General features: G+C 46.1%; 2 protein-coding genes across 5 annotated transcripts; one reads left to right on the top strand and one right to left on the bottom strand.

Moving 5' to 3' along the window:
• Positions 1-20,506: 20,506 nt before the first annotated feature.
• NAIF1 (nuclear apoptosis inducing factor 1) lies at positions 20,507-26,135 on the bottom strand. 2 transcript variants are annotated; one of them, XR_002823994.1, is made up of 3 exons: positions 24,958-26,135; positions 22,623-23,149; positions 20,507-21,327 (listed from the first exon to the last, which is right to left on the bottom strand). XR_002823994.1 is itself a non-coding variant. In XM_004375706.2 (2 exons), exons 1-2 carry the CDS (start codon positions 25,466-25,468, stop codon positions 22,677-22,679), a joined length of 984 nt encoding a protein of 327 aa, XP_004375763.1. In that variant the 5' UTR covers positions 25,469-26,135; the 3' UTR covers positions 20,507-22,676. The 2 variants fall into 2 exon arrangements, 1 of the variants encoding a protein (XP_004375763.1); XM_004375706.2 differs by having other exon boundaries at positions 20,507-23,149.
• Positions 26,136-26,577: 442 nt separating this feature from the next.
• SLC25A25 (solute carrier family 25 member 25) lies at positions 26,578-59,802 on the top strand. Of its 3 annotated transcripts, none has more exons than XM_004375707.2 (10): positions 26,578-26,949; positions 51,805-51,931; positions 52,017-52,104; positions 53,050-53,161; positions 54,485-54,643; positions 55,908-56,060; positions 56,396-56,503; positions 56,603-56,770; positions 57,362-57,512; positions 57,627-59,802. In XM_004375707.2, exons 1-10 carry the CDS (start codon positions 26,686-26,688, stop codon positions 57,809-57,811), a joined length of 1,515 nt encoding a protein of 504 aa, XP_004375764.1. In that variant the 5' UTR covers positions 26,578-26,685; the 3' UTR covers positions 57,812-59,802. The 3 variants fall into 3 exon arrangements, with proteins under 3 accessions (XP_004375764.1, XP_004375766.1, XP_004375767.1); XM_004375709.2 differs by lacking the exon at positions 26,578-26,949 and adding an exon at positions 42,225-42,980; XM_004375710.2 differs by lacking the exon at positions 26,578-26,949 and adding an exon at positions 48,961-49,207.
• The last annotated feature ends 5,475 nt before the right edge of the window (positions 59,803-65,277 follow it).

Here is a 65,277-nt window from a genome sequence, read left to right on the forward strand (position 1 = left end):
AAGACCGATACCTCACACCATGCACAAAAACTAACTCAATATGGATCAAAGACTTAAATATAAAATCGAAAACGATAAAGATCATGGAAGAAAAATTAGGGACAACGCTGGGAGCCCTAATACACGGCAGATTCAAGGGAAGGACACTGGACTGAGTGTTAAAAGGCCCATGTCTTGGTCCAACTCAGTCTTAGTCTTGCTGTGTGATTCTGAGCAAATCCCTGCCTCTCTCTGGGCAGGGATTAGAACTGAAGGGACTATAAGTGGAGTTCTCTTAAACTAGTCGAAACAGAGGCCACACACTCAGGAGTCAGGTGGCCCCTGGTGACAGACTCATGTGTTTGTCACTGGCTGACTGACACTAAGGAACTCCTTTATCTTCTCTGAGCCAGTTTGCTCCATACTTTGAATAATCACCCAGAGTTGTTTAGAATAAAAAATGGGAACACAGGCAGGAAGCGCAGGGCCTGACTCACATGGGAGCTCAATAACAGCTAATATTCCAATTAGCTCATTTTCTTCTCTCAAATAATTGTTATTGTATCAAAACAATACCGTACTTCATTGAATTGTGAGATGCAGGTTACTTGCACGCCATGAAGAAGAAAATTCTACCGACTGTAGTTGTCAGGTACACCATGCACCCCAATTTCAAAACTGATAAAATGTAAATAAGTGGGTGTTATAGATTGAATTGTGCCCCCCAAAGATACGTGTTGTAAATCCTAGCCCCTATACCTGTCCTTACAATCCTATTTGGGAGTGGGTTTTCTTTTTGATGTTAATGTGGCCGTATTAGCGTAGGGTGTGTCTTGAGTCAATCTCTTTTGAGATATAAAAGGAGCAGATTAAGGAGCAGAGATGGGAGAGGATAGATGCCATATCACATGAAGATCACCAAGGAGCCAAGGAATAGAAGCTGAAGAGCAAGGAACTTCCCCCAGAGCCCACAGAGAGAGAAATTCTGACTTCTAGCCTCCTATGAGAAAATAAATTCCTGTTTGTTAAAGCCACGCACTTGTGGTATTTCTGTTACAGAGGCGCTAGGTAACTAAAACAGTGACATCTTAAAATTGATGAAATATGGTATGCGCAAGGAGAGTCAAATCAACTCGTACTGAAAGGCATATAATAAATCACAGTGGTTTCTCGTCTGCCCCCGCAGTCTCTCCACTCCACCTCCTCAGGGGCAACCACTTTGGACTCTTTTAGCTGTTTTTTGCCCTTAGCACTTATACATTTCATGTTTCTAAATAATATGCACATATTTCTATCTTTTAAAACTTTTTAAAAATTTTACTGTGGTAACATATAGATAACATAAATTGCTATTTTAACCATTTTAAATGTACAGTTCAGTGACATCAGTCACACTCACAGTGCTATGTGATCATCACCATTGTCTATTTCTAAAACCTTTTCATCACCCCGAATCAGAGATCACAGTAACTCCTCCATCTCCCCTCCCACCAGCCCTTGGTGACCTCTAGTTTACTTTCTGTCTCTGTGCATTTGCCTAGTCCAGATATTTCATATAAATGGAATCATACAACATTTGTCCTTTTGGGACTGGCTTAGTCACTCAGCATGTTTTCAAGGTTCATTCATGTGGTCGTCCGTGTTAGAATTTCCTTCATTCTCCCTCCCTTTAACCTTTGGCCAAAGCCTCTTTGTTTATTTTTAGTAATTTATTTTATTTGTTATTGTCGAAAATGTACACAGCAAAACGTACACCAATTCAACAATTTCTACATGTACAATTTAGTGATATTGACTACATACTTCAAGTTGTGCAACCATTCTCACCTTCCTTTTCTGAATGATTCCTCCACCATTCACATGAACTCACTGCTCCCTAAGTTTGTTCTCTAACCTTTCCAGTTGCTGTTGTTAATTTGCTCTTATATAGATAGTTCTTTAAAGGAGCACAGTGCTCAAGGCAGACATTCTTTACTAATTCAGCTAAACTATTACTTGGTTTAAGGACTGCAGGGTTAAAGTATAAAGATTATCTCAGAGCGATAGTTTTAGGGGTTCATCCAGCCTCCATGGCTCCAGAAAGTCTGGATCCCATGAGCGTTTGAAAAAATTTCATTCATTTTTATGGCTGAAAAATATTCCATTGAATAACTATACCACATTTTGTTTACCTGTTTATCTGTTCACGGACATTTGGGTTATACTGCTCTCCTTTGGTTCATTTGCTTTAGCCATTATCTGTCAACTACCTATTATTGAAGGATCTCTGGATGGTGGAAATGGTTGAACACTGGACCACTAGCTGAAAGTTTGGTGGCTGAACTCATCCAGAGGAGCCTCAGAAGAAAGGCCTGGTGATCTGCTTTGTAAAGGTCACAGCCTTGAAAACCCTATGTAGTATATGGAGTAGTTCTACTCTGCACACATGGGGTCGCCATGAGTCGAAATCAACTGTAAGGCAACTAACAACAACCTATTACGATAAATGAAGATACAGTTCTCTTCCATCTCCATCCCCCACTTCCCCTCCTCCATTGTCCACTGTAGCAGCAACATTGAAATTGTTCGTTAAATACTAGCCACACTTCAGATCTGTACACTTCTTTACACTCACTATATGTATTTTTATACCTCAATTTTTAAAAAATCACTTTTCAATGTTTACATGAGTTTTCTAATGTAAATACTATTCATAGCTGAACATTATGTTTCCTTTCTTTGTTTTTCTTGAAGTTAGTAATTGCTTTTTCTTACAGCTTCATGGAGATATAATTGAGAAACCATGAACTGCACATGTTTAAAATGTACAATTTGATCACCACAATCAAGAGAGTGAATATCTCCATTATCCCCAAAAGTTCCCTTATGCCTCTTTGTAATCCCTTCCCCGCAACCCTCCCTGCCCAAGCCACCACTGATCTGCCTTCTGTTCCTATAGATTAGCTTGCATTTTCTGTAAGTATATATAAATGGAAACACACAGCACGCATCCCTTTTTGTCTGGCTGCTTTCACTAAGCATCATTATTCTGAGATTCATTCATAGTGTTCCATGTAGCAATAGTTTGTTCCCTTTTGTTGCTGAGTACTATTGCACCGTGTCATCCATTTTGGCATGGATGCCCCATAATTTGTTCAACTTTTTCTCTGTTGGATGGATATTGAGTTGTTTCCAATTTTTGCCTATTATGAATAAAGTTGCTATAAACATTTCGAACAAGTCGTTGTGTGGACATGTATTTTCATTCCTTTTTAGGTAAATACCTAGGAGTGGATTTGCTAGGTATATGGTAAGTGTAGGTTTAACTTTATAAGAACTGCCAAATTATTTTTTAAAGTGGTTGATTCATTTTTACACCCTTACCAGCAATATAGGAAAGTTCCAGTTGCCTCACATTCTCCCCTGTACTTGGGATTGTTAGTCTTTGTAATTCCAGCTGTTCTAGCAGCATGCAGTGGTATCTCACTGTGGTTTTCATTCTTACTTCCCTTGTGACTAATGATGTTGAACATCTTTTTGTCTGCTTATTGGCTATTCGTATATCTTCTTTCAGGTGAAGTAACTCTTCTTATAATTGAGTTATAGGAGTTGCTTGTATATTTGGATAGAAGTCCATTGTCAGATACATGTGTTGCAAATATTTTCTGAGTCTGTTGCTTGCCTGTTCATTTTCTTAACAATGGCTTTTAAAGAGCAAAAGTTTAAAAATTTAATAGAGTCTAATTCCTCAATTTTTTCTTTTATGGTTTGTGTTTTTTGTTTCTTTTCTAAGAAATATCTGAGTGACTTTTTAAAAGATATCTTTGCTGTAGTTTTAGTAGGGAGACAAATTAGGCATGTACGATTAATCTATCATTTTAACAAGGAACTTCTTTTAGCTCATTTTCTTCAGTGGGAAATTCCCTCCTCACCCTACTTTGCATCTCCTTCCATCAGAGGAGGTGGATGGCACCTTAGAAAGAGCAAGCAGATCTGACTTTCCCTCCTAGATATAACCACTGACAGTGGTGTAGCCTTAGGAAAGTCACTTAATCTTTCTGGGTCTCAGTTTTCTCATTGGAGAGTAAGGGAAATGTCATGAACTCAGGAAGAGATAGCAAGATCAGGTGGGGAGAGGACAGTCACAGGGCTTCAGGCTCTACAGGTAAGCTGGAGGCCTTCCGGGCAGAGCAGGTCGAGGCCTTTTGAGTCCGCTGAGGGGAGATGGCCACCTCAGAATCTTCTCTCTCAGAGCTCAGGTATGGCAGGCTCCCACACCCTCAGTGCATGGCAGAGACACTGTGAGCCAGACAGGGAAGTGGTTCCAGAATCACAGTTTGCCCAGGTGGGTGGGGCCCAGCTTCTGTTCTTAAATTCTCTCTGCACCCAGAGATGCCTCTGGGCTAGACCAGCTGGTAGAACCCGCCTCGTCTTCTTCCTGGGCTAGAGGAAGAGTCTGCTGCCTGCCAGGACAGGACACTCCTGAGGCTTCCCTCCCAGCCTCGTCCTTCCTCACCCTCCAGCCTGGAACTCTCCAGCCTGTGCTCAGGGCTGTGCCTGGTTAACCAGCGCCACCTTCAGGACATATGGAGAACTACATGCATCAGAGTTCGCCGCCGTTTACAGAGTACTTCCTGGGTGCCCAAGTCTACTCTGCACAGATGGGGTCGCCATGAGTTTGAACTGACTCGACGGCAACTAATAACAACCTAGGTGCCCAGCTCTGTGCCCCGCATTGATTTTTCCCTTGATTCGCACCACAAACCCTTAAGGCAGGAACTACACTACCGTATTTAATCTATTCTAAGATGCCTCCGGTTGTAAGGTGCATCATTATTTTTTTGTGCACTAAAAAAGAAAAGAAAACAAAAAAAAAAACTACCAATTAAAATATGACACAGTGCCTCCTTATCACTTAATTCTTATTTTATACTTACTGAAGGAGCTCTTTTGAGACTTACTTAGATTTTTATCATATATCATTCATGTGCATACATAAAAAGGAAACTATATTTGAAATAATTTAGTTAAGGTATTCCTGAAATTTTTGTGTACAGTCTGACTTTTCTGGGTTACTTTTTCATTCAAAGTCATTGATATCTGTGTTTTTCCAGACAAAATCATCATCTGTGCTATCTAGAGCGTGAGTTTTTCTTAAGAGTACACCATTATTGTCTCTGGGATGTTCTTCCACGATGCAAGTTTTGATGCACGCTGCAGGCACTGACAAATAGATCACAGTTGCTACCTGGCCACCGAAATTGTAACATATGTCCTGATTTCAGAGAGATTAAAATATGGGGGAAAATATGTGTCTTAGAATAGATGAAAGATGGTGTTGGTCCTACTTGTTCAACAAAAAAAATTTTTTTTTTTAATTCTATGCCAGGCACTATGGAAGAGGCAGGGGATATATACAGCCTGGACTGTCCCTCTCTCAGAGAGCTCACAGTGCCCCGGGGAGACAGACATCAAACAAATAATCACACAGACATAATTGTTTAATGATCATATTTGTGCTAAGCTCTATGCAGGAAAAGTGTAGAAAGGGGTCAGTGGGAGGAATGACTGTGACTGGACTCAGGGAGGGCTTCCTTGAGGTGACATCTGGCTGAGCTCTGAAGAATAAATAGGAGCTATCCAGGGAGAGAGGTGGAATAATATGCTAGACAGAGGTAAGAGTATATGTAAAGGGCCTGGGGGTGAGTGGGGAAGGATCTTGGGAACGTCCCCAACCTGAAAGGTGATCAAAGTGGTTGGAGTGTGATGAATGAGGGGGAGAGTGACAGGAACAAGAGCTGAAGAGGTGGGAAGGGGCAGATCATGCAGGGTCTTTTTCCTAAACACAATGGGAAGCAGCATTACAAGGCTTTAAGCTGAGAAAGAAACTGAAGTACAAAGAGGCTAAATAAATTGCCAAGTCACAGAAGGTGGTAGAGATTGAAATGGAACTCAGGTCTGGCTGGTTCCAGCACTTAAGCTTTCAGTCATTGCTGGAGGGGCCTGAGGGGCCTATCTGATGCACCTGCTTCACTGTTGAGTGGTGGAAACTGATGCCTAGGAAGGGGAAGGGACTTCTAAGTGTCACAGCAGGGCAGGGTCTAATCTAGAACCCAGATCCCCAGGCTCCCAGCTCCTCTCTCATACCTGGCTCCAGTAGTTCTGACCAGACCTTAGCCAAGGCCCTGCCTCCCTGAGTCCCCGGAAAGCTACTAGTCGTTGGAGAGCAAAGGGCTATCCCCTTCTTAGGCCCCAGGAAGCTGTGTCAGCCTCAGCGTCCCCAGTTCCCAGTTTGCCCTGGTGATGGCTAGTTAGAACCTGAATCCTGGAACCCTCCAAGGGCCAGGATAGGCTCAGAGTGGACCTGGATTCCTGATGCAGTCATGTGAGACCTGCACTCCACGCTCCTCCAGCTACCCTGCTGATATGGGTTGAATTTCAGCCCCACTGACTTATGTCTTAGTTATCTAGGGCTGCTGTAACAGAAATACCACAAGTGGATGGCGTTAACAAAGAGAAATTTATTCTCTCACAATCTAAGAGGCTAGAAGTCTGAATTCAGGATGCCAGCTCCAGGGGAAGGCTTTCTCCCTCTGTCGGATCTGGGGGAAGGTCCTTCTTATCAATCTTCCCCAGTCAAGGAGCTCCTCAGCACAGGGATCCTGGGTCCAAAGGACACACTATTCTCCGGGCTCTTGTTTCTTTGTGGTGTGAGGTCCCCTGTCTCTCTACTGGCTGCTCTCTTCTATATCTCAAAAAAGATTGACCTAAGACACAACCGAAGGGCCACATAAACCAGAGACCGCATCAGCCTGAGGCCAGAAGAACTAGATGGTGCCCAGCTACCACCAATGACCACCCTGACAGGGACACAATAGACAGTCCCTGACAGAGCAGGAGAAAAGTGGGGTGCAGAACTCAAATTTCTAGTAAAAGACCAGGCTTAATGGTTTGATTGAGACTGGAGGGACCCCGGAAGACATGACGCCGGGATTCTCTACTAGCCCAAAACTAAAACAATTCCCGAGGCCAACTATTCAGACAGAGATTAGACTGGACTATGGGGCATAAAACTCATGAAGAGTGTGCTTCTTAGCTCAAGAAGATACATGAGACTAAATGGGCAGCTCCTGTCCAGAGGTGAGATGAGAAGGCAGAGATGGTCAGGAGCTGGTTGAATGGACAAGGGAATCTGGGGAAGAAAGGAGGAGTGTGCTGTCACAGTATAGGGTGAGCAACTATGGTCACATAACAATGTACGTATAAATTTTTGTATGAGAGACTAACTTAAATTGTAAACTTTCACTTAAAGTACAACAATACAATAAAAAATTGAATTTAAAAAAAAAGACACAACCTAATCTTGTAGATTGAGTCTTACCTCATTAACATTAACTGTCTCTAATCCTGCTTCATTAACATCGTAGAGGTTGGATTTACAACACAAAGGAAAATCACATCAGTTGACAAAATGATGGACAATCACACAATACTGGGAATCACGGCCTAGCCAAGTTGACATATATTTTGGGGAGACACAATTCAATCCATAACACCATATGACCCAGCTATTCCACTCCTAGGTATTTACCCAAGAGAATGAAAGCATATATCCCCACAAAGACTTATACACAATTGTTCACAGCTGCTTTATTTATGATAGCTAAATATTGGAAACAACTAAAATATCCACCAATACATGATTGAATAGATAAACACATTATGCTATATCCTATTCAGCAATAAAGGAATGAGCTACTGATCCCTCAACAACATGGGAGCATGGAAAAATAATTATGCTGACCTTAAACCTTAAACCAAAAATATCCCTTGAAATCTTCTTTAAACCAAATGATAGTTTAGCTTATTCAGTAAAGAGTGCCTGCCTTGAGCATTGTGGTCTTTTTAAAGAAAGAGCTCTAAAGGATCAAGGGGACAACAATGACAACTCAAAAGATTAGATAGGAAACTTAGGGAGCAGTGAATTTGTGTTAATGGAGGAGAAACAATTTGGCAAAGGAGGGTGAGAATGGTGGCACAACTTGAAGAATATAATCAATGTCACTGAATTGTACATGTAGAAACTGTTGAGTTGGCGTATGTTTTGCTGTGTATATTTTCAACAACAGCAATGAAAAAGAATTAATACAGAAAAAAATTATGCTAAGTGCAAGAAACCAAAGAAAGAGCACATACTGCATGATTTTACTTATGTAAAATTCTAGAAAATGCAAAACAGACAGTGGTTACTTGAGGAGCAGGGGACAGGGGGTGAGGAAGGAGGGATGGATTACAAAGAGGCATGAAGAAACTTGGGGGCGATGAAGATTTTTATTGTCTTAATTGCAGTATGGTTTCACAGATACATACAGAATATATATATATATACGCACATTCCCAAACTGCATGGACTGAGAATAGAAAAGGAATCGATCCTCAAAATAAAACCAGCGTGCAACAGCCAGAAGAAGCCGGCTGGGCAGGCCCTAAAACCAGTCAGAAGAGATCATGGAGGCCTGTGGGCCCAACCTCCCACCCGGACAGGGCCCATTGGAGTCCTGCCTAGAAACAGTGCTTCCGTCAGCCTCAGCCTTGGTGGCACTGCCTTGCGGCTGCCAGTCCCCCTCAGTGGTTTGTTCCTGACAAGTGGGTGGCATTTGAGTATCACTGCCAACCAGTGTGTGTCAAGACTGAGTCAGCCACAAGCAGAGCAAAGAGCCCAGCCCAGATCCTCCCAGTGAGTCAGGCCCAGCCTGGGCAAAGGAGGGAGTCCCTACTAGTGACCACTCCAGCTAGGATGCCCAACTCCCATCTTATAGATGGGAAGACTAAGGTCCAAGAAGGAGAGGGATCTGGCCCCTGGGCCTCCTGCCCACCAACCTCTGCCTCCAGCTCTGGCTCCTTCCAGAGGGGCACAAACTGACCCCTAAAGGGTTAGTACGGGGCTTGCACACTGACTACTATGGATGAATCCAGCCCACAGGTGTTTTGTTTGGCTCACAGGGGGTTTAATAATATTTAGTAGTCAATATGTTTAAATCGTCCCTGGGTGGCACAAACAGTAAGTGCTCGACTACTAACTGAGAGGTTGGCGGTTCAAACCCACCCAGAGGTGCCTCGGAAGATAGGCCTGGTGATCTACTTCTGAAAGGTCGTAGCCTTGAAAGCCCTATGGAGCACAGTTTGACTCTGCAACACATGGGGTTGACATGAGTCAAAATCAACTTGATGGCAACTTTTTTTTAATGTTTAAATTGGTAGATTTCTCATAAAACCCCAGATTCCTGGCTTCTTTCATAAAAAGGGAAGTTCTGGCAGGAAGGGCCCACATTCCTGAGTTTCAGGATTCCCTGGAGCTGAGTTCAGCCTCCATCTGGTGGCCTCATGCAGATGCAGGTATGGGACTCCTTATCTGAGTGTCCCTGGGATGTAGGCATTTGAATTTATGACCCTGTTCTCAGGTGGGCCCCTTCCGCCCTCACACATTCATTAGCCATTGGGGCCAGGCCCTGTGCAGTACTGTGGGGCTGCTCGTTACCTGCACACAACCCCTCATATCATTTACCGGGTTGTTGATGTTGTTGTTGTTAGGTACCATCAAGCTGGTTCCAACTCAGAGCAACTCTGTGTACAACGGAACAAAATACTGCCTGGTCCTAAGCCATCCTCACAATCATTGTTTTGCTTGAGCCCACTGTTGGAGCCACTGTGCCAATCCATTTTATTGAGGGTCTTCCTCTTTTTCGTTGACCCTCCACTTTACCAAGTATGATGTCCTTCTTCAGGGACTGGTCCCTCCTGATAATATGTCCAAAGTAAGTGAAATGAAGTCTTACCATCCTTGCTTCTAAGGAACATCCTGGCTGTACTTCTTCCAAGACAGATCTGTTCGTTCTTCTGACAGTCCGTGGTATGCTCAGTATTCTTCACCAGCACCGCCATTCAAAAACATCAGTTCTTCTTTGGTCTTCCTGATTTGTTTGTTGTCCAGCTTTCACATGCATATGGGACTGAAAATAGGATGGCTTGGGTCAGGGGCACATCATTTATCTCACACCATTTATCTCATCAACCCTGAGAGGCAGGGGCTGCACAGGCCAGGAAACAGAAGCCCGGCAGGATGCGGGACTTGCTCAAGGCCACACAGCTCTCAGGTAGGGCAGGGCCACTCGGGTGCGGCTCCTGGTACACCTGACACAGGTCCAAGGTCCAGGCCTCAGCTCTGGAAGGCTGATTCATGCGCACACTCTCACGGGAGGTTGACTCACAAAGAGGAGGCTATGGAGCCAGGCACACCTGGATTAGGCTCCCAGCTCTGTCATTTACAAAAGATACGCCCTTGGGTGAGTCTCAGCTTTAGTTTCCCCACCTATGAAGTGGAGAAAATGCAAACCATCTTATAGGAATGCTATCAGTATTCAATTCAACCAAAATGGCAATAAAAAGTGTATTAAAATATCTGTTCAGGTCCTAGTGTATATCAAGGACTGTACTATACAGTTGAAAAGTAACTGTGAGTAAGACCGACAGGGTCCCTAGTCCCTGTAGAACAGTTGTTCTCATCCAGCGGCGATTTTGTTCCCATGGGACGTTTGACAATATCTGGAGACATTTCCGGTTGTCACAAGTAGGTGGGGGTGATGCTATTAGCATCTAGTGGGTAGAGGCCAAGGATGTTGCTAAACATCCTACCTTGCATAGGACAGCTCCCACAACAAAGAATTATCTAGCCCAAAAATATCAATTGTGCTAAGACTGAGAAACCTCACATAGGATTTACAGCAAGACACAAACATTTAAACATGCAAGGACAGGATCCCGTGATAAGCATGTGAAAGGGGAAGCATAGGATGTGATCCAAGAAAGCTCCCTGGAGGAAGTGATGCCCAAGCTAGACATGAGGGATGAATAGGAGTTAGGAAAGTAATGAGGAGGAAAGTTGTTCCGAGCAGGAAGAACAGCAAAAGTAAAGGTTTGGAGGCTAGAGAAAGAGCCTGGCATACTTAAGGAAGTAAAATTTCAATGTGGCTGGAATGTAGGACACAATGCGAGAAAAGGTTTAAGTAGAGTAAAATCATGAAGGGCCTAGTAGGTCACATTAAGGAACTTATCCCTTATTTTGAGAGTTAAGGGAAATCACTGAAGGGATGGAACAGGGAGAGGTCTTGTTAGATTTGCTTCCTCCTCAGAAGTGGGCTGGAGGCAGGGAGGTCAATGTGGAGACTCGTTGTGGGTAACACAGGTGAGAGAATGTGGGCCTGAACTAGTGGATGGATGAGGTATGTCAGGAAGTGGTTTTAGCAACTATGGATGTGAGGGAAGATGCAGTGGAAGGAATCAAGGATGTTACTCAGGTTTCCAGTTGGGCAACTGGGAATGGAGGTGCCATCCTTAGAGTTGGGCTATAGCCAGAAACAAGGTAGGCAATGTCCCTGCAGCCAAGGAGCTCCCAGTGAGGGAAACAGTCAGAAAATAAGTAATTACAAGTGGGATGAGAGTTAGGGAGAAGATGTTCAGGGGGCTATGGAGGTGAAGCAGGGGAGAGCTAGCTGGGCTGGTGGGGTGGTCAGGAAAGGCCTCTTGAGGAAGTCATGTCCAAGTTGAGCCCTGAAGGCCACCTAGGAGTTGACCATGGGAAGAGGTGGGGCAGAAAAGGTAACAGCCTTGGGTTGGCTGAGAACCAGCACATTCTGGCACACCCTCTAGGCTTCTGTCACTGAACAGACCATTTTGAAAACCACAGCCTCCTTTGTGAATATCCATACCAAGTTTTAGACCATCATCTCCAACCAGGAGAGCCGGGTTTGCCCCTGACTATTCCTCCCAGTAACCACCCTCCCCACCCTCTGAGGGCCCCAACCAATTGTCTAGAATTTCTCCAGGGGCTAGGAAGGCTTTTCAGGGAGATTTCCAAGTGGGTCTGCAGAGATAGTCCCCTCCCAGGCGCAGGCCCTTTCTAATGTGCAAAGATTCCTGATGTGAAAGGGATCAAAGTGACTCCCTGTCCTGCCAAGGATTTTCTCCCTCTAACCTCTTGATTCAAAACTACAGGAAATGGAAAATAGCTTCAACAGGTTCTCTCAAATTTGGGGGAACCCAGAGTGTGGGGTTGAATTCTCCATTGCCTCCTGATTGGTGGACTTCAGGGAATCCTCATCTCCCCCAGGAATATGGGAAAGAGGCTGTCCTTGATAAGTCTGGAGTCCTGACCCCAATTTATAATAAAAGCAACATGTTAACTTATTTCCAAAGATGGCTGCCACCAAGGCCTTTCCTCCTTGTAAGTGCATGCCATGCCCCCATCTGGAGGTGGAGTCTCTTTCTCCATCCCCTTGAATCTGGACTGGCCTGAGATTGCATGACCAATAGAACATGGTGAAGTGATGCTGTGCCATACTAAACTTAATGTTTAAGAGGACTGGCAGTTTCTGCTTCTTCCTGCTCAGAATCAAGCCACCATGCTGTGAGGAAGCCCAAGCAGCTACATGGAGAGGCCCACATAGAGGAGAACAGAGGTCCACCCTCCCCCCACCAGCAAATTACACTCCTAACTGAACTCCCAGCCAGAATCCAACATCAAATGGCAAGATATGTGAGTGAATTATCTTGGAAATGAGTCCAGCCCCATTTGAGCCATCCCAGCTGGCACTATGGGGAACAGAGACAAACTGCACTGCCCTCTGAGCTCTGTCCAAATTGCAAAATCATGAACAGGTAAATGATTACTGTTTTAAGTCATTAAGTTTTGGGGTGGTTTGTTACACAGCAATAGCTAACAACCAAAACAAGCAACTATTGTAATTGAGCACTATTATGTGTCCGCCACTGTGCTAAGTGCTCTATGAGCATTAACTTATAAATTCTCACATCAACTTTTTTAGAGAAGGATTTTTAGATGAGGAAGCCATGGCTTGGAGAAATTAAATGACCCCATCCCAGGATACACAGCCAGTAAGGGGCAGGCTAACTCCAAAGACCTGGCACTTCCTTGCACAACTCGTCTTTTTCAGGGCACTTGCACTAAGCACCTCCTGGCGTCAAGTTCTTTCCTATACCAGCCTTGGTTCCCATGTCCCCAGTCTGCCTTTCTACTCTCTGCCCCCGGTAACCCTCCACCCTCTAGTTCCAGGGTCACATCTTTTGAAATCTGGTTCAAAGAACTTTTGACAAGACTGTCATTGTGATAACAAGAAAAGACATAATAGTTAGACTTTGGAATATCAGACACTGTATAATGATGATTGTTGTTGTTAGTTGCCATCTAGTCAATTCCAACTCATGGTGACCCCACATATGCAGCGTAGAACTGCTCTCTATAGGGTTTTCAAGGCTGTGACATTTTGGAAGCAGATGGCCAGGCTTTTCTTCCGAGGCATCTCTTGATGGGTTTGAGCCACCAACCTTTCAGTAAGTAGTTGAGCACTTAATCACTTGTGCCACCCAGAGACTCTGTAATGATGATAAAAAACCAAACCAGTTGCCATAAAGTCAATTCCAACTCATAGCGACCCTATCCAAAAAACCAAACCAAACCTGTTGCCGTCGAGTCGATTCCGACTCCTAGCGACCCTATAGGACAGAGTAGACTTGCCTCATAGGGTTTTCAAGGAGCAGCTGGTTATATTTGAACTGCTGAACTTTTGGTTAAGCAGCTGTTAGCTCTTAACTAGTGTGCCACCAGGGCTCCCTAGTAACCCTATACCCACCAAATAGCAGCCAGTATTTATTATGAGACTGGCAGCCTGCCCACCATCTTTAATTGGCAAAGGGTGGTGCCTGCCATCTTCTGTGATATAGGAATTAACCCCCTGTCTTTAAGCTATCTCCTTATTTAGGTATGCTTCCTGTTTACGGCCAAGTTGAGGAAAACAAGAGACTGGAGTGGCAGGACCAGCTGAAATTCGCAAGAACTAGATGTGGCCCGCCTGATACGCACAGAACCATCGACCCGTCCTCTGGGTGACCCCGGAACTCTTCTCCCACTAGACAGAACCAAACTTTAGCGGCCCAAGATCGGCGGAAGCCTTTCAGAAGCGACGGCTCCGAGGCTAACACGCATTTTGAGAGCCACCCCACCCCACATCTTTTTAGACTGAGCAAGCGCAGAAAGGCCAGACCGCCGCGGGAACGCCTTTTTGGGCCAGACCAATCAGCAAGCTGGCCCCACCTCCAAGCATTCCTGAAGACTTCAGACCCCGTTTACTTCACCCATATAAACCCCTTGGGTTATTGTTCTGGGAGTCACCTTGGTAACGCCGGTCCCACTGTGCTCCTTTGCTTTGCCAACTAAATAAAGCTTCTTTCGCTTTCACCTGTTTCGTGTCTCTATGGCGGCACCAAGCAGGCCTGAAACAGTCCGGTTACAAGTATGTACTAGGTCCTACGCACATGTTAAGTGTTTTACATACATGATCTCAATAAATGCGTTAGTACTGATTTAGGAAATGATATTGGAATCATAATTCCCTGTCCTTGAGCAAAGAGAATGTGACCCAGCTGGAGCTGGGCTCACAAGGGCTCACAAGGGTTCACAAGGACTCAAAAGGACACATCAACTGGGCTCTGAGGTATAAAGACGATAGCTAGGATAATCTTGGAAAATATCTTTCAGGGAACCTTTCACATAAATAATTCAAACAGAACACAGAAGACTTTCCACTCTTATCTCTTTCTGTTAGCATTTGTTGTTGTTGCTGTAGATGCCAGCAAGTCTGACTCACAGAGAGCCTATGTACTACAGAAGGGAACGCTGCCAGGTCCTGCGCCATGCTCCTTGTACTTGAGCCCATTGTTGCTGCCACTGTGTCAATCCATCTCGTTGAGGGTCTTCCTCTTTTTTGCTGACCCTCTACTTTACCAGGCATGATGTCCTTCTCCAGGGACTAATCCCTCCTGACAACATGTCCAAAGTATGTAAGACATAGTCTCACCATCCTTGTTTCTAAGGAACATTCTGGTTGTACTTCTTCCAAGACAGATTTGTTCATTCTTTTGGCAGTCCGTGGTATATTTAATATTCTTCGCTAGCACCACAATTCAAAGGCATCAATTTTTCTTCTGTCTTCCTTATTCATCATCCAGCTTTCGCATGCATATGAGGCAACTGAAAACACCATAACTTGGGTCAGGTGCACCTTAGTCTTCAAGGTGTCATCTTTGCTTTTCGACACTTTAAAGAATAGAAAATTTGTTGGACCAATGCAAACCCTCCTGACTGAAACCTGCACCAACGATTGTTAAGAAAGAAGATTCAAAATGTAGGATCACAGTTTCAATCTGTGAAAATGTGAAGCTTTCAATGGTTTTGCCCGTTTTGTAATGTTAATACATACTGATGACTCTGTAACATTCTTTGGACTTGGGCTGGCATGGCTCTAGCAGCATGCTTGTCTGCTTCCCACTTTTGCCTTTTGGAATATATGCCGAATAAAACTTTCTTTTTGCTTTACTAAACTTTGTGATTTTTTTTCCCCTGCAACAGTACATACAGAGTTTAGAACAGTGTCTGGACATAGTAAGTGCTCAAGAAATGGGAGCTATTATCCCCTTGAAATCTTCATAACAGCTCTGTCAAGTAGGTACTTAGTGCTATTACAACAGAAATACCACAAGTGGGTGGCTTTAACGAACGGAAATTTACTTTCTGACAGCTTTAGGAGGCTAGAAGTTTGAATTCAGGGCACCAGCTCTAGCAGAAGGCTCTCTCTCTGTCTACTCTAGGAGAAATCCTTGTCTCAGCTTCTCTAGCCCCTGGCATTCCTTGGTGATCTCCAAGTGGCATCTGTCTTTCCCACAAATCTATCTTTGTACTTCCTTGTGTCTGTGCCTAATCTGCTCTTTTTACATCTCAAAAGTGGTTAGGTTTAAAACACATACCACACCCATATGGCCTCATCACTATAACAAAGAAATGTACCTAGGATTACATCCACAGGTATAGGGGTTAGGATTGCAACACAAATTTTTGGAAGACATAATTCGATCCATAACAGTACTATTATTTACTATCCCCATTTTAGAACTGGGAAAACCAAGATAGAGAAAGGTTAAAAGCAAGCTGTGGAGCCTGACCTCAAGCCGAACCTGTCTGACTGGGGAGCCCAGCACTTTCCATGTGACTCCCCTACCTCTTGGACCTGTTCCCCAAACCCTGTGGAATAAGGCAGCGCTGAGTAAAATATAGTTTTAAAAGGACATCTTTTTGAAAGGCCTCCGTCAAAGTGGTTTAAAATGTAAAAGGTTTCAATGGATTTCCTTTGGGTTGGAGGATATCATTTATGAAAAACTCCACGTTTTAGGAAGGACCCCAGAAAAATCACCCCAATATAAGTGACATTTCTCCACCAGCACCACCAAGGTGCCCTGGATTTAATCCTGTTAAACTATCCTCTCTTCCCTTTTAATATGAATAAGTCTAAAGCCTTTAGTGAGAGGCCACCCTGTTCCCTTTCAAGAGCCAGGAAGAACAATAACACGATCTGTTTCCTAGGCTTCTTTGTTTGACCTAGAAATACCTCAAGGTCAGGTTCAGGTCATCTCCAGGTTACATCAAATCTCACTGGCAGCAAGGTCAGCATAGTGTTGTAGGGTAAAAACATCACAAAGTTTAATAAAGCAAAAAGAAAGTTTTATTTGGCATATATTCAAAAAGGCAAAAGTGGGAAACGGACAACCACGCTGCCAGAGCCACGTATGCCCAAGTCCAAGGAAATACCACAGAACAGACAAAAGTGGCAAAACGGACAAGCATACTGCCACAGCCATGTCTGTCCAAGTCCAAAGTATATTACAGAACAGGAAAGAATGGGAAAACGGACAAGCATGCTGGCACAGCCACGTCTGGGAGTCCAGAGACCATTACAGAGTTATCGGTATATATTAACCTTACAAATGGGCAAAACCAATGAAAGCTTCGCCTTTTCACAGATTGGCTAGAAACTGTGATCCTACATTTTGAATTGTCTTTCTTAATAATCATTGGTACAGGTTTCAGTAATGTCAGGAGGGTCTTCATTGGTCCAACAAGTTTTCCATTCACTAAATGCTAATAGAAAAAGATAAGAGTGAAAAGTCTTTTTGTGTTCTGTTTGATTGGCTTTACATGAAAGATCCCCTAAAAGATACTTTTCTTCCCTAAAAGATAATTTCCAAGATTGTCTCATCTATTATCTTTATCTCAGGGCCCAGTTGAGGTGTCCTCATGAGTCCTTGGGGGCCCTTGGGGGCCTAGTTCCAGCTGGGTCACATTCTCAATGCTCAAGGACAGGAATAATGATTCCAATATTATTTTCTAAATCAATAGTTAAGAGTTAAGTACACAGGCCACACCTGGGAATAAGGTAGCTGTGTGATATGGGAGCCCTGGTGGCATAGTGGTTAAGAGCTTAGCTGCTAACTAAAAGGTTGACAGTTTGAATCCACCAGCCGCTCCTTGGAAACCCTATGGGGCAGTTCTACTCTGTCCTACAGGGTCGCTATGAGTTGGAATCGACTCAGCAGCAACGGGGTTTGTTTAAGCAACATTTATTGAGTTCCTTGTGTGTGCCAGACACTGCTGGAAGATGGGTGTTTGATGGGAAATGAGACAAAGTCTCATGGAGGCATCAGATAACAGTAAATAAATAGATGTGAAGTGGTAATTTCAGGTGAAAGGAAGAGCCGTAAGGAGAATAAAGCAGGGTTGGGAACAGGGAGTGAAGGAGGACGGGGCTATTTTAGGTAGGGTGATCAGAGAAAGCTTCTCTGAGAAGATGAAATTAAGCAGTGCCTTGAATGAAGTGGAACCCTGGTGGTGCAGTGGTTAAAGTGCTTGGCTGCTAATGGAAAGGTTGTCAGTTCAAACCCACCAGTGGGAGAAAAATGTGGCCATCTGCTTCCATAAAGATTACAGTCTTGGAAACCCCAAAGGACAGTTCTACTCTGTCCTACAGGTTCACTATGAGTCAGAATCAGCTCACTAGGGAACGGTTAACATTATGCAAATTGTTTAATTTCTCTGATCCTCAGTGTCCTCATCTGCAAACAAAGAACAATATTAGTACCTATTTCCTGGGGCTGCTGCAAGGAGTCAATGAGATAATGCTTGCTAAGTCTTAACAGAGTAGTGGCTCAATAATTGTCAGTTTTTATTACAGTGAAACCTGTGAGTTGGAACTCATGGGACTGCCTTGTTTTTCCGAGTCTCACAGGTTTTCTGCCTTTGACAGGGTGCAGGCTCACCACTTTTCTACCACTCGTTTTAGTGGAAAATATTTGAGTTTTCCTTCTCCGACAGGTTTCTGTCCTACAGTTTCTGGCTTTCGCAGGTTTCACTTTGTTACTAAATACTGGTGAGAGTGGTAACTACGAGTATTTCTGCTTTGTATATGTGCATCAGATATTTTTGTCTCCTTCACTTATAAAATATAAGATGTAAACAGGGCTAGTGCGTTTTCGATTGTATGCGTGTTGGTTGTATCATGTTAGGCGAAAGTATGACTTTATAATTGTCTTTATTCAGAGAGTATGTATGGTTTAAGGAGATGTGTACATGTGCCAAGGTAACAAGGGGTGGACTGTGATGGTTAAGATTGTGTGTCAGCTTGGCTGGGCCATGATTCTGTGTTTATATGTCACCACTCCCATGACTGAATATGCTGTGAGCAGCCAGTCAGTGGAAAGGGAGTTTCCTCAGGGGTGTGGCCTGCATCTGAACGTAAGCAGACATTCTAGCTTTTTCCTGCTCTGGATGGTGCGGCTGCCTCCTGTTCATCTGACCTCCAGTTATTGGGACTTGTGCTAGCAGCTTATCTGCTGATCTTGGGATTCGCCGATCTTCACAGCCTGTGAGCAGAGTCCTGCTTTCCAACCTGCCAATCTTGGGTTTGCCAGCCGCTGCAGCTACGTGAATCTGGAGAAGCCTCTATCCTAATCCACAGACTTGGGACATTCCAGCCTCTACAATCGCATGAGCTGTTTCTTTGATATAAATCTCTCTATATATATATTTATATGCTTTCCTGGTTTTGCTTCTCTAGAGAACCCAACCTACGACACCCTATATTGTGTGTTGCCTTTCCCTTCACCAAAGTTAACTTGCCTACTATTTAGTCAGTGATTTCCCCTCCTCACCTCTCCTCTCCCTCGTAATCGTCAAAGATTTTTTTTTTCCTGTGTGTAAACCTTTTCCTGGGTTTTTATAATAGTGGTTTCATACAATATTTGTCCTTTTGTGATTCACTTATTTCACTCAGCATAATGCCCTCCAGTTTCATCCATTTTGTAAGATGTTTCATGGATTCACATTGTAGTTTATTGTTGCATAGTATCCCGTTGTGTGTATGTACCATAATTTGTTTATCCATTTATCTGTTGTTGGGCACTTAGGTTGCTTCCATCCGTAGGGCTTTCAATGGCTGATTTTTTTAGTAGATCACCAGGACTCTGTTCCTAGGCACCTCTGGGTGGACTCAAACTGTCAACTTTTCAGTTAGCAGCTGAGCATGTTAACCATTTGCACCACTCAGGGACTCCAAACCAGGGATAGGCAAACTTCTTCTGTAAAGGGCCAGATGGTTAAGTATTTTCAGCTTTGCGGGCCAAACGTCTCTGTCACAAGTACTCAACTTTGCTTTTGTAGCTCAAAAGCAGCCATAGACAATAACTTCAGTGCAGTGAATTACTTAACATGGCCCTTCTAGCCATAGTCTTTGTGACTCTCATACAGTGATTGAGTGGGACTACACAAATAAGGTGCTTGTGGCCCACCAAGGGGATTGGACACCTTGCTGCTGATGCAAATAAGGTGCATGGAAACTGTGATGGTTAATGTTATGTGTCAACTTGGCTGAGCACGATTTCCAGTTGGTTTGGCAGTTATGTAATGAGGTAGTCATCCTCCATTTTGTGGTCTGATGTAATTGTCCTTCATTTTGTGATCTAGTCGGCCTCCATTTTGTGATATGCTGTAAATTCTAGCCTCTGTGCCTGTGGTTATGGTCCCATTTGGAAGTGAATTGCCCATTATGTTAACGAGGGAGGATTAGGGTAGGCTGGATCTTGAGTCACTGCCTTACCAGAGGTGTGACTCAAGTCACCACTCTTACCCCAGTCACCACACTTACCACCCTTATTCAAGTCACACCCTTGCACAGCCTTGCTCACGTAAGGGAAGTTTTCTTGAGGGTATGTTCTGCATCCAATATACGTATCTCTCTTGCTCTGGGTCCTGCATCTGGCTCTTCATCTGACTTCTGGTTCTTAGAACTTGAGCTATCGTCTAATCTGATTCACCAGCTTCCACAGCCTTGTGAGCCAGCAGCCTGTCATTTGACCTGCTGATTTGGGTTCATAAGCCCCTGCAACCACGTGAGTCAGGAGAAGTCTCCAGCCTGATGCCTGACCCACAGATTTGGGACTTGCCAGGCTCCACAACAGCATGAGCCATTTCCTTGACAGTTTATGAGTTCTGTGAGACGTTGCAGTGAATTACAGAACCCAAAGACGGGAGAGAGTACTGAAGAGAGGAAGAGGAGTTGATGTTAGAGATGATGGAACGGTACAGCAGTTTGGAAAAGTTGGACATTTGGGACATCTGTAACCTCCACCTTACAGGAATCAGCCTTGTGCTGATCCTTCGAAAAGAAATCATTCATTCAGTAAGCGAGTGGGTGTGGCTGTATTCCAATAAAACTTTATTTACAAAAACAGGTAGTAGGCCGGATTTGGTCTGTGGGCCACAGCTTGCAGCCCCTGCTCTTTGCCAGCCCACATCTCTTCTATATAACCAATAAAGATACAGTGGCATGTGGATAAAAAAGTGACATCTCTTTAATTTAAAATGATGACCTGGAAAGAACTAGTCAGTTCAAGTGCTCCAGGCTTCCTCTTTACACCCAACTGGAACAGACACAATATTGGCTCAGATTTCCAACCCCAGCAAATAATCAAATCAAGTCGCAAATCTGCAGGCAGTCCCTGCAGCTACCCTGCTGGGGCCATCAGGCCCCATGTAGGGAGCAAAGGGCCCAGTTGCCAGGGATGCTGCTTTTCAGCCACACTGAGAAGCGCTTTCCTTCTGCCACTCAACTTTCTTGCTGGGCCTGATTCCTCTCCACCTCTATGTAGCTGGTAATATGTGCATGCCTCCACGGAGAGGCTGGTGGCATGAGAGTCACCTCCCAACTGTCTTTGGGGACATCTTCCCATGATCCCATAGTGAAGGCAGGCAGTCACATGCATCCAGGCAAGTAGCATCTCGCACTCGTTAGCTGAGATCTAGAGCCTCAAGTTGTAACCATCAGTCATGTATGGTCAAGGCACCGGCAGCAAAATGGCAAACTTAGGTAACAATTTGGGGAGACACAAGGGTCTCCACAACCAATGGCAATTCTGAAAATGAAACAAACAAATGCCATCTGGGTAAAATCATCTCAGAGGAGAAAGCGTAAAGACGGAACAGGGAACAGGGAACAACCTCGTTCAGCATTTCAACAGGAACAGGGAACAACCTCCTTCAGCATTTCAAGGTCTGTCTGCTCTTCCCCGAGCAAGAAGTGAAGGAGGGCAGAGTTCAAAGGTCTCAAATCTTAGGTCCACTTCGACTCTCCCACCTCTTACATTCAGTGTCAATCGTGGCTTCAGATTAATTCTAGCCACAAGGTGCTGCATAATGTGTCGAGGGAGAAGAGTCCAGAGTGTGATGCTGAGCAGGCTTTTTTTGCACTGAATTTTGGGAACATGGAGTCAGAGAGAGGGAAGGAAGAAGGGTGTGGCCACAGAGCTGCACTCAGAGGTCCTGGAGGCCTCCCTAGAAGGGGTTCATGGACAGAATAAATACTACTGCCTTGCGGCAAGCCTTCTAGAAAAAGCTCACAGGTCACCTCAGACCCACTACAGTGGAACAAGCTTCCACACTGGTTAGCTTTTCATTTCTCTGAAATGTACAGCACCCCAAAGCCTGATGCTTGACCTGAGTCAAAAGACATTGGGACAAACTACCAATGGGCTGGCTGCCCAGGACTCTGGAAGGTCAGATGGCAGCCAAGCCAGTCCCTACTGCACTCAGCATCCCTGAGCCCAGCTGGCTGCTCTGGGCGAGTTTCTGAGCCAAAGTTGCTGACATCCTGGATGTATTGCAGAGGCAGCCCAGGGCACTAACAAGGATCTTGTTATGCCCAGGGGTGGGGGGCGAGAACACAGTATTAACTAAAGTCCCCTGAGAACCGAGGCACAGTGAGAAGGAGAAAAGGATGGAGTTTCCTCTGTCACTCTGCCTTCCCAGGGAGAAAGATATTGCACTACTATCAGCACCACTGACATGATTTTACTCAAAACGATGGCACCTAGGAAGGGGCAGTTCAGCACAGACCCCTGCCGTGAGAGCGCCTCCAGTGACAGCCTTCCTTATAGCTGTCCTCAGTCGAGTCTGGGTCATGTCACAGGCCATGGCTCATGGCAACACATGTCCCATCACCAGAGCCTGGACCCCTAGCTAACCAACCTGCCAGTTATTAGCAATGCAGCTCAAGTGGTGGAGGGTAAGAGAGTGAGTCCTAGGAGCCCAACAAGCTCCTCTTCCCAATCTCCTACTTTTCACAGAAACACTAGGCCCCTAAATGTCCATCAAAGAAGGAGCTGTCCATGTGGCTGGCCCTAGCCTAAGGCCAATCACAGAACCCACTTACAAGGCCCCGGAGGTTTCATCCAATCACAGCAGAGGGCTGGCTTAACCCTTGCCCTCATTGGATGATGCTGTCCTGCTGCCCGTTCTGGGCCACCTGTCCGGGGTCAGAGGCTGGAGTGGGGTTTGGTGTGTTATTCTGCAGGTAGCGACGGAAATCTTTAATCATGGGCCGGAGGACCTGGATAAGGACACTCAGGGCTGCCTGGGTGCCCTCCATGGCCTGGGCCTGGCGTTCCTGGGCACAAGCTTGCACTTCTTGGGAGCGGCGGATCATCTGCAGGAGGTCGTTCTGCTGTTCCAGGTGCTGGGCAATCTCCTTCACGTGTAAATTAGTGACCCGCTGCTCCTGGATCAGCTTGGCTGAGTTGAGGGCAATGCGGCTCTTGAGTGCCTGTGGCTTGACCGACGTGTCTGCGTGCTGTGTCATCATCTCCACAGGGGCCTCAGCTGGCAGTGGAGGGGGAGCCTCGGTTGTGCAGTACTCTACCACTCCGTCCTCCAGGGTGTGATAGGTGGTCTCAGTGGGGACTGCAGGGAAGAAAGAGCAAAGGCAGAAGCAGGTTATTCTCTGGAACTGCACAGGGTGAGAAGGAAGCCATTAAGCTCTGTCCTTGAGAGAGACAAAGGGGAATTCAGACCTCCCATGGCTTTGTAGCTTTTCATGTATAAATCTAGAATCTAAGGGATTTAGATTCAGAATTTTAATCCACTTGGTAACCAAAAGTCCAGCCCCAGGTCTGGCAAAAGCACAGATGCTAATAAGGATACTAACAACAATTTTAGAGCACCTACTATGTGACAAGCACTGAGCTAAGCCCTTTACACTCAGCCCAGTGACTCCTTACAATGACACCAAGAGGTAGGTACCATCACTTCCATTTTCAGAGATGAGAAAACAGACTCACAAACATGGAGTGACTTGCATATCATCACACAGCTAATGCAGCAGCACCAGGATGCAAATCCAAGTCTCCACGACATCAGAGTCCAACATGCACCTTACCACCCACCGGAGCTGCTTCTCGCTAATAAAAATACCTCAGAGGCAAGCCAACACACTCCTCGTAGTGCCAGACACACAGCAGGCATCTCACGTGGGGCTCTCCACTCAAGCTGTTTGCAGCCAGACTAGCCATGCCTCCTTTGGTGCTTTCTTGACCTCCACATACCTTATGGACAAGCAGAAAAGGAGTGGGGCAGCAGCAGCAAAAGTGCCCAATAAATGTCTCACTGTCTCCCTGATTACCTTGGTCAGTGGGATACCTAAAGGTACTTCCTGTTCCAGAACAGAAACTGATTTAGACCAATGTTTGTCCTCCTTCTCCCACCTCAATATACCTGAGAAATGACACTTTTCTATCAGCAATTGCAGAAGTGATGGCCCGCATATACGTTCAACTTCCCCAAGCCCACTGAGAATCAGTGATTGATACAGTTCATAGCCCAGCTCAAGCGAGCAGAGTTAACAGTCACTAGCACAAACACTTATCTGAAATAAAAAATTCAACCAGAGCAAGTTCCATTGTTCATAGCTGAGAACCTTTGAAGGGATTCTAGGGGAGCTGTTTGGGCCTCAATGCATGTGGGAAAGGTTAATCTTCATCTCTCAAAGCCAACATCAACTGGGTGCTCCCCATCCCTGCTGGAATTCTCCCAGCTGGAATACCTCTTTCTCTTCGGAGTCCCTAGGTTTTCCCAACTGACAGTGCAGTTATTCCTATGTGCGTCTCATCTGTCTTCGAGAATATAACTGGGCTCTATTTTAGACACCTTGGTAATCTCAGTGCCCAGCACAGGGCTTGGCAAAAAATAAGTGCTATTGTTTGATGAATGAATGAATGAATGAGTAGATTATCAGCAGGAACCATCAGGTTCTTCAGGAACATAGCAGTGCCTGATGAAGGTTCACACGCTAAAAACAGATTGTCCAGAACTGATGTCCCACTAGGGCATTTTTATTACCATCTAATCATTCAACTATGTCCTGACTGCCTACTACGTGCTAGGCCCTGTGATAAGTCCTGTGGGGATACAGACATGGTCTCCGTCTTCAAGGACCACACAGTTCAGTAAATGAAGATAAGTCATGCATGGATATAAATGGTGGCAAAACACAGCAGAAAGCTATCCAGCTCATCAGTAGTCCAGACTACTTGCTGAGGAAGTCCCAAAGAGAACCAGATCACTTATGTCTGGAAAGCTCTTAAAGGACCTCTGGTCTTCCAGGACCACCATCTGACCTTTGACCCTTGGCAGCCAACCTTCCCCACGTTGTCCCAGCTCTTGCTGACCCTTCCCACTTATGTATGCCAAACTGGGCAGGAGAGGTCACTCACTCTGTGTCAGGGTGACCGTGGCTGCGGCTGCAGTGGCTGTGGGTCCGAGGGCCACAGGGTGGATCTCTGTGGTAGTGGGCAGGCTGATGATGGTGGCCTCGCCCAGCAGGTTGCAGATCCGTTGCTGCATGGGGGTCAGCAGTACAGGGGCTACAGTTGGGCCACCACTGCCACTGCCACCACCTGTCCCAGGCCCACCAGCTCCGTCCTCCTCAGTGGGCCCAGGGGCCTCGCCACCTTCCACGGCCGCCCGCACCTGGGCAACCTTGCGACGGACCTCAGTCTTGAGATCAGACCACTTTTTCTTGACCTCAGGCAGCTCCCTTCGGCAGGTGGCCACAGCGTTGACCCTTCTCAGAATGCTGTGCCAGGCCGCGCTCTTGGCGGCCAGAGGTACCCCAGCGTTGAAGTGGTTCACCAGTAGGTGCTTCTTCAGCTCCAGTTCCTCCACGATGATCTCCACCTCCCGCTCAGAGAAGTTCATCTTCCTCTTCTTGGCTGGGACAGCCATGGCCTCTCCCCTCCCTTCTTTTTAAATAAAGTATAATCCCCTCAACTGCCCAAATTCCCCTTTTCTTCTTCCTCAGCCTCGCCCCTCACCCCCCCACCCCCTACAGGGGCTAGGCCGGTCTTGCCCAAGGCCAAGCACCAGGCCTTGGGTAACCCCTCTCGCTACGCAAAATGCGTAGGGCCCAGCCTTGACCCGACTAGCCGCTGCCAGCCAGCTGCGTAATGGCTTCCTGAATCTGCCTCTTCCGCCGGGGTGTGCGGTGATCCGCCCACTTCCCCTCTTCCCGCCTCCTAGCGCCTCTCCAGGGGAACCCGCCCTGCCGGTTGGTAGCTGCGCAAAGATCAGGTCGATCACTGGTTCTTTTGGTCTGTCGTTCAGATTAAAAAAGCCCGCCTACTTAACGGCATTGGCCTGATCATTGGCCTAAAGGAGTGTCTGTCGATACACATCGCTCCTCCCATTTCAGCACTTGCTTACTTCCATTGGAAAGTCATTCTGTCATTCAATCATCAGTATTACGACTGTTGCGCCGTTAAATTCAGGTATTTTATTAGTGGTTTAGGAGTTAGACTAGCAAAACCCGGCTTCCTAAGGATACGTAGTGCTTTCGGTCTTGAGCCACTGGCCAATTAATTTTTAATTCCACCCATGGATGTAAATTCTGCAGTTCACAACTCTGCTCACACAAAGCCTGTTCCTTATCGGAGACTACAATCTTTCTGTACCCAACCCCTCCTTCCATCCTTACGATTCCGCAATCTAAACAGCGTTTTTCAGTGGAAATTGGACACGGGGCCCTCCGCCTGCCAGTCATTGACCTCTGCCTATCGCTGCGTGATTTCCTCTCTCCGGCCCGCTTCAGCCAATCCCGGACTCCCTCAGTTTGAATCGGCCCCAGGCTGAGTCGGGATCGCCCCGCCCTCCCCATTAAGCCGAGAAGGCCTGAGTGGTGTGGGCCGTCCTTAGGTAGGCTCCGCCCCGCAACCCGCCCCGCCCTGATCGCTGCCCGGGCCTGTGACTGGACGGAGGAAGGCCTGGGGGCGTGGTCAAAGAGTGGGCGCGCGGCGGGGGCGGGGCTCCCGGAAGCGGCCCCTCCCGCCAGCTTGCCGGCATCTCCGAGCCCGCGCCCGCGGCGTGAGTATACGCGGCGTGTCTTCCGCGCTCTGCCTGCCGTCCCGCCGCCCAGTCCCGCGCCCGGCGCCCCTGCCTCGCGCCCGATGGTGAGCAGTGTGTTGTGCCGCTGCCTGGCCTCCCCGCCGCCGGACGCTGCCGCCGCCGCCGCCGCCTCGTCTTCCGCTTCGTCGCCTGCGTCCGTAGGGGACCCGTGCGGCGGCGCCGTCTGCGGGGGCCCGGACCACCGGTTGCGCCTGTGGAGCCTCTTCCAGACGCTCGACGTCAACCGCGACGGAGGCCTGTGTGTCAACGACCTGGCGGTGGGGCTGCGGCGCCTGGGATTGCACCGCACCGAAGGCGAGCTCCGGGTAGGTGGCGCGCACCGCCCGCGCGGGCGGGCAGGGGGCCACTTTGCTGCTCTTCTACACCTCCAGGAGGGCCTGGTGACGGGTCTGGACGACCTGGCTTCTTGGACAGCAGCTTGGAGCTTGGCAGGTCCGGGTGGACCGCCCCTTGAGCTGGGTGGGACCCCTAATGTTCAGAAGGGTATTGCCCCCGACTGACAGGTAGACAACCCATTTGCGCCCTGGTGGGAGTAGAGTCCCTTCCTGACTTCTGTGGGTGCTTGGGCTTAGGGAAAAAGGCTCTTCATAGGCATAGGCGGGCGCCCTCTGCGTCTTCTGATGGGCGAAAAGCCGCTTCTTGCCAGGGCTTTCCCCAAAGTAGAGGGGCAAGTATCAGGAGTCCCCCCTTCTCACCTCCTGATCTCGAGGCCAAGCTAGATACCCCCACCCCGTCATTGACAAGTTCAGCCATCTCCAGCAGCATCCCCTTTCCCTCTGTTTCCACGCTACCCGTGGGCGGTGAGCTGGTTCCTGTCAGAAGCATGTGGGAGTGGGAGAAAATGGGAACTGGGGTTTCAGGCAGATCTTTGACATGTGGGTGGTGAGGACTGACAGTTCTCATGATTTCAGGCTCATCCCCTTGCTATACTTATCCAGAAAATGGGACTATGATCTCTTGCAGGGTTGTAATGTGGCTGGAGTGGAAGAATTTGGGGAAGAGTCTTCCTAAAAGAGAAAGTGTTACATACCCAGGAGGGGAGATTGTTAGTTTTGTTCTGGAAGGAGTCCTTTGCCAAGGGGCAGGGGTGTGTGGGGGGAAATGGCCATATTTGGGACTGTCAGAGAGAAATACTGTCCTTTCTATATTAGAGCCTGGAGCGCTGGCTGCTTCTTCCCCTTTTGTCTCTCCTGGTATGTTTTTCTAACTTTGTAGATGTAGCTACGCTCTCCCAAGTATTTAATTTATCATGGCTTAGCCTGATTACAACTTGAAGTCGGACTACCGAGAGCTAATAATCTGTTTCTCTCCTAAGTTAGTTTGTTTGGTCCATTTGTACACACAATAAGAGCCAAGTATGAAAAAATTTTCTGGTAAAACAGCAGTGAATTAAAGCAATTTGTTGGTTGGGTAGGTGTATACATAGGTGCTTTTAAGTCATGTCCAAGATATCTTGGATCAACGTCCAAGATATTTAACCTACTTAGGATCAGTCTAGTAAGACCAAGGGTAACACTATGCAAGATAGAATCATTGGGTGAAGTCCAAGAGATTTAAAGACAAGCTTTAAATTTTTTTTAAAAGTCAGTTTTACACAAAATGGTGTGAGCTGGATGTTTCCCCATACATAAGTCACTTGGAAAGATGGCATGACTAAACTCAGGATCTGTACCTTAGGGGCTCAGAGAGGTATGGGTCTGGGGTGAACCTTTCTGCTTTTATGAACCTATTCACTTGGCACATGCCACCATTCATATTGAAGGCATCTGGCTGCCGGAGTGTATTAAATGTTCACACCACACTTTGTGCCACAGTTGGAGTCACAGTGTTCTTGTGGTTCATGGCACATCTGATATTGATCCTAATCCATTTTTTTGGCAGTAAATTTCTAAGGGCAAATGAGAAAGTGATCATTTTTCTTTTGAGTGTTGAAAGAAAGCCTTTTGGATTAACTAAAAGGAGCCTAGCCCCTTGGGGTCACTTTGACCCTAAAATCTTTGACTCTGTGACTCTGTAAAACACGGTGGTGCATGGGCATCTGACCTCCTCTAACTTCACAAGGGGAACGGAGAATCAAGATCAACAGCCCAAGGCTGATTCCTGGGAGACGGAGGTCAGACATACCTCCTCTCTCTAATCTTTTTACCAATTCTGACACCAGCCGTCCCTCCCACGGCACTCTCTGCTTCTCTGCTGAGTTCGATAATTCTTTGCAATGGCCACACAGAACTCACAGACCATACTCAACAGTTATGGAGTTTATTAGGTTACAGCTGAGAATCAGGAACCACTCAGTATACAGTTCTTCGATCAGGATAGCCTCTTCTCAGCTTTGGCCTCTCAATCCCTCAGCCCAGCCTCTGTCCTGCTCGCGCAAGTGTTACTAAGCTCTTTAGTTCCTCCAGTAAGTGCCCGGGGGCACCCCACTCTACCAGCAAGCCTCGACCTGAAGGTGCTCAGCTCTATAGCTCTGTGGGTCAGCACACCCACTGTAACTGCCTTATTCTGTGGGCTGGGAAGCCCGCTGTGCCCTCTCGCGCTGGTCTCCGGGTTCTGCTGCCGCCACTTTGCCACCACTTCTCACTGTCTTACTCCATCTCTGATATAGCTCTCTCTTTCTGTCTCTCTCTCTGTCTCCTGGGTCTTAGAGGTTCTCAGTGAAGGGACCCCAGGTCCAAAGGACATGCTCTACTCCTGTCTCTTCTTTTTGGTGGTAGTGAGGTCCCCTCATTAGGGTTCCATACATCTTATTTGCATGGTCCCACTGCTACAAGGGTGCCATGCACCTTATTCACATTGTTCAAAAGCCATCCAATCCCCTCAGTGGGCCACAAGCCCTCATTTGCATCGTCCCAGCCAGTCATTTGGTGGGAGTTATAAGGCCATGGTGAGAAAGCCATATGAAAGCGATCTGTTCGACTGCAGATGTGAAACACTTCATGATATGAAACCCTTCTTTTTTATTCTTTTGGTCCATGAATTTAGTGTGCACTGTTTTTCTACAACTCTTTCAGCTTTGGAACAAGTTAAATTGTTAAATTCTCTCTTCAGGAGAGATGGAGAATGATCCATTTTATTAGTTTATTATACCTGTAGGGAGCACAGGTTAGTCTAATGGTGAGTTTTTTAAGTATTGAGGAGAGAATCTGCCTTTTTGTAAATAACTGGGCAACAGGAAGATACCTTGCCTCTTATACCACCAAATCACTTCCTGTTTAAGTAGTATCAGTATTAGCTACCTACAGACAAAGCAGTGCTACAGGTTTGTGGAACTAAGCAGCTGCCTTCTAGTGGATTTTAACTCATGGCCACCCCATGTGTGTCAGAGTAGAACTGTACTCCATAGGATTTTCAATGGCTGAATTTTTCAGAAGTAGATCGCCAGGCCTTTCTTCAGAGGCACCTCAGAGTGGACTCTAACCTCCAACCTTTCAATTAGCAGCCAAGTGCATTAACTGTTCGCACCACCCAGGGACTCCTTTGCATAACTAGCAAGAGCTAAAAGAGAATTTTAGCTCTTCAATTCAAAATCAATCATCTGCCATGCGAATAGGTGTTGCAAAACACATCAAACTTTGGAAGCTGCTTCCTATGACCCAGAGGACCAGTCTGAGATACTAGGGTTTGCACAGGAATCAGTTTAGAGTGCTTATCAGGGGGTGGTAGGTGAACCCTGGCCTTGTGACTGCACAAAGCCTCCTGCTAGCTTCCAACGGCCTGGGTCAAGTTTTCTTTAAAAACAAACCAGCAAGTTTTGGCATCTGCCTTTGTTGTAGAAGAGCTTGGAACAGTCAAAGAAAATTTACTTAAAATGGAAGTGGGCAGAGAAACTCATGGCAGCCAGCCAGGGAGATTTTTCTTTGTGAAGGGCATGTGAGCAAGAAGTCTATCCAGGGACAAAAGAAGGGAAGGGTTTATTAAAGAAAGAGAAAGAGAAAAGATAGTGACAACGGTAGTGATCTTGGGAGATGAGGCTTCAGCCGGAGCTAATTATAGCATTGCCTATTTAAGGCATTTTCATGTGACCGAATAAAACCTTTGTCTTAAAACAAATTTAAAACATAGGTTAGAGTTCCACCCGCCAATCAGAGGAAGAAAGCAAGCTGTGTTACATGTAAACAGTTGTCCGTTTCGCTGAGGCTTGTGGAGAATGGGCTTTCTTACGGGGCTGGTGTTTAATGCGGGTGAGGATTCTAGATGATGGTGTGGTTGGGTTTGCTGATTTAGACACTTCAGTAACGTGGCTTGAGCTTGCATATGCATCATGTCACGGTAAAGTAGACAAGGCAGTCATTTTACCCCATTTTATTGGTGAAGGAACAGAGGTTCTAAAAGATGACGGAACAACCTCAAAAACCATTTGACACTAAGAGGCAGACAAGGAATTAGAAACAGCTCTAATTCCTGGTCCACCCCTCTTTAACTATACCAGTTGTTTCTGAGGAATATGAAGAGTTCCAAACCTGGGTGTTCTGGAGAAGTTGAGAAAGATGGGAGATCTATTTAGAACCATATCTGTTGTTCCATATTTCAAGATAATCCAGAGATTATCCTGTCAAAGAATGGGAATGAGCTCCGCCTTGATTCTCTCCTTGACTTGAGCAGTATATATGAGGCAATCCCCATTCATGTGAAAGAATTGAATGGAAGATCGTTAATGTCAAGTTTGTATTGCTTAATCAGACAGAACTCTTGAACTCTATAGTTTTTAATGTTTGGCCATTTGTGGGGAGGGTGGTTAACAAAATAGCTGGACTTACATAAAATATAAGAAAGAAAGAGCGTTTGTCATAGAAACGAGATGGATATCATTTAGTGTAATATAATAGCCCATTAGAAAAAGAAAAAATGTCTTTTGCAGGTTGGATTTAACTCATACATTAAGCTGATTGTGTTATATTGATGTAAAATGGGCTTCTCGCTCAAAGTATTTGTCGTCAAATCAACTAGAAGTTTTTAAATATGAGTTGATATAGGGAAAGGTAGAGCCAGATACCCTGATCCCAAGACCAAGTAAGAAATAAGAATATACCAAGAGTCGGCCTGATCTGGAGCTTCAGTTGGATGAATTCCTTTGATGTTCAAAAAGTCATTAATTACTGAAGTCTCACAGAAACCACAGGGGAATGAGGGGAACAAATATTTTACTGGTATTCATCTCTGGTCCAGCTGAGTACAGCTGTGAGATGAATTCAGTGAACAAAACTATAGTTATATAGGACTAGTATCATTAAACTAAATCTGGACAGACTTTTTATTTTTAATCATTTCTTGATATACTTTTGTCAATTTGGCAGAATTTGGACTTGGAAGGGTCACTGGCCATCATGGGCTGGCCTGTCGCCCAATGTAGGGCTCATTCTACCTGTGGCATTCTTGGCAGCTGGTAGTCCAGCCCATCCCATTGTGGACCTAATGGTGGTCATTGTTAGTTCTTTGTTATGTCAGACTGAGTTCTGTCTTTGTAACTGCTACCCATTTGTCTCAAGATTACCTTCTGGCGCTACACAGAAGAGAGGTCCAAGGGTACTTCATGTATCTGAAAACAGCTGTCTTCCCATAATCCCTACTGCTGTTAAAACAGGTATCTTCATCCATTTGTCACATGAGATGCTGTCCACACCTTTCAGGGTTCCCTCATCTGATGAGTGTACCATGGGGATTAAGAAGACAGACTTTGTGGTATAGGCCTAAGTTCAAGTATTGTTTCTGCTGCGTGCCTGCTGTGTAACAGTGAGCAAGTTACTCAGCCTGTCCAAGTCTCTGTTTCCTTACCAGAAACATGGTAGTATGAATACCTACTTCATAAGTTGTATAGATTAGAGTAAGTATATAAAGAGCCTAGTATAGAGCCTGACACATAGCTGTTCAGTACATAGTTCATTTTTTCTCCATTGATTGTTTGAAAATAAAATGCCCAGGAGTGGTCATAATCATGTACAATTTCTCCTCGATTGCTTGGGTGTAAAGTGAAATACAAGGGAGGACAAAGTCCAGGGAAGTCAGTGATACAGGGTGTGTAGCACCCAAGTAGAGCACAGTCTTGCATCAGCAGGCTAGAGCAGGAAGACCTTCGGCAGTTTTGGAGGTGAGAGTGTGGGTTGTAGAAAGCTTGCGTCGGCCCTGTGGACGTTGTTATTGTTAGTTGCCATCGAGTTGATTCTGACTTGTGGCGAACCCATGTTTTGCAGAATAGAATTGCACTCCATAGAGTTTTCAGGTCTGCGACTTTTCAGAAGCAGATTGCTAGGCCTGTCTTTTGAGGTACCTCTGGGTGAGTTCAAACTGCCAGCCTTTTGGCTTAACTGCTTAAATGAGGGCTTAACCGCTGCAACTGAGCGCTTAACCATTTGTGCCACCAAGGGATTCTGTAGACATTAGGGAGATTAAAACCAGAAAATAAACCCTGGTAGCAGGAGATTGCTCAAAAAGTTTTTGAAGTAGTAGAGGCACTTTGTTTACACAGTCATAAGGGTATCTTTGGCCCAAATGTTTTCCTGGACTGAAAAGGGCCCTCACAGGGGTCCTGGGGAACACTAACTTGCAAACTTGCAAACTTGTTGCCCGTTTCATAAACCATGGATGATCTTCCTTCAATGTAGAACTGACTTTGAAGTTGTGAAAATGGATGGCAGAAAAGCTTCAAGTACAGCTTAGTTAAAAACCTTCAGAGATTATCTCACTAACCACCTTATCTTGCAGAAGTGGGACTGAGGCTAAGAGAGGTTGGGCTGGTTGAAGGCAAAGCCAGTGTCAGAACTCAGGATTTTGACTCTGCCTAAGTTAGCTTGCCACAAACTGCCTGCTTCCTTCTATGGCTGTAGATATTCAGCTTGCCCTTAAAACTTTGCGACATTTATTTTAAGTTTATGACGTTGACATATCTGTGCTTAACACTAGCTAAGAATTTTAAGACCGCTGATGGTGTTCGAGAAGCAGTGACTGAAGTGATAGGTACACTATTCCTAAATGTGGGATATAAAAAGACACAGTGCCTTAAAAAAAAAAAGAAGTAGTTGCTATCTAAAAGATTCGCCTTCCTATAAGTAAGTGAATAACCAAGGTAGGACATTAGGACATAAAGAGCGTCTTATCCGCTTCAAACTCTTGGCTAGGTTTTCCAGGAAGCTTGAAAAGGAGGTGAGTCATGGCTGTATCCGCAGGATCGATCAGGGAAACTGGAGATGGTGCTGCCCTTGTTCCTGCTGGTGCTTTTATGAAGCTTCCAGGCTGCTCCATCAACTCCTGGCCTCATTCCTTCTTTCCTCCAGCCCTCCCTCCTCGGCTAGAGTCTAATGTGACTCTTCTTACTAAAACACAAAGCACACTGCCTACATTATGTGAGAAAACTCTCAAAAACCATTTAAACGTCAGTGGTGCCAAAAAGAAAAAGTGGGGAGAGGGTAGTTTAGATCACCAAGAGTAACAAACCGTTTGCTAAACCTTTGTAGCTCTGACCCAGTTAAAAAGTCCTGTTGTTAAAACCAACCACAGTGCCCACCTTAGTCAACCTTCCTCCATCCCACAAGGCTAAAACTTGCTGTTATTTTTGGTTAATGTCTTCAGATTGAGCATGAATCCATAGAACGTCAGAACTGGAAAGTTTTTCAAGGCTTGTCAGTTCAGTGCCCACATTTTGTAGGCCACAGAGGTTAAATGATTTGTCCAGGGCCTTGAAGAGGCATTGTAGAGGGCAGCTTTAGGGTGGAGATAAGGTCCCTACAGCTCTCCTCAGTGGTGCGTTTTTGGACACTGTAAACTTTTTTCCTTTTTTTCACATCTTGGGTATAGTCTTTGTTTGCTAGAGTCTCTTCCTCTCTAACCTCTGTAAGAAGTAAAAAATAGAATCCCTGAGACTGTGGCCCCTGAACACCCTGCTAACTCAGAACTGAAGCCACTCCCGAAGTCCACCTTTCAGCCAAAGATTAGACAGGCCTATAAAACAAACAATAACACATGTGAGGAACGTGCTTCTTAGTTCAATCAAATATACGAGGCCAAATGGGCAACATCTGCCCAAAAGCAAAGATGAGAAGGCAGAAAGGGACAGGAAAACTGGACGAATGGACAAGGGGGACCGGCGTATAAACGGAAGAGTGCTGACACATTGGGGTGGTTGCAGCCAATGTCACAAAACAATGTATAAATTTTTGAATGAGAAACTAATTTGCCTGTAAACTTTCGCCTAAAACACAATAAAATTAAAAAAAGAAGTAAAAATATGACCTGAGGGAGAAACAGTTCTATAGCTGAAAAACTCTTTCTGAATTGTTTCTAAAAGCTGGCTTGGTAGAAGCCAGTATTCTTACACAGAATTCTCCCAGCTGCCCTTCACACCTGGAAGAGCTCTGATGGTAATTTGCTAAAGGCAGCCGCTGGGTGGCTTTCACACCCTGGTCCAGAATCTCGCCTCTGCAGTCCTCCCGCAGAGCAGAGCAAGCAGCTGGGACAAGCTATGTTTGCGCTGAGTCAGACGATCTCAGTTTTAGAGTGAGATCTTGAAGTCAGCTTTAAGAAACTGAAAACGTTTAGTGGTACTTTAATAATAAATCTGGTAGTTTGCCTTTTCTTGGGCGAGAAGGGAAGGAGAGGGTAAGAATAAAGTGGCAGCAACAAGTAGGCACAACATGTAAGGATTGTTTGATCAATTTTGGATTGGTTGAGAAATTTTGATCATTAGGTGATTGGGTTTTTACATTCTGGCCTCAGTACTGTATTCTGCCCTCCCCTTTACACTTGACTCATATCTAATCTGAAAGAGAATCATGTTTCTCATGAGCACAGAAGAAAAGAAATTACCCTGTTTCTGCATGGACTGTTGCTTCTGCAGAATTTTAATTTACATATTACATCTCAAAATCTTACACTTAAAATTGGGTTAATTTTGTACACACTTAACTTTCTTTTAGGGGAAGAAAAGACATCTTTTTTAATAGGCATGCACCTTGAACTTGGCATCTCAAAGACTGGCTTTTCACCAGGAGTAATCAGAGGCCATCCACGAGGCTTTGAGAGCTTTCTCTGCAGTGCACTTCACTTCCACGGTTACAGAAGTTTTCTTCAGGGAGTTTTTGCCAAAGCTCCATCTTCCTGTTTCACTTCTAAAATGGAAATAGACTAAGGGACATCACCTTTTTCATCATTGAGGTTTTGTCATCTTTAATACCTTAGTTTCATTTGTGCCAAACCATTCTCTAATTGTAGGCTGAGTCACGGGCAGGAGGGTGTTTGATAGTCCCGCCTTACATCCTGAAATCACCGCCCATAGGACAGCACAAAGGATCAAAGCGTTTAAATTAGCCGGTTGATTCATTCAGGTGGAGACATATACGCTGATGGTCACCTGCTAAAGTCATGCCTCTAAAATAGCAAATTGCTACCATATATCAATATATAAAACAGATTTTTAAAACTTTTTTGCTCCTGTCCCACCCTTAATGAATTTTGAAAACAATGTGCTTCCTTGCACACTTTTAAGTTGGCATCTAAAAATTTCTATCCCGAGTTTAATAGTGGCAAAGATATAATTTCTGGCATATTGTATATATGCTTTAAAGTTATTGTTCATTTGTTTTCTTTTTTTTTTTTTGGTCAGAACCTGAGAGCTGCAGATTTAACTTATTTAATAATGGAAAATCCCCTCTATGTAACCTAATTGGCAGAGCCAGTCCTTGTCAAATCCATTAGCCAAATCAGTCTGGCTTTCTGTCAGATAAAATCTGGCTTCATTTTTCAAAAAAAAAAAAAGTGTTAATAGTCTTCCCTATTCAGAAGAGACTCTTCTGAATATTAAATAATTCTGAGATAGAGAGGTAGTGGATAGTTAAATTGGTAGATGATGAGACCTGAAGCATCATGTGACCTGGCGTTGGTCACCGACCCTCTCTCTGCATTGTTATTCTGACACTCCCTCGGAAATCTCCAATTGTCCTGTGTGATGTGATGCTCCAGGGACATTTATACCCTGGGCACTTAATTGAGGTAAGATTTGGAATGGGTAAAGTAACAGTCATTTGACTACTTCTCACTGAGGGTCCAGTCCATTCGAAGCTGTCATTTTCTCTCTGCCACATTTATCAAGTCTCTATTTTCTAGATGCTTAGAAAAGTGGGTTACTTCTGCAAGTGATTAACCTCATCTTAACCAGGTTCTGTTGGTGTTTATAAGCTACAATTACAGGAGGGTTACACTTGCCAGCCTCTCCCTGAATATGGGTGGTCCCTCAGACCAAGGAAGCTAGGTATAGTTAGAATTGTAATAACTAATTGGCATGTAACCCAAAATAAACTACGGGTCTACCAGATACTGCTGGTTTATGTAATGCTGTGGTATAAAGAGAAAGAGATGTACTGCATTAACCTACAAGAAAACCAAAGGCACAAGACAAAGAGCTTCAAAAGAAAAATGTTGGCAAGATATAATTGAACAAATTTTCATTGATCCCTGTTTTAGGTTCTGGTTAAGGGAGATTTGAAGGTAAATAAAGCATAGTCTCTGCCCTCACCTAATTCATTATTTCTTTTCTTCTGCTTACTTTGAGTTTAATTTGTTCTTTTTCTGATTTCTTAAAGGTCAAAGCTGAGGTCATTTATTGGAGACCTTCCTTTTCTAATATAGGTATTTCCCCACTAAGTTCTGCTTTTGCTGCATCCCACAAAATTTGGTATGTTCTGCTTTCACACCACTCAAAATAGTTTCTAATTTCCCTTTTGATTTCTTTTTTGACTCGGAGATTATTTAGAATTGTGTTATTTAGTCTACAAATATTTGGGAATTTTCCACACATCTTTATTGCTTTCTAATTGAATTCCATTGTGGTCAAAGAACATTGTTTGTATTAGTTGAATCCTTTTATATTTGAGACTTATTTTATGGCCAGAATATGTTCTGTGTGCCCTTGAAAAGAATTTTCTGTTGTTGGGTGGAGTGTTTTTAAATGTTTGTTAGGTCAAGTTAGTTGATAATATTGCTCAAGTCTATATCCTTACTGATTTTTTGTCTACTTGTTCTAGTAATTATTGAGAGAGGGGTGTTAAAATCTCTGATTATAATTGTGGATTTATCTATTTCTCCTTGCAGTTCTATTGGTTTTTGTTTCACATATTTTGAAGCTCTGTAATTAGGGGCAAAAACATTTAGGATTGTATGTCCTTTTAATGAATTAACCCTTTTATCCCTGCAACAAACCCTTTCTTCAGTTTTGGTGTATCCTTCCTAGAGATAATCTTCATGCAGACAAGCTTAGAAATAAATTGCAGCATACTATCCTCTCCCTTCTGTACTTTTCTTTTTTCATTTAACAAGATTTTTTTTTATTGTTGTGCTTTAAGTGAAAGTTTACAATTCAAGGTAGTCTCTCATACAAAAATTTATACATACATTGTTATGTGACCCTAGTTGCTCTCCCTATACTGTGACAGGACACTCCTCCTTTCCACCCCGAATTTCCCGTGTCCATTCAACCAGCTCCTCACCCTCTCTGCCTTCTCATCTCGCCTCTGGACAGGAGCTGCCCATTTAGTCTCATGTATCTATTTGAGCTAATAAGCGCACTTTTCACGAGTATCATTTTATGTTCCATAGTCCAGTCTAATCTTTGTCTCAACAATTGGACCTGGCAATGGTTTTAGTTTTGGGCTAACAGAGAATCCGGGAGCCATGTCTTCTGGGGTCCCTCCAGTCTCAGTCAAACCATTAGGTCTGATCCTTTTACTGGAATTTGAGTTCTGCACCCTATTTTTCTCCTGCTCCATCAGGGACTCTCTGTTGTGTTCCCTGTCAGGGCGGTCATTGGTAGTAGCTGGACACCATCTAGTTCTTCTGGTCTCAGGCTGATGACGTCTCTAGTTTATGGGGCCCTTTCTGTCTCTTGGGCTACAACTTTCCTTGTGTCTTTGGTGTTCTTCATTCTCCTTTGCTCCCGGTGGGTTGAGACCAATTGATGCATCTTAGATGGCCACTCACTAGCTTTTAAGACCCCAGACGCCACTCACCAAAGTGGGATGCAGAACATTTTCTTAATAAACATTGTTATGCCAGTTGACCTAGATGTCCCCTGAAACCATGGTCCCCAGACCCTCGCCCCTGCTACTCTGTCCCTTGAAGTGTTTGGTCATATTCGAGAAACTTCTTAGCTTTGGTTTAGTCTAGTTGTGCCAACTTCCCCTGTAGTGTGTGTTGTCCTTCCTTTTACCTAAGATAATTCTTATCTACTATCTAGTTAGTGAATACCCCTCTCCCTCCCTCCCCAGCCTCTTAGCCATCAAAGAATATTTTCTTCTGTGTTTAAACTTTTTCTTGAGTTCTTATAATAGTGGTCTTATACAATATTTGCCCTTTTGCGACTGACTAAATTCACTCAGCATAATGCCTTCCAGATTCCTCCATGTTATAAGATGTTTCACTGATTCACTGTTGTTCTTTATCATTGCGTAGTATTCCAGTGTGTGGCTATACCATAATTTGTTTATCCATTTGTCTGTTGATGGGCACCTGGGTTGTTTCCATCTTTTTGATATCGTGAACAGTGCTGCAGTGAACATGGGTGTGTATATATCTCTTTGTGTGATGGCTCTTATTTCTCTAGGATGTATTCCAAGGAGCGGGATAGCTAGATTGTATGGTACTTATATTTCTAGCTTTTAAAAGAAGCACCAAATTGATTTCCAAAGTGGTTGTACCATTTTACATTCCCACCAACAGTGTATAAGTGTTCCAGTCCCTCCACAGCCTCTCCAACATTTATTATTTTGTGTTTTTTGGATTAATGCTAGCCTTGTTGAGGTGAGATGGTATCTCATGGTAGTTTTGATTTGCATTTCTCTAATGGCTAATGATCCTGAGCATTTCTTTATGTGTCTGTTAGCCACCTGAATGTCTTCCTTGGTGAAGTGCCTGTTCATATCCTTTGCCCATTTTTTAATTGGTTATTTGTCTTTTTGTTGTTGAGGTTTGCAGTATCTTGTAGATTTTAGAGAATAGATGCTGATCGGATTTGTCATAGCCAACATTTTCTTCCCAGTCCGTAGGTTGTCTTTTTACTCTTTTGGTGAAGTCTTTCGATGAGCATTAAGTGTTTGATTTTTAGGAGCTCCCAGTTATCTAGTTTCTCTTCGGTTGTTTGTGCATTGTTACTTATGGTTTGTATTGTGTTTATGTATTAGGGCTCCTAGCGTTGTGCCTATTTTTTTCTTCCGTGATCTTTATCATTTTTGATTTTATATTTAGGTCTTTGATCCATTTTGAGTTAGTTTTTGTACATACTGTGAGGTATGGGTCTTGTTTCAGTTTTTTGCAGATGGATATCCAGTTATGCCAGCACCATTTGTTAAAGAGACTATCTTATCCCCAATTAATGGACTTTGGGCCTTTGTCAAATATCAGCTGCTCATAGGTGGATGAATTTATGTCTGGGTTCTCAATTCTGTTCCATTGGCCTATGTATCTGTTGTTTTACCAGTACCAGGCTGTTATGACTACTATGACGGTATATTAGGTTCTAAAATCAGGTAGTGTGAGTCCTCCCACTTTGTTTGTCTTCTTGAGGAATGCTTTACTTATTCGGGGCCTCTTGACTTTCCATATTAAGTTGGTGATTTGTTTCTCCATCTCATTAAAAAATGCTGTTGGAATTTGGATTGGGATTGCATTGTATTTGTAGGTCGCTTTGGGTAGAATTGACATTTTCACAATGTTGAGTCTTCCTATCCATGAGCAAGGCATGTTTTTCCACTTATGCAGGTCTCTTTTGGTTTCTTGCAGTAGTGTCTTGTAGTTTTCATTGTATAGGTCTTTTACATCTCTGGTTAGATTTATTTTATCTTCTTGGAGGCTATTGTAAATAATATTGATTTGGTGATTTTCTTTTCAAAGTTCTCTTCGTTGGTGTAGAGGAATCCAACTGATTTTTGTATGTTTATCTTATATCCTGATACTTTGCTGATATCTTCTATTATTTCCAGTAGTTTTCTTGTGGATTCTTTGGGGTTTTCTATGTAAGATCATATCATCTGTAAATAGAGATACTTTTACTTCTTCCTTACCAATTTGGATGCCCTTTATTTCTTTTTCTAGCCTAAATGCTCTGGCTAGGACCTCCAGCACAATGTTGAATAAGAGTGGTGATAAATGGCATCCTTGTCTGGTTACCATTCTCAAGGGGAATATTTTCAAAGTCTCTCCATTTAGGATGATGTTGGCTGTTGGCTTTGTATAAATGCCCTTAATTATGTTGAGGAATTTTCCTTCTATTCCTATTTTGTTGAGAGTTTTTATCATGAATGGGTGTTGGACTTTGTCACATGCCTTTTCTGCATCGATTGATAAGATCATGTGGTTCTTGTCTTTTATTTCTGTGATGGATTACATTGATTGTTTTTCTAATGTTGAACCATCCGTGCATACCTGGTATAAATCCCACTTGATCATGGTGAATTATTTTTTTGATATGTTGTTGAATTCTATTGACTAGAATTTTGTTGAGGATTTTTGCGTCAATGTTTATGAGGGATATTGGTCTATAATTTTCTTTTTTTGTGTTGTCTTTACTTGGTTTAGCTATCAGGGTTATGCTGGCTTCATAGAATGAGTTTGGGAATATTCCATCCTTTTCTATGCTCTGAAATATCTTTAGTAGTAGTGGTTCATTTAACAAGGTATTTTGAAATTATTCCATAACTGTGTGTAATAGCTGGGTAGGGTTCTGTTGTATGAGTGTACCACAATTTATATACACCTTCCTCTTTTAAAGAACTTTAGGTTATTTACAAACTTGTGCTATTATAAGCAAGGCTGTAAAGAAAGAACATCCTTATATTATACATATGTCATTTCTCACATCTGCAGATATATCCACAGGATAAATTCCTAAAAGTGGAATTGCTGTGTCAAAGGGTTTGTGCTTTTGAAATTCTGACAGCTGTTACCAAATTGCTCTCCAGAGAGGTTGTACTGATTTACACTCTTGCAGCAATCTATGAGAGTGTGGAGTTTCCCCATGCCCTCCCAACATAACTTTTTTCATGCTTGTGGTTTTGAAATAATGGCTATGAACATTGTATCAAAGGGTCCCTTTTGTGGAGATGTGTGTTCTGACAATAGCTGGTCACTGCATTTGTCTGCAAGTGAATTCAGAAACAGACAACCAAAGATTAATTCCTTTTTATTCACGATCATTTTACTCAATAAGTCTGCAGACTTAACCTGGGTCTAGGTACTAGAGATAGAAAGGATTGACTTGCTCCCGGCTTCTGAGAAGCTCACAGTCTAGAGGGAGAGACACAGGAAAAGAAGGACCTATGATATAGCGTTCATTATGTTACGCCTGGTGGGAGAAAATTGGATAAGGGAACAAGGAAGAGTGTTGGTAGATGTCTTCCAAGTGTTGCCAAGGGCTCTTGATCTTGTTAAACCTGATGGTGAATGGCATCCCAGAAGCTGCCCAGATGGAGAGTAGGAAGTCGGGCCCCAGTTAAGGAGCCAGCCCCAGGGTGGATTCCAGGAGGTGGGAGCCTGATCTGGAGGTCGCCATCCACACCTGCTTGCAGAATCGCCCGCTGTCTGCAGGAAAGCATCCGGCTGTGTGCGCCTGTGATTGGAGGGATGCTGCCGGTCGAAATAATGAACACGGTAGTGTCGGCAGAGGTGATTGGCCGGGCCCTGCTGCAGTGAGAATGCAGCCTGGATGCTTGGGTCTTCGGCCTGGGTGATGATCATTAGTTGAGGACAGCTGAATAATTGGGAGCTCGAAGTTGCTGCTGCTATCGGAGAGGTCTGTTTGGCTATTGCTTTTTCCTTTTTTTTTTTTTTTTTTAAGCCAAACATTTGATCATCATCCACCTGCAGAAGTGAGTTTTTATTGAAAAAGCTGCAGCTGCTGTCTCCTTATTGCCAGCTACCGGGCGAGGCTCATAGAGGGAGCTGCTTCTCAGGCCAGGCACGACAGCAGTGCTAGCAAATTTGAAAGAGCAGGCAACAGCCATTGCATGCAGAGTCTCCAGCCTTAGAACACCCCAGGCTAGCCTTCCAAACGCTGGGTAGCCATAGACCCTTGGTGTTGTGGTCACGTCCCTCCTCCAAAGTGAACAGTCACCACCGGCGGCGTTTGGAGGGAGCCGTGATGTTGCAGATGCTGTGGCATTTTCTGTCTAGCTTTTTCCCTAGGGCTGGGTGCCATGGCTCCAGAGAGGGGACAGATAATGAAGTCAGAGGCACCCAAGCTCCTGCTCAGGGAGACCAGGTGTCGAGCTTTTTGGGGAAACAAAATGGAAGGGCTGAGGCCACGGACAAGAGATCCACCATTTTGCTGGTGGTCGGACCTGCAGAGCAGTTTCCTAAGGTAATGGCACCCTCAAGAGGACTTCCTAGTTGAGGGGCTGGTATGGGATTGTTTTCCTGGAAAAACCGGGGTGTGGGGAGGAAGGGAGGACTTTTAGATAAATCGCTTTGGTATTGGGGGTAGGGGAGAAGTCCAAATCTCTTTCTGTGGTCACTAAAGCTTTATTATCCTGTTATGACCACCCCAGCATGGCCAGTGAGGGAAGGAATGTTGAATTCAATAGATTTGCCTTCGTATTTCTCAGTTTGGCCCCAGGAAGCCACTTGAAAGTACAGGATAAACTTTAAAGTGCAGGGAGGACCAAGCTAAAATGGCAATATGAATGCCTTGAAAGTTGAACCCAGTTGCCTGGAGCTGGGAAAGGAAAGCCCGTGTGAGTCCTGAAGGTCAGACTCCCTTTGCTTGGAGCCTGTGAAGGACCAGCCTTATCTTTGAAATCTGGGAGGAATGGAGGGGAGGAGTGGAGTTGGGTCAGATAAGAGTGCACGGGCTGGTGCCCCTTCCGGAATGACTACAGCTACTGCAGTCACAGCCTGTGCTGAGCACCAGGGCCTCCGTCCATCCCTGCGCACGGGTTTCTCATCTAATCCTCACAAGAGCCAAGGTAAGTGCTAGTACTCTCATTTCGTAGATAAGGAAACTGAGGTGCAGAAGGTTAAATAATTTGCCAAGAGTAGAGCTGAGATTTGACTCCAAATCTGTCTGGAACTTTGCCCTGGACTGCCTCACTTTCCCTTAAGAAAGCAATTTTTAATGGGATTAGTTGAGCTCTCGGAATCAGAAGTGAGATTGCTGTTTGGCTGAGCTTTCTCTTGCCTGCAGCAGGAGTGACCTTGTTCGCCTCCTGAGCTTTGGTGATTGTGAACATTTTCTCCCATCTCAGAATGAAAATCAACTGGCAGGGGAAAGAGATTCTGCCATGTGTCTGGCACATAGGAGATACCCAAAAATGTTTGTGGAATTGAATTGCTACGTTTAAAAAATGAATTTTCATGTTTTGATGCAACAACTTCTGCAGTCCTGTGGGCATTGAGGAGAATCTTTAGTCTTTGATGGCTCCTTCTGGTTGTCAGGGGTCTTGCAGAGTCCACATTAGGCCTGGAGTGTGCATTCTTAATGTGCTATTAGATGGTGTCAACCTTTAGATTGTTTTAGACAAGGTCAGAAATGGTGGTGGAACCTTTATCTACAGATCTCCTTGCCTTGTGGCCTCAACTGACTGGCTGCCTTCTAAAATCACCTACTTTTGACTTTAATAATTAACTGTTCCACTTCCCAGACTCATCCTTGCACCTCTTGCCAGCTCCAGCTCCCAGGGGTTGCCTCACATTAGGACTTCCTGTTCTCAACAGCTTAGTTCCTGCCTGCAAAATCACGAAGCTGGGGGCGAGAAAGGGACTGAACTTGAGACCCACGCCCTTCCCCGGCTCTGCTCCCCAAGGAGATGAATCAGTGAGGGGACGCTGCTGATTTCCACTTAGGTTTTTAACCACCCAAGCAAGGAAGGTTTGTTTGAAGCCAGAAAAGAAGGCACATCAAGGGCAGTGTGAGCTCTTTAAAAGCAGATACACTGGGAGTTGGATAGTAGGAGCAAGTGTGCAGTGTGCATCCTTGTCCAGTTCGTGTTCTCTGAAGGTGTTTGGGGTTTGTGATCACCGGCTGATCCGGCCTGGCCTTGCCATTCCTCTATAGAAGAGGTGTCCAGAGTATCATGGAAACCTCACAGAGAAGCTCACTCTGGTTCTCAGGCTTCTTGGTTTCCCACAAACACTACTGTGTTTTGCTCTCACTTCCCCTGTTTAAATATGTCTGCTAGGAGTCAGGTTCCTGTGAGCTTTATTCTAGGAACTGTTCCAGTCTTTCCCTTTATCTTTGTCTTACAGTTAATCTGCAGTTGGAGAAGAAAGCCATTACTCTGGAGTGGGAGGTGCCCTCAGCGGCATTCAAGCTTTCAAATCCTGAGGGGCTGTCTTCTCAGAAGCTCAGAGAATTTTGCTCATTGTGTGTCTAATTGCCAAGTGTAGACAGGTTTCATTGGAAACCCGCTCCACTGGGCTGTCATGGCAACCTGATCATCAAATGACACTGCGGCCACAACAGCGAATGAGGTTTGCGAGCCTGATGGGTGGGTGGGGCTTGAGCAGCCGGTTACTGGCAAGGCTCCCACACATATTATTAACATTTCTGCCTGGGTCTGAGTCATTGCAGAGGAGGGGGGAAATGCTTTATGACCTAATGCTACACTCCCATAGGCATAATACCTGCCCTCTTCTTACTCACGCTATTCTGGCATTTACAGGAAACACCTGTTTTTTAGCATGTACCAGTGGTAGAACAAGGGAAGCTTATGTGGTGGCATTAGCAGATTTGAGGGTGAGAAGATGCTCATGAGAGGAACTGGTACCTTAGAGATTAAATGAAACCCGATACCACTACATTCTAAGGGATCTAGAGTTGTTGTCATTTCTGAATACTAGCTGTTATAGGAACAGGCATCAGAGGAGAGGAAACAAAGTAGATCTGGGTCACAAAATTGGAATAAGGAAAAAGAGGGGCAGAGATTCAGCGCATTATGCCAGGATCTGGAGAGCCGTGAGCTGGTGTGAAACGTCAGGAATGGAACATGAGCGCTGTTTCCATTATCTTCCTTATTGTGTTTCTCATGTTCGGGTTCAGAAGCTGTAACACGAATACAGGTGTCTGTTTTTTAGCTAAGGCTAAACTAGCTCAGGTTGCACCTTTCCCACATACGTACATACATGCTACCTTCCAGTATGAGGTATTGATTGCTTGGTGTAATTCTCAGTATCAGGCATCCAGCCATTCTTTGGAAACTGAATGCTAAAATCTCTTTGGGAGAGTGTAGGTCCTTGGTGCTGATGTAAGTGGATGTTGTAACAAGAGCCTTGCCCTGGGTGTGTGGCTCAGCCCTGTGCTGACAGGCTTTAGGCAAATCAGTCTCATCTCTCCAGGCCTGTTTGGTCATCTCAGAGATTGAGGGGATGATACCCAAAGCCCCTTTGGGCCCCAACTGTGCAGTTCCAGGGATACAGAGCATTTGTCTTGGATACAGGGTGCCGAGAGATTATCTCACTTTGGAAGAATTCCCAGTTTCTGTGTGAAAATGGAGTTCTGAATTACCTGTGAAACCCAGAAGGATGGGTGATTTAAATAAATGAGCAAACACCGATTGAAGTTTGTCCAATGAAGATATTCTGTGGGACTCAATCACAGTAGCAAAATAAAAATAAGTTAGAATCCTTTTTCAAAACTAGTGTTGGAATTGAATTAATGTTATTGTAAAGTAACGTCTTGGCAAGTACACACTGAACATTTCAGAGAGCATTTCCTGACCCTATAATACCATTGGATCCCTGTCGACACAGTGGTTAAGAGCTCGACTGTTAACCAAAAGGTCGACAGTTTGAATCCACCAGGCACTCCCTGGAAACCTTATGGGGCAGTTCTACTCTGTCCTATAGGGTCACTTTGAATGGGAATCTACTCGATGGCAGTGGGTTTGGTTTTTGGCTTATGATACCATTGGTCTGTTTAGAGTGATGAGCTTTGTTCTAACCCGGGAGATTTCGGTCTACTGTTCTAGAAAACAAACTGCACTCTTTTGATAATGCTTTAATGACACTTCCTTACAATACAGAATATAGGTTTCCTTTTTATTTGGTATCATTTTCAAATCCCTTCTCAAATTTGTTTTGTAGATACATAATTAAAACTGAATGGTACAGTTATATTTACCAAAATTATTTGAAAATATACTTTATTGGAAAATAAACATCGCTAGTTGAATAACATTTATTCATTCAAATTTTTTGCCATTTAAATTGGAATGGCTGCAGTCATCACTAAAACTAGATACTTCAACAGATCTGTGTAATAGTTTTGGAAACAAACATGAATAATTTAGCAAAGGAAGACTGGCATTTTAGAATTTAAAATTTAGCTATTTTATTTATAAATGTGAACCTTTAAAATAAAAATAATATTTTGCTGAGTTGAATAAAATATTCAACTTGTCATGACACGTCTGAAGTCTTTGTGAAGAGTGGCCGTGTGTTTGTTCCTTGGGGTCTTAGAGGCCAACTGAGCCCTGTTTACTTATTCAGAAGCTGCTTATTCAGCACCTTTCCACGATTAAGGCAAGGGGCTATTCCAGACAAGCTTTGATACAATAGCCCTCTGCCTTCAGGGACTTCAATAGTAGAGAAAAGATGTGTATAGAAATAGCTTAAAGGCAGAACATCCTGGATTGGGCAGTTTAAGAGACAGCTGAGTGTCATGGACTTAAGTTGAGGCTGGACAAGAATCACCCTGGAATATCCAGAGCCAGCCACTGGGCATCTCATCGGACTACAGCCCCTACTGTAGTCCAAGGCCTGTTCTTACTAACTCATCAAATCCCTTTTAGAAGACCCAAATGTCATATAATTTGTTATAATCTGTTTCCTAATGTTGTACATAAATATCAGCATTTTATTCTAAAATCCTCTTTGAGTTCTTAAAAGACTTTTAGTCAATGAAGAAATTACTTTTAAATTTGTCAATCCCAAAATTATAGCCATCCATTTTTATCCATTCTGGCACTGAGAAAATTTAGTCTATATTAGGAAGTGATAATGCTGTAGAAGAGCAAGAGTGAGGCTGATTCCTTTCTCATCTTGGTGACGTAGCCTCTTCCTCCGCAGCCAATGTTCTGTGACGCTGTCCATGAGGAAGGAACGAGGTGGAGAATGCAGGCTGCGCTGGAGAGCAGCATCCTCAAATTATGACCAAATCTTGAATTTCCATTCATTTGAACGTGGAGGACCTGAGATTTTCTTTCATCCTCACCTAAAAGGGATGTTCTAGAGCAGCGTTGTCCAATAGAACTTTCTGTAGTGATGAAATGTTCAGTGACTGCATGTGGCCATTGAGCACTTGAAACGTGGCCAGTGCAACTGAGGATCTGAATTTTAATTTCATTTAATTTAAATTAATATTGAACAGCACACTTCTAGATCAAAAAACTACGAGTACACTGAATGTGCAAGTGTTCTGAGTGAAAATGGGCTTTGAAGACTAAATCTGTGGGTCTTATGTGAGGCCTGTATGGGGTCTCCATGAGTTGGAATCAACTCGTTCGGTTTGGGTTATTGTGTGAAGCCCTGGCTGACCCCAGATTGGTATTTCTGAGGAGTCTCTCTGCACGAAGACATTTAGACGCTACAGTGTCCTCTTCCCACCCTCGTCATGTCAGTCCCTCGGTGAGTCCTTCAGTGAAATGGGTTGGCTTTGAGGTAATCAGATTGCAGAGAGGCCAGGAAAGATTTCCAGGTACTAGAAATGTGTGAGCTGTGCGTGGCTGGGGGCTTCTCTGGAACTGTGCCTAGGAGACTGTGTGTGGCCAAGGTAGTCCTCGGCTTAGCCCGCTCAGGGGCAGCACCCGCTACAGGATGAAGGAGCCCATGGAGGGGTCTGCTCTTCCAGGAGGCTATGGACCCGGCTCTCTGGCACCCCCTCAGACTCCTGCCCTCACAGCCTCAAACCTGGGTTTGTCTTCAGCAGGCATTGATTCTCTCTACAGCCACATATTTTCTCTGTTGAGAATGATTTACTAGGGGAGAAAACTATTGTGTTGTGTGACGCATTTAGGGACCTTGTGCAAAAAATAAGCAGTCAACTATTTGTTAATTTGGAGGGGGTTGGTAGCAGGAGGGGAAGGTTTGTTTGGACGTATTACCCAGGCAGGACAGAGTGCTCTGCATGTCTCTGAAGAGTTAACTGCAAGAGTGGGTGACGTCAGTCCTGGTCTTTACACACTACTTGAGCAATCTGCTGCCGCCCTTCTAGTCAGGGCTCCCTTCTCATTGGCGATAGGCAAGGACGTACAGTGGGTGGATTTTTTTTTTTTTTTTTTCAATTAAGGAGAAGGGCAGGGCTTAGGCATCCAATGACAGCTCAGCCCTAGCATATCTCGTGCAAGTTTCCCCGGCACAGGTGGCATTTCCCGTTCTTCACGCTGCCAGAACTTGCTCCTTGGTGGCGGCCGAGAACCCCGCTTCCCCGCCAACATGCTCTGCCTGTGCCTGTATGTGCCGCTCATCGGGGAGGCCCAGACTGAGTTCCAGTACTTTGAGTCCAAGGGACTTCCTGCCGAGCTGAAGTCCATCTTCAAACTCAGTGTCTTTATCCCCTCCCAGGAGTTTTCCACCTATCGCCAGTGGAAACAGGTCTGTACAGGTGACCGTGTCACGAAACGAAGGCCACTGGGTACCTAATGGATGTTTATTGAGTATATGGATGAATGGTATTAGAGGAAATGAATGCATGTGTGAAATGGTCTTCGGTGAGAGGAAAGAATGTCTGAAATGTGGGAGTTTTCTCCCCACGTGGCTACAGCCGGAAGAAGCTCTGCGTCACGGGAATGACCGGCTTTCATGTGACTGCAAGGAAGGCTGGAATTATAGGGGAGGCACTTGTGGGAGATGGAATTTCCCAAAGGAATCCACTTGCTGGAGGAATTTTCTGAGAAGCACACAGGCTGGGAAGGGGCCGGGGGTGGGGGGTCAGTCCAGCTGCTGCCAGGCTGTTGTGTTGAGCTTGCGGGGACAAAGGCCAGCAGAGTGTTTGAAGGGAAGGGCAGAGAGGCTCCTCTTTGGAGGCCCAGGAGCTGGGACCGTAGAGTAGAGATGATCGTGCCCCTGTGAGGGCTGGAACTGACAGTGCTGTGCCCAGGATGAAACAAAATGCAGAGGTGAGGGAAGCCTTCACATGTTCTAGATGCGTCTCTCGGACATCCCTTTAGAGCAGGGAGGCAGCAGGGATCCTTATCATTTTAAAGATGGGGAAACTGAGCCACACAGAGTCTGTAGGGGTTGCCTGCTACTGCCTTGTTAATCAGAGTCCCGTGCTTTCCCTGATGCTTATGATAGCAGTGGGGGTTGGACACTGCAGGGAATGGTGACCTGCACGTCCCAGGAAGAGACAAAGTAGGCCCAGTGGTTTTGAGGTAGAAGCAAGGTGAGAATATTCTGAAATGAGCTGCACTGTGGGTTGTCTGTACCTCAGAGCACCCACCGGCAATAAGGCCCATGGATCCTCTCGGTGGCAGAGCAGCCTAGAGATCAAAGAGCTTCACGCATGACCTCGCCTCCTCCCCAAATGGAATGCAGTTTCTATTTCTGCTCCTGCCATAAATCTGGAGCGACAATTTGTATCACTCTTGGCTGAGAGCACAAGTGTCTGCAGGAAGTTAATATAACTCCAGATAGCAGATAAACTATGTACCAGCATCTGCTGAACCTTCCAGCCACACCCCTTGCAGTATGCTTTTTGATCGTGGGAGGTCACAGGGTATCTGTCCAGGCCTCCCTCCTCTCAGCATATCTAGTGGCTGAGCAGTTGCAGAGAGCATGTTGCCTGAGAGAAATCATGATTGGAATCATTTGAGAGTGTGAGCTAGCCATATTGGTTTGTGGATGATGAATGTTATTTCTTTCTGAAAGTATCAGGGACACAGGAAGACTACACCCATTTTCCTTAGGCGATTCTTGGTTCTAGTTTTGGCATGATTCAGGTTGTTGCTGGGTTGGATTAACTCACTTGTGACTCTCATGTACTTGTAACTGACCTTTAGGATGGCAGCAGGAAGTCTACAGAGGCAGCTTTGGGTTCTGAGAGGCCCAGCTCAAATCCCACCCACCGCTTCACTAGCTGTGTGACCTAAGATAAATTCTTTAACCTCTCTGTGTTTCTGTCCTATGTAACGTGGGGGAAGTGATAGTACCTCCCAGAGCTGTTTAAGAGGGTTCATAGCTTTCTTAAAGGGAAAGCATTTAGCATGGCGCTCCTTGGAAACCCGATGGGGCAGTTCTACTCTGTCCTATAGGGTCGCTGTGTGTCAGAATCGACTCAACGGCCACAGGTTTGGTTTGTTGTTTTGTTGTTTTTTTTTTTTTTTGGTGGCCATGGTAAGCGCTCAGTAATGTTCACTCTTGTACAGAAATTCCAGTTGCTGAGCATCCAAAACGGATTGCTTCTGCTGAACAAAGCTCACCTTCTAAGAGGCCAAATAACAGGCCCTCTTAAGGTCACTGAACTATTACTAAATAGAGCTACCTTGGTTTTAAGCTCTCAGTTGAGAGAGCTGATGTTGGTATATCACCTGCTTCCCTGAGATTCAGGACTGGCAGTGCCATCAAGCACATGCCCGCAGATAGTTTCCCTGGATCATATACCTTCCCCCTGGCAGACTTTCTGCCAAGCAGGCATTGGCAGGGGCCAGCTCTGCCTTATACCTTCACCCTGGCCACTGGATTTTTTTGTGGGCAAATGCCACTTTTAAGGATAAAAAGAACAAGCTGCAGAGTTCCTGATAGAATCTGGAGTTCCATCATCCTCCCACATTTGGGCAGGAACATGTGAGGTTGAGGCCTGTCACCAGGGACAGCTCTGCAGAGGGGCCAAGCAGCTGACCCTGGTTGAGCACCAAGCTAGTCTTCAGAACACTTGTCCTGAGAAGGCACCAAGCCCTCCAGTGTTGGCCTTTGTCTGGGGGCTCCTCCCAGGGGCTCCCTCTTTCTCTTTGCTTGTGAGGGAAGCCAGGTGGGCTCTTGCTTGGGTTCTGGCCAGCACTTGGAGGTGTAAGTGGTGGCTCTGGGATGTGGGTAGATGCCCTGGTGGCTTCGGGAGCAGAGCAGGAGAAGTGTCTTGTGTTATTGAGGCCCCCTGTGGTCATGGATTAGCACTGTTTCCTTGGGATAGGGACCTACGAGGGACAAGGAAAGGCTGGTGCATGAGCTAAAGGACAAAACCTTTTGTTTTATAGAAAATTGTACAAGCTGGAGATAAGGACCTTGATGGGCAGCTAGACTTTGAAGAGTTTGTCCATTATCTCCAAGATCACGAGAAGAAACTGCGGCTGGTGTTTAAGAGTTTGGACAAAAAGAACGATGGTAAGCGTTGCCTTCCAGAGCCGCCAGCTGACTTGGTCTTGGGACTCTTGGTGTGACTGGCTCCTCACTGCCTTTGTTGTTGCAGGACGCATCGACGCTCAGGAGATCATGCAGTCCCTACGGGACCTGGGTGTCAAGATATCTGAGCAGCAGGCAGAAAAAATTCTCAAGAGGTAAGTGTTTAGCCAGCCTGTATTTGGTTTAACAAAAGCGTGACCAAAAAAAGATTCCTGGACTAACTCTTGGTGCCATTCATTGTGTCAACCTCGTTTCTCTGAACTTTGCCTTCTCATGGTTTGCAAGGATGAATAAGTGACCCCTCCCTAGACCTGTAGCTCAGCTCCCATTTGAAGACTCACAAATCACCTGGCATTATGCCCATTCTCCAGTGACCCATAAAGAGACTACTTGGGGGATTTCAGGTGGGTGAAAAGAGACCAAGGGGCTCACCTTATGGCACTCAATTTAAGGTGGATTTCTTCCATAAAGCTGGTAACTTTATTTTGCGTGTTGTCCTGAAAGATAGCTCACTGGTGAGCTGGGCTCGTTGGGGTAGTAGAGCTGTTTCTGTGCCTGGAAAACATGGAATAGCCCAAAGAGGTACTTTCTTTCCCAACTAAGCCTTTCCCAAATCCTGAGGCCCTGGTGCTGGCTGGTCTTCAGAGCCAGCAGCCTCTTGTATGGCTCCCTGGGGTCAGGTCACCGTGGAGGGAGTGTGTCCTCGTGCTGTGCTGTACCCAGCATCTTTGGGTGTGTGCTTGCCTCACTAACCTCTGCTTCGAGCACTTATTTGTGTTGTTTTTCCTCTCTCCTCTGCATCTACCTTTGTCTGTCTGTCAGAATACGAATGGGCCATTTCTGGGGCCCTGTCACCTAGTAAGTATTCGTGTCACCCTGGCAACTGCCTCCCTCCTGACCAGAATGGGGTTCCTGTGGGCCATCATCTTACCATTTTTGTACAAAGTGGGGAGTGGAGTCCCATTGCCTTCTCTCATTGGGGAAGGAGAGGCACTGCCTCCGTGGCTCGCCTGGAGGTGGGGAGTGCAACTGACAGATGGGGGTGTTGGCCGAGGGTACCCTGGCATGTTTACATGGGCGACTGTGCATTTGTCTTGCAGCATGGATAAAAACGGCACAATGACCATCGACTGGAATGAGTGGAGAGACTACCACCTTCTGCACCCCGTTGAAAACATCCCCGAGATCATCCTGTACTGGAAGCATTCCACGGTGAGGTCCCCGTTCATGATGCCTGATCGCAATTACTCCATCATGCATTTGCAGGGTCCCTTCAGCCAGCATCAGTCACCTCTGCCAGCCCCGTAGAGCCATCCAGTGCTCCCCCCGCACCCTCTGTTTACCACACGCTGGCCAACCTAAACAGCCGGGGCGTTCCCCACACCCAAGGTTCCCTCTGCCAGGAATGCCCTCTCGTCCCCGTGTGCTACCTGTTCTTCAAGGTCCATTTCAAATACCCCTCCCCACTGATACTTCTTGTTCTCCCAAAGCCAGTATGAGCCTTCCTCCTGGGGGGCAAGGGCAAGAGTCGGGGTGGAAGAAACTACTCTGTAATGACAGATGCATAGAGCTATTAGGTTTCTCCCCCTACCACCCCATGTTTTTGTTGTCGTTTATGTATCTGGCAAAAGAACATGTCCCCACAGTGGCACCCATACTGCGCTTTCACCCTGTATCAGAGCTGTCGTTCCACATGCGGAATACAGACCTATGGCCACGTTGATCTCCCTGCCTGTGAGCCCCCTTCTTTGTCTTGGCCTGTCCCTTTCTGCTGGTCCTTGCTGACCCCGCCTCAATTTGCAGTCAGCTGTGTGTCTGTCCCATCCACTCTGGGCTGCCATTTCTGGGAGACGAGGCCAGAGGGCTCGTCCTCATCTGTCTCCACAGTACCTTGGCCAGGGCCTCGTCCTCAGGGGATACCTGACGTCTTTGTTGGGTGAAATTAAGTGGCCTTCTCCAGGGGTGGAAGCTGGCCCATGTCTCTGGATGGCAGCCCTGGGGCCAGAGGAGGCCAGCTGACTAGTCAGGAGGCCACCCAGAAGAGAGGGTATTACACAGGCATGGCAGCCCTGACATGTTTGCTTAGGACTTGCATAATGTTCTGCCAGCGTGATCCGGTTACACATCAGGTTTCAGAGGACTTTCCCCCCCTGACTTGATCCTTTCAGCATAGCCGCTGATCCTCAGCTGAAATGCCTCTGTAAGCTGTTCCTGCAGGAGCTCCAGGTGGTATTTGAAAGGGCTGTCAGGTGGTTTTGTAACTACAGACATAGCTCCCTGCTCTCCTCAGATGCTATACCTGGGCCTCTTGAACGCCACAAACGGATAAGCGCTTGGCCCATCTTTACACAGTGAAGAGCAGGGGGGCTTCATTCAGCTTCCTGCCTGGAAGCTTGGCATTCTCACCATCTATTTGGTCCCAGGGATGCAAGGTAGAAGGATATGGATCCAGTCAGCCTGCCAGAGCTTTCCTGAAGGTTATCAGGGTTCTGCTCTTGAGTCAGGTGGTTTTACCTTTGTTGGTCTTTCTCACAGATCTTTGATGTGGGTGAGAACCTGACAGTCCCTGATGAGTTCACAGTGGAGGAAAGGCAGACGGGCATGTGGTGGAGACACCTCGTGGCAGGAGGCGGGGCAGGGGCTGTATCCAGAACGTGCACGGCTCCCCTGGACAGACTCAAGGTGCTCATGCAGGTAAGCAGGGAAATGGGCCCCAGGCCATGTCTGTGGGCTTGGTTGGTTGGTTGATTTCCTCCTCCCTTGGTTGTGGCCCTGCTTTGGTCCCTTGCTTTTCTAACCTAATAAATTAGACTGGAATTATTGGTTAGACAAGAGTAACATTAGATCCAGACTTGGGTGACCTTTTGCATATGCTGATCTAATTTTATCTGAGGCACTTAAGCCAGGCATCAGGTTACGAGGCCTTAGGACAGATGAATCCAGTGAAAACTGGGATATGGCAGGAAGTTCTTTCCTTAAGCACATGTCATAGGGCTCCACATGGGGAGGCAGGTGTGAGCAGGTCCTCACCTGACCCAGATCCCAGTGGAAACAGCTCCATTACCTTGGCTGGGTACTCAGTTCTGCATCCACAGGGCAGAGATAAGCCAGGCTGATGTCGGGCAGAATTACGAAATAGACCCACATGAGGACGCTCTGTTGGACTTTGGTGTCTCTCTGAGCAGCGACCAGTCACCCCATCATCCCTCTGTGTTCTAGCACTTTCTGTGCCAGGAGTTTTCTTGAGAAGGCATCATTTTTATCCCTTCCTCCTTTACCTTCCTGGACCTCCCTTGGTCTGAAGTCTGTTGATGGCTAGATGTGAACTCCCTATATTGTATTAAAGCAAGGGAGGCAAACCTGGGTTCCTACCCCAGCTCCCTCACTTCCCAGCTGTGTGAGTTTGGACAAGTCACTTCACCTCCAAGACTTCCATTCCTCTCTGAATTAAGGGACTTGAAAACATTGCCTGATCAGTTTTTTTTTAAAAAAAAAACAAAAACAAAAACAGAATTCCCAGGAATGTTGTAGAGATTAAAAGCAGTCCTTGGGCAAAATGCTACAATGCCTGGGACTTGCTTTAAAGTAGTCCAGCAGGGGTGTGGCAGCAGGGGATTTAGAGTAGCCATGGGTTGATAGTTCTCGAGGCTCCTTACAGAATTCTCTCTACTTTTGTATATGCTTTTCCAGAATAAAAAGCTCAGTTTTTTTAATTTTAAAAAGCAGTCCTTGTGGAGGTGTTTGGCACAATGCTGGCACATCATGAGGCGTGGTAAAAACTGGTTGAACCCGAATCAGTCATGTTTGAGTCTCACAATCTGAGGTGGTCTTCAGAAGGCCAAGAGGGCAGAGCCTTCCTGATGACCACGATCAGTTGGTCAGTAAGAAGGGCCACTTTGCCGGACGATGGCAGCTGTGGGCCCTGAGTTATTTCTACAGCCTTGCTTCCCCTCCCCAGGTCCATGCCTCCCGCAGCAACAACATGTGCATCATTGGTGGATTCACCCAGATGATTCGAGAGGGAGGGGCCAGATCGCTCTGGCGGGGCAATGGCATCAACGTCCTCAAAATTGCCCCTGAGTCGGCCATCAAATTCATGGCATATGAGCAGGTGAGGACCAGGCTCCCTAAAAGAACCCCATCGGCTGCTGTCAACTGAGTGTCCCCTGGATGAAGTCTTCACTCTGCTGATTCCCAGAAACCTTGAGCAAGTCATTGTGCCCGGGGGATGCGGGTGGTAGGAGGTCTGGTTCTGACCCCACTCTGCTACCAGTTCCACTTGGGGCCAGCTCCTTCCATTTCTGGGCAGCATAAAATGTGCCGGAGACACCAGGTCACAGATAAGATCCTTTCCAGCTTTCCACCTGACTGGCTTAAAAAGGACGTGTGGGAGCAGGGGCTGTGGACCCTGGATACATCAGTTTGTTTGTTTGCTCCGTGTTCTAGATCAAGCGCCTTGTCGGTAGTGACCAGGAGACTTTGAGGATTCACGAGAGGCTTGTGGCAGGGTCCTTGGCAGGTGCCATTGCCCAGAGCAGCATCTACCCCATGGAGGTGAGGAGCCACTGCGGTCCTGGGGCCAGAACAGTGCTGTGACTGGGGGTGAGGAGTGGGCTGTGCTCATGCTTCCTGTCCTCCCCTCTGGTTCTGCAGGTTCTGAAGACCCGGATGGCCCTGCGAAAGACAGGCCAGTACTCGGGCATGCTGGACTGTGCCAGGAAGATCCTGGCCAAGGAGGGGATAGCCGCCTTCTACAAAGGCTACGTCCCCAACATGCTAGGGATCATCCCCTACGCCGGGATAGACCTAGCTGTCTATGAGGTGAGTCCCCTTGAACAAGCTGAAAAGCTTTAGAACTCACTCCCACCCAAGCCCCTACTCATTATCTCCAAACAGTCCTGTCTCCCCTCTGCTTAGACACTGGGCATGGACAGAACAAGTAACACCATCCAAGACTGGGTCTCCTTATAGACTTGTCTGTTTACTGCAAGGATCTGGCAGGAGGGTGCCTGTCATACTGCCCACCACCTGCAATCCCAGTATGGCTCCCTGAGCCCTGCCCCAGGTCCCCCACCCCTACAGCCCAGCAGCAGATCTCCAGAACACAATGGCCTTCGAGGCTCACTGGGCCCCTGAACAGGCTCTAGACCACAGAGGTCAGGCTTTCTGTCAGGGGGAAGGAGGTGCTCTCTCCACCTCATCCCCACTCCCGGGCCTGTCCAGGAATCCCCACTGACAGCAAAGACAAAGGGCAGGCAGGCCAATTGAGTAAGGCCTTAGGGGCCCTGGATCCCATATGCCCAGGAAGCAGCCTCCTGTGTGGGCCCAATAACCCCCCTCCAACCACCCACTGCCTTACACTCTCCCTGGGGGTCTCCGGTGCCATGACTTCCCCCTCCTTCCCCCTTCCAGACGCTCAAGAATGCCTGGCTGCAGCGCTATGCTGTAAACAGCGCAGACCCCGGTGTGTTTGTGCTCCTGGCCTGTGGCACCATGTCTAGCACCTGTGGACAGCTGGCAAGTTACCCACTGGCCCTGGTCAGGACCCGGATGCAGGCGCAAGGTAAGGCTGGTCCTGGGCCAGTCCCCAGGGGCCTGTCTCACCAGGGGGCAGGCTGGCCTCTAGGGAGGTGCTGAGGAAAGGTATTTGATGGGTGGATGGTGTCTCTCGCTGCAGCTTCCATTGAGGGCGCGCCAGCGGTGACCATGAGTAGCCTCTTCAAACAGATCCTGCGGACCGAGGGGGCCTTTGGCCTGTACCGAGGGCTGGCCCCCAACTTCATGAAGGTGATCCCCGCCGTGAGCATCAGCTACGTGGTATACGAGAACCTGAAGATCACCCTGGGTGTGCAGTCACGGTGACGGGACGGAGGGCGGCCCTCCCGGCAGACTCGCTGATCCTGGGCCTGCAGCCCCAGGACGTGTAGCCATCTCATTCTGTGAATGTGCCAACACTAAGCTGACCGAAGCCAAGCTGTGAAACCCTGGGATGTGCCCGCAGGGAGGGAGAGCTGGCATGCCCACCGGGCTTGCCCTGCTGACCCCGGCCGATCCTCACATCGATTCCAGGGGAGACCCGTGGGTATTCCTCAGGGTCCAGGGGTCAGCAGGATCCAGGCTCTTACGCACAGAGACGGGGACGTTTCCTTCCGTGCCTGCCAAATAGCAGAGCTCGGAGATGGCTTAGTTCTTCCACGTTGCCCCGGCAGCCAGACCATCAGCGCAAGCCTTTGCCCTCCGGCCTGCTGAGCGCGTTCCCCTTACCCATGTGCTTCCTTCCTCTCTGCTGTTTTAGTGTGGTAGGAGGAGGGCTACCTGCCCGCTCCCACCCTCTCCTTGTCTCTCTCCCACAATCCTGTGGTGAAAGGGATTTCACTTGACTTCACAAACCTTACTTCCCCAGCCTCAGTGTTCATGCTGACATGGTCATGCAGGGAAGCGGGGGGAAGAGTCTAGCTTTTTTGCTCACCCTCATCTGAGCTCACAGCAGACAGGCCCCGGATGTCACGTGCATGCAGGGGTGGCCAGGCCAAGTCCCGCCTGTTTGCTGCCTGCCATCATGGTGCATGGCTTCCTGCAAGGCTGGTGCCGGCGCCTGGAACCCAGAGGCTCTGCTCCCTGCTTGGGGTCTCATGGCGCTCTGAGCTGGCCCCAGTCTCTGTCAGAACTGGTACCAGCTCAGAAGCAAACTCACTGTCCCTGCTCTGTGGCATGAGGACAATGGGGGACAGTGTTTCAGGGGAAAGGCATATCTGCCCCACATCTTCATCCCCTGGTGAGAGAAAGAGAAGGTGTTAAAGGCCTTAATTATGTATTGTTGGGAAAAGGGTTTTGTTCAGAAAGACAAGCTGGACAAATGTGCGAGTTTTTTGCTTCCAGAGAGAAGACAAAGGGAGTAGACAGAGTTCTGCTAATGCATTAAAGTCTGTTTCTGATGCCCCAGGGGATTTATGTCCAATCCCAACTCGGGCAAAGTGGGACCAACCTCACATTCCACTGACGCAACGTGTCACACTGCTTGGAGCCTATTTATTTTGTATTTATTTGAACAGAGTTATGTCCTAACTATTTTTATAGATGTGTTTAATTAATAGCCTGTCATTCTCCGTTTCTTTTTGTATTCATATTTATGTTCATGGTTGATTGTACTTTCTCGACACCATGTGGTGGGGGTTGGGAGAGGAAAGGATGGATGGGCCTGGGAGATACCCTGCCCGCTGCCCGTGGTTATGTCACGTCTGTCCAAAGAAATCCAAGAAATTCCTCTTGAAGTGGAGGTGGAGAAGAAAGGACAGAAGGGCGGAGAGGCTTGTCCTTTGGCAGTCAGAGCTGGGCCTGCACTGCTCGGGAGCTTCCTGTTACGTGTGTCCCGGAAGGAATGAGTGCAGGAAACCTTAGAATCTGAGGGCCTGAAAAAGCGTGTTTGATTGGGGCTGGGAAGATTGGGAGAAATCCTGAGGACCTTGAAGATGGAAGTCCAAATCATTTCCTGGACTGAGAGGATTTTGTTATTTCACCCGTTTTGAATCAAAAAGCAATGAGGTGCCTCTCACTGTGGGTTTGTTGTGAATGGGTAGGTGCTAGAAGGGAGGGTGACCGGCCCCCCACCTCCTTTGATACAGTGGGCTCACTCCCTCCCAGCCCTCTGCTGCCCCGCTTGATATGCTGGTCAGCTTGCAACTGCACAGTTGCCCTCCATTCCACCAGAATGGCCTAATGAGGAAAATTTAAATAGGATGCAAAGATCAATGCAAAAATCGTTATACATAAATATATATAGTTATAACTGGAATTTGTCAAAGAGCAAATTAAGAAAGAATTGGAAGTTGTCATTTAAAACAGCCTTCTAATAAAGTCGTTTCAAAGCTGATGATGGAACCATGATTTTTCTGATTTGGGCTTGGGTGGTGTGGGGGCGTTTACGAGTTAGAAGATGAATCCATTTTTCTCCTCAGGAGCCTTGACAGCTGTCCCCTCTCAGCTTCTTGGAGGTGCTCCCTCTTTAAAGGTATGGGTGTGTGTTAGATTTTGAGGTGCTCTGGACAAGCTCACCAGTGGCCACTAAGCTGCCGAATCTGATGGCCACTCCTCAGCCATCATCTGACTGAGCCCGTCTTGGGCACAGCTGAACAGTCCCTCGAGTCCTGCTTGAAACACTGTCTTCAAGTGGCCTCCAAAAACTACCCTGCTCCTTCTCAGACTCAAAATTGGTTCCGGCACATCTTCCTGACTTACAAATGTTGAAGGGCCCCAAAGGGCAGCCTTAGACCTTTCCTCTTTATACTCTCTTAGTAATCTCATTCAGCATCATTACTTTAAATATCTCTATTTAAATGACCTCATTTTGTCCTTGAACTAATTCCAGACCCATAAATCCAACTACGAGCCCTGTGTCTTCACTTGATTGCCTAATAGGCATCTCAAGTCTAACATGTCTAAAACCAAACTTAATTCTCCTCTCAAACCTGCTTTTCCCGTCGTTTTCCTCTTCCCAGCAAATGGCAACTCTTTTTAGTAACTTAAGCCAAACCTTCAGAGTCATCCTCAGCTCCTTACTTCCCTCTCATTCTAGGTCAAATCCATGAGCAAATCTTGTCATCTCTACCTTCAAAATATATCTGGAATCTGATCACTTCACCCCTTCACCCCTGCTACCTGGTCTAAGCCAATGTCATTTTTTACCTGAACTATTGCAGAACCTCCTAAACTTGTCTCCCCGGCTACCCTCCATTCTCTACACTGAACCAGTGACCCTTCTAGAACCTAAGTCTGGTTCCTGTCCCCTGCTCAAAACCCTCCAATGAATAGACAAACCACAGACCGGAAGAGAATATTTGCAGTACATATAATCTAACAAAGGATTTGTATCCAGTTAATATTGTATAGTTTGTGTTTTATAAGACAACCCAGTTTAAAAATTGGTACTTTACGCAGGGCAGGAGAAAGGGCTAAGCTAGCATCATTAGTTGTCAGGGGAAAGCAAAACCACAATGAGATACCACTACACACACGTAAGAATGACTCAAAGACTGACAACTCTGAAGTCTGGCGAGGATACGGACCAACCAGAACTACTCCCCCACTGTTGGTTGGGAGGTAAAATAGTAAACCTTTTTGGAGAACTGCCTGGCAATTTTTAATAAATGGATATTTATCTAATGACCCAGCAATTCTAAGTACTTACCCTCGCCCCCAAATGAAAACGTGTCCACCAAAAGACTTGTATGTGGTTTATAGAAGTTTCATTCATAATAGCCAAAAATGAAACAGCCCATATGTTCATCAGAAGGTGAATGGATCAACAAGCTGGTACATTCGTGCACTGGAATGCTAAAAAAAACTCGTTGCCATGAAGTAGAACTGCCCCATAGGGCTTCCGAGGCTATAATATTTAGGGAAGCAGGCTGCCACATCTTTCTCCCACAGAGCAGCTGGTGGGTTCGAACCTTTTGGTTAGCAGCCAAGTGCTTCACGACTGTGCCACCAGGGCTCCATTGGAATGCTACTCAGCAATAAAAAGGACTGAATTACTGAAACTACAGGCAATAACATGTGTGAATCTGAAAAACATTCTGAGCAAAAGAAGCCAGACACAAAAGAGTAAGTGTTCTAGGTAGGTTTTATCTAGAAAAGGTTAAACTAATCTATGGTGAAAGAAATCAGAATAGTGGTTGTTTCTGCAGGAGGGGGACAATGGGGATTGGGAAGAAAAGCACTAGGCATTTGTCAAAACTCATTGAACTGTATGCTTCAGACACCATACAATTCACTTAATGTGAATTATATAGTGAGTTAACCTGAATAAAAAAAATTGTGGGGCATAAAACAACCCTCCGTATTGCTTAAGGGGTACTGAGTTCTGTTAGGGATGATGAAAAACTTTTGGAAATGGATAGTAGTGATCGTAGCAGAACACGGTGAGTGTAATTAATGTCACTGAATTGTACACATAAAAATGGTTAAAATGGCAAATTTTTTGTTACAAAAATATATTTTTTGTTTTGCTAAAAACTGTCAGTCTCTCTCTTCTCACCCAGAGACAAAGCCCAAGCCCCACCATGGCCTTCAGGCCCCATGTGATCTACCCACTTCCCTGACTTCGTTCTCACCCACAGACAAAGCCCAAGCCCCATCATAGCCTTCAGGCCCCACGTGATCTACCCACCTCCCTGACCAGATGTGGCTTTACCAGGAAGCGAATGAAGCCTGTTTTCAGGCCCCCTTGCCGAGTGCTGGGCACCGCTGGGAGCTGTGGGGCCCCTGAGCTGAGGAGCCTTCCTGCTAAACTGCTGAGAGAGAGGGGCCTGTGTTTCCAAGGCTGCTGCATGGGTCAAATTTCTTTTCTCGTTTAAATCAATATTCACTTTCACCCCTCAGTTTATGTTCCTGTTTTGGTTTGTTTTGTTTTTCTTAAAGGCCTCCCAAATGCTATAAACTTCAGACCCCAGAAAATCTGGATCCACCCTTGCTCAGCCTCTCCTGCCCCTCTCTGCTCCCCTCCAGCCACACCAGCTGCCATGACCCCACACACAGTCCTGCGCCTCCTCAGCCTGCTCCCCTGTGGGCAGGCCCTGTCCTAGCCTGCTTCCTGCTTTTCTGTCCCAGCTCAGATGTCACCCTGTCAGAAGCCAAACTATAAGACAGGCCCCTCCCTCTCTCCCTTAGCCCTGCCTTATTCTGTAAAACACATCACCCCCTGACATTTTTTATTTATTTTCTACCTGTCTCTCCCAGGAGAGGGAGAGGGCTCTGAGGGCAGGGAAATGTTTGCCGTTGAATCTCCTGGTGCACAAAATGCTCAGTCAAACATTCATTGAATAACTAAACAAACGGCCGCCCACAATGCAGTCCCCAGAGAGCCCTGGATGCCATCAGGGCTGGCCTGGCAGGGGACGGTACACAGCAGCTTAGGGAAGCTGCCAGGGCCTCTAGCATCCAGAGGCTGTAGGAGAGGCTTGGACGTGTGCCCATGTGGGAAGCTGGCATACACCCCTTACTTCCATTGTGCGCTAGTGGGCACAAATCATTTCCCAACCACTGGGCCTCGGCAAATCAATGCCCCTCAACCCTGCTGTCCCACCCCATCCAGGCTTACCCTTAGGGGCAGTGGCCTGGCTGCCCTCCCAGGCCCTCAATTCCATCCAGCTGGGAGGTGGGGCTCCTCTGCTCTGGAAGTTAACATTGAGGGGGGAGCTTTGAGGTGGATGAAGCTCACAGCCTCACCAAGTAAACTTCCCCACAGGGTGTCACCCCTTGTTCCTTCACCCCTCCTTCCAGTCTTTGCTTAAATGTCTCCTTCTTAGTGTGGTCTTCCCTGAGCACCCTATTTAAAATTACAGCCCCCAGCCCTGCTTACTTTTAGTTTTCTCTCTAGCACTTTTCACCACTGACTACACTACTTATTCGTTCTTTGGTTGATTGTCTGTTTATAATGCGAACTCCAAGAGGGCTTTGTTCACTGCTGTCTTCCAGTGCCAGGAGCAATGCCTGACACCTAGTAGGTGCTTAATGAATAGTTATTGGTTGAATGAAGTGCTTCCAAATGTTCCTTGGTGTGGTTGGCAGGATAATGACCCCCAAAGATGTCCATGTCCTAATCTCCAGAACCTGTGACTATGTTAGGTTAAATGGCAAAAGGGGAATTAAGGTTGCAGATAAAATTAAGGTTGCTAATCAGCTGACCTTAAAATAGGGAGATTATCCTGCGGGCCCAGTGCAATCCCAAAGTCCTTCAATGTGGAAGAGGAAGAGAGAATCAGAGAGATGGCAATGGGAGAAGGACTCGGCCCCGTGTTGCTGGCTTTGAAGCTGGAAGGCAGCCATGAGCCAAGGAATGTGGGCAGCTTCTAGAGGCTGGAAAAGGCAAGGAAAGGGATTCTCCCCTAGAGCCTCTAGAAGGAAAACAGTCCTGTAGACACCTTGATTTTAGCCAGTGAGACTCATTTTGGACTTCAGACCTCTAGACGTTTAAGAGAGTAAATGTGTGCTGTTTAAGCCACATGATTTCTGGTATTTGTTACAGCAGCACTAGGAAACTAATACACTTAGTTAGCCCCAACCTTCCCTCTTCATCTTGCCTGGGAAGAGCTTCTTCCCAGGTGTCCATCCCCTGATGGAGATAAATTCCCCTTGGCTGGGGTGTGCAGTCAGCTGGCACTCTCAAGAAGCGGGTAGAGTGTGCATGGGAGGCGCATCGCAAGGTTTGCTTTGGTGTGTTGTGCTTCTGCTTGGAATTGCTGAGCACTGTGCCCACAGCCCAAACAATCTGGCTGACCTGGTGGTAGTTCTAGAATGGAATGAACCTGGCCCAGCCCCACATGCATCTGAGTGGGAGGCTGGCAAAAACACCAGTGAAGCCCCATGGGCAGCTGGCAAGCTTCTCTTCTTCCTCCTGGAAGCCCAAGGACTGTGGGACGCCCTCAGTAATTCAGGTCTTTGGGGAAAGCGTCACAGCCACCCGCTCTCAGGGAAGGGACAGTGGAGACTAGAGCAGTGCCACACCCTAGTCTAGGAAAGAAGGTGCAGGAGAATTGCAGAAAATCTGTCTGCTTTCCCTGGATAAACCCTGGGACAGTGGAAATCCCTGTGCCACCATTTCCTTGCTGTGTGACTTTGGGCAAGTCACACCACCTCTCTGAGCCTGTTTACTTGTCCATTAAATTAGGAGAATAAGACTTACCTTGGATGACTGTTGGAAAGTTTAAATAAGATAGTAAATGGAAACTGGCTGGCCTTAATAAACACAGTTATATCTCTCTGCTTCCCTTCTCCCATCCAGGATTCCAAACACACAGAAATTTCCTCCTTAATCCTTTTCATTCCAACCTCCTGGGTGAGGAGGCTCGTGAAGGGCCTGGAATTTCCGGCATTTGAGAAGGAATCTGAAGGCAGTCTGCAGGCTGCTTCCTCTGTGTGGTCTGCCCTGGTCCTCTTCATGTCTCCTTCTGGAAGCCTGGCCTTTCACCTCTTAATCCTAAGAGCACCATTTATTGAGTGCCAGCTGGGCACTGCACAAACAGGATCTTTCTTAACCCCTCAACAACTCTAGGAGGTGGTGCTACTGCATGTCCCCATTTTACAGATGAGGAAATTAAGGCTCCGGGAGGGGAAGAGATTTGCCCAGGGTCTCGCTGAGTAAGTGGCAGGTCCTCAAGCAGAGGTCAGCAGACCCCTGAGTGTGAGCTGCATGCATGGAGGTGAATACAGGATTGGCCCCATAGGGGCTGCCCAATAGGAGGCTTGGAAGGCTGGGGGCTGCTGCTGGGCCCAGCAGGCCGGAACCATGCGATGGCCCACTCGTGGGAACCTTCACCAAGTTAACACGTGTC

Source organism: Trichechus manatus, unplaced genomic scaffold, assembly GCF_000243295.1.
Source record: "Trichechus manatus latirostris isolate Lorelei unplaced genomic scaffold, TriManLat1.0 scaffold00038, whole genome shotgun sequence".
Classification (NCBI taxonomy): domain Eukaryota; kingdom Metazoa; phylum Chordata; class Mammalia; order Sirenia; family Trichechidae; genus Trichechus; species Trichechus manatus.

Bases quoted from the DNA above. Each gene is read 5' to 3' on its own strand.
- NAIF1 (XM_004375706.2), bottom strand. From the start codon at position 25,468: ATGGCTGTCCCAGCCAAGAAGAGGAAGATGAACTTCTCTGAGCGGGAG. The intron at 23,150-24,957 runs GTGAGTGACCTC...TCTTCCCTGCAG, and splicing joins CACGGTCACCCTGACACAGA to TCCCCACTGAGACCACCTAT.
- SLC25A25 (XM_004375707.2), top strand. From the start codon at position 26,686: ATGGTGAGCAGTGTGTTGTGCCGCTGCCTGGCCTCCCCGCCGCCGGAC. The intron at 26,950-51,804 runs GTAGGTGGCGCG...TTTGTTTTATAG, and splicing joins GCACCGAAGGCGAGCTCCGG to AAAATTGTACAAGCTGGAGA. The intron at 54,644-55,907 runs GTAAGCAGGGAA...TCCCCTCCCCAG, and splicing joins GACTCAAGGTGCTCATGCAG to GTCCATGCCTCCCGCAGCAA.